Source organism: Pollicipes pollicipes, unplaced genomic scaffold (assembly GCF_011947565.3).
Source record: "Pollicipes pollicipes isolate AB1234 unplaced genomic scaffold, Ppol_2.1 Scaffold_5677;HRSCAF=6716_pilon_pilon_pilon, whole genome shotgun sequence".
Classification (NCBI taxonomy): domain Eukaryota; kingdom Metazoa; phylum Arthropoda; class Thecostraca; order Pollicipedomorpha; family Pollicipedidae; genus Pollicipes; species Pollicipes pollicipes.
This window is the reverse complement of record NW_023596732.1, coordinates 151,937-224,025: the sequence shown is the minus strand read 5'-3', so window position 1 is coordinate 224,025 and position 72,089 is coordinate 151,937. Positions and strand designations below refer to the sequence as shown.

At 50.6% G+C, this 72,089-nt stretch overlaps 2 protein-coding genes and 1 long non-coding RNA gene across 3 annotated transcripts; all 3 read left to right on the top strand.

Moving 5' to 3' along the window:
- The first annotated feature begins 17,395 nt into the window (after window positions 1-17,395).
- LOC119102152 (protein Wnt-5b) lies at window positions 17,396-37,122 on the top strand. The gene is made up of 8 exons (XM_037225502.1): window positions 17,396-17,528; window positions 28,832-28,958; window positions 30,359-30,488; window positions 31,004-31,184; window positions 32,183-32,294; window positions 35,528-35,630; window positions 36,515-36,682; window positions 36,864-37,122. Exons 1-8 carry the CDS (start codon window positions 17,449-17,451, stop codon window positions 37,049-37,051), a joined length of 1,089 nt encoding a protein of 362 aa, XP_037081397.1. The 5' UTR covers window positions 17,396-17,448; the 3' UTR covers window positions 37,052-37,122.
- Window positions 37,123-39,304: 2,182 nt separating this feature from the next.
- On the top strand, window positions 39,305-43,525 carry LOC119102147 (uncharacterized). The gene is made up of 7 exons (XM_037225499.1): window positions 39,305-39,555; window positions 39,740-39,860; window positions 41,033-41,173; window positions 41,387-42,027; window positions 42,076-42,588; window positions 42,883-42,937; window positions 43,202-43,525. The coding sequence occupies exons 1-7, from the start codon at window positions 39,443-39,445 to the stop codon at window positions 43,523-43,525; spliced, it is 1,908 nt and encodes a 635-aa protein (XP_037081394.1). The 5' UTR covers window positions 39,305-39,442.
- A 2,111-nt stretch (window positions 43,526-45,636) lies between these two features.
- On the top strand, window positions 45,637-47,258 carry LOC119102150 (uncharacterized). The gene is made up of 4 exons (XR_005094656.1): window positions 45,637-45,682; window positions 46,386-46,486; window positions 46,703-46,785; window positions 47,116-47,258. It is a non-coding gene; the product is annotated as an uncharacterized LOC119102150 (long non-coding RNA).
- Window positions 47,259-72,089: the final 24,831 nt, after the last annotated feature.

Genomic DNA, 72,089 nt, shown 5'->3' with positions numbered 1-72,089 from the left:
CAACTATTTGTTACCTTTTATGCTAGGAAAATATATTGACGCTGCAGTAATTCTGCACCATTTTGACATCACCACTGCGAAGAGGAGCACATGCAATAGTAAACTCCGTTATCGGTAGTCGTTATGACATGGTCATTAGGAGTAAGCTATCGTAGCTTTGTGGTTGATACAGAGTTACGGATGAAGACAAAGCGCTTATATCGCAATGCTTTGGCTCTTCGTGACTTAATGGGTCGTTGTCGTCAGCACGCACCCATCATGCGTTGTTTCCTTTAAACGTTCGTTTCTTTCCAGGGAAAACTTCTTTTTTTTTGGTAAACTGAATCCCATCAATCAATCCTTCCAGAATTTGTAGTCACATAGGTACGTTAAACTTCGGAACTTGAAGCACCATATAACACGTTACAAACGCCGGAATGTGTGTTAAAGAGCACGCATACGTGCGCAGCCGGTCAGCTGCCCGTATGGTTTCAATCGCCACCTCTCACATTGCACGTTCAATACTACTACTCACATCCAGGAGCCGTAGTTGGCGTCGGCGCAGGACAAGCAGCAGGACCGACACAGGCGCAGAACAGGCGGGCCTTGGACGCCATCTGTGCTTGCTGTGACGTCACCGTCCCAGGTCGGCGGGTCCTACATGGCCCAGCGCTGGACACTCTCTCGCACGTCACTGGGAGCCGGCGGTGCGCCGCCGCCCCCTGCCGTCGCTGGCCCGCCAATGAACGGCCGGCGCCGGCGGTCGCTCCGGGCCCGCGCCGGCCGGGCTGCCGCACCGCTGCCGCCGTCGCTGCCGGCACCAGCGGCGAAACGGCGCAGGGCGAGAGTACGGAGCGCTGTGGGAGACCTGAGAACATCGGCGTGTGGCACTGCTGTTCAGCTTCCCTACCTGCAGTTTGATCGGCCCGCTTGGCATTTCCCCGCGCAGGATGCTAACCTGGAGTGCATCTGTCCAACCGTTTTGCTCATCGACCGTTCTTGAGCCGTAAAGTTGGACTAGTTGTTCGAAGACGACTTGTGGGTCAATCCAGCCCTACCATCATCAGTCGAGCTTCCTTTGTGGCGGCGGAGGCTGCCAGGGTTCGCACAACCCCGCACAATACAAACAATCAGCCGCGCCGAGGACGCCTTCCGCACGGTTTCCAGCGGAGCGGTCACGAGCCGGCCGGCCGTCACGACGCATTGTTTCGCATGGACGGAACCAATCACGGCAGTTTGTTAGCTTGTTAGTGAGCCACTCTGCTCAGTGAAGCGATTCAGGCATATCTGGCGCACGCCTTGAAGTGGCGCAAGTCAAGTGCACGTTGTCGAATTCGGCACTCGCCGTCTCAAAGGAACCCGAGGGTCCCTGCAAGTGGAAGGGCGAGGGAGGGGAGGGGTAGCTACGGGCTGCAGGATGAAGCTCGTTAAAGGTTCTTGGTCGGCAGCAGGGAAAAACCTCTGCCAGCCCTGGACTGATCAGGGCGCAACGCCGCCTAGAGAGGCCTCAAAGACGAATGAGAGCCGCTCTTCTGAATGGGTAGGACCTGGGACCAGGACGTCTGAGCTAGATTGTAGAGTTGTGCCAAACTAAGATGCGTCCTGGCTCTGAAACGTCCGGCAAAACCGCCTCGGAGGACCACCGACGGATCCTACTCCACGCTTGCTCGTTATCCAAATGTACTTATATTATCTATGCGTGTCTTAAAATCATGTTTTCGTGCTCTTCCACCTGCCTTGCATTTGGGCCACGATGTGATTTTCCCGAAGGCGGTTCGCCGCCCGAAAGTTGTGTTAGCACGATCTGAGGTCATAGGGTGGCAGTCTGTCTAATAAAGGCTGGAAAATGATAACACCGGAGGAACACCAGAGTCTGAAAACGATCTTTCGTGTTGGCGCTTAATCCCTTGTCATGGCGAAGGGACTTCGTTGAATGCCCATTAGGAGCCACTCAGTACCAGGTACTTGAGTAAATGGTCGTGAGATGCATCGCCCACAGCAAGCTGAGTCATTGCCAGAAAAGAGCCGAGAACCGCAGGTGCTTTGTATGGCAACGACATGTCGGCGAAACACAGCACGAAACAATGCGATGATTGAGTGGTAAGAAGACATTGGCTTTTAATGGATATGACAATTCTCTTTTCACCCGGAACGATTTATGAATTTCGGACAAGTTAATGATGTGATAAAAACATCAGTAAGAGCAGCACATGGTACTCAGTGGTAGCATGAGTTGGCGGTCTCTAGCTGAGATAAACGCTAGGAGATTATTTGGCGGCCAGTGACGTCCCCAGGATTGCTGTTAGTTGGCCGAACATAAACGATTGTTACAGCACGCAGTTGATTCACAAGGAGCAGCACAGCAAAACTGCTGGCATGAAATCTGCAGATAGTTACGTCGCACGCATATAGCCCCTAAATTTCCGGAGTTCGAGCTGTTATGCCGACAGTCAACTATCTTCAATACACCAAAAAAACAATGATGGCTTAACGGACGTTATCGAGCATACATGGTTTTTACGTATATATTTATATGAGCAGGTGAATGTCACGCTATAAAATTGCTTTCCTCGAAAATCGAATACCATGAACATTGCACGAACTTCATGAACACCCCTGGTATTCAGATTCATTCAGTTGTATGCAGCGGCCCGTAATGCCTGATGTTCGTGATTTTTCTAACATAACCTCGGTGCAGGCTATTGTAGCATTCTGGCTTAGCCGCCGGTGCCTCGTGCAGCCGTTACAGGGGGATCGTGTATCAGGTGTCGGACTGCAGGAGCTCGGAAGATTTATCATTTTGACTTCATCTTAGTGCCAGCGTCTCCATAGATTCGGAGCATTTTCTGCATTCCCTCGCCTTGGTTCCTGAATATAATCTTGCTCTTAGTCTTATTCACTCCAAGGCCGGTTCACCCGTACATCAAGCGCACAGCTTCCGCAATACAACCAATGTTTACTTGACAACATCGCTTAATCGGCGCTTCCTTGTAGTCGATAACTGTCAGCGTTAGAACCCTGGACTCAAAAAAATACCGGGTGCAAGATAAGCGCACGTAACATTAAGACGTGCCATTTCCAGAACACTATAGAAGGCATTTTTCCCGTGCTGTCCACACAGTGCCCGCCTGGCTATGTGCCCCTCCCCCTCCCCATCACCTGCTTTTCATCTCTGTACCAGCATCACGAGACCATTCACTTTGCACGTTTCCGCTGCAGCGACAAGGTCTCCGCCCGCCGCTGGCGCCAGATGGAGTGTCGGGTTCCCCAGCCGCGGCTCCTCTGCTCAGTGCAGGCTAGACAGTGTGACCCCACCGTCGCAGGTCAGGCGGTGGCCCCGCCACCCGCGGGTCGGGCAAGCGGACCGGGGCCCCGCAGGTCAGGCAGTGGGCCCTGCCCCCGCAGCCTGCCGGCGGCAGTGGAGCCGGGCCAGAGAAAGGCGTCAATTACGCCCGATTTGTTTGGCCGCGGGAGGTGATCGGCAGAGCGAGGGCAGACAATTTACGCGCTCTATCCTGCTATTTCAACCCACACAAGCTTGATTGCGACACGATTTGCGTAACAGAAAATGGGAATCAATAGCGAAACAGACTCGTATCTCAGCAAAGAGTTAGCTAGATTGTCCTAAAGGTGCCGGAAGAGAGAAAGAACGCGCTGTACGTAGCCAACATTCGGTCGTCATGAGAGCATTTTGCCAGTGACTTTGTTACGTGGCGTGATGTTTGAAGCCTGATCGTTTCTTTCATCTTAAACGTAGCTTTTTTTCTCGGCGGCGTTCTCGTCATCCAGGCATGGCTGTTGTGGGGGAAGGGGGAGGGGGCAGCAGACCCTGACATAAAATAAGTTTCGGGCTCTTACCTCGAACTCGTGCGGCAGCAAACCAAATAAACTACACGGAAATTATCGCGCGCACACCTTGCCTCACTCATAGGATCGAGCAGGCAAATCATAGCACGGAAAACAGCGTCACCCATCTGTAGCTGCTGCTCGTATGCAGCCTATGATTACAAATCCACTGCGCTGACAGGCGGGTGTCGTCATTCATCCGCAGGTCTTTCCCAGCCGCCGCACTCGACCGACCCGACAAGTTCATACACAAGCCAGCGCTGTTTGTGCCCCGCCACACACGGTGGTCGAAACGAAACCGCGCCAATAAATCACTCATCCCGATCTGTTAATCGATAGCACTGGGCGCAGCGGCCGACCTCCACCGCCGCATGGTGCACGTGCCGCGTGTGGGTGCTGGGCGCGGCCGCTGTTGTCGGGTGTTTGATGCGTTCATCGACTGCGTGTACCGAGCGTGAATAAACGTTGGGTATGCGCGGTATGCGTACGGTACGGTTACGGTACGGTGCACACAACGGTTACGGTTGGTACGTACGCGGTACGTGGTTACTGCCGGCGTGGGCAGCGCCGAAAGAGACGTCGGGTGCCGTACTGGTGCCGAAAATGAGTTGTTGGTAGCCAGCGAGGGCGAAGGTGATAGGGAGCGTTTCTGCCACGCGCTCCGTTTGTGGGTAGCCGGCGCAAGCGTCCTGTAGCGCTCAGCGAGAGACTCGGCCCTCCCGGTGCGTCGAGGCGGCATGCGGCCGCGCCACTGGTACTGCACTCGTTCCCTGCTAGAGCTGGGGCGTGACGAGAAGTGGTGTCCCCGCCGGCGCTCACCGCGCTGGTGGCAGCCGCCGGCCGACAAGAGAAGTCGTGTCCTCGCCGGTGCTCGCCGCGCTGGTGGCAGCCGCCGGCCGACAAGAGAAGTCGTGTCCTCGCCGGTGCTCGCCGCGCTGGTGGCAGCCGCCGGCCGACAAGAGAAGTGGTGTCCCCGCCGGTGCTCACCGCGCTGGTGGCAGGCGCCGGCCGACCGTTCGACGCGAGCGCCCGGGGCGTGTGTGTGCCCGTGGTCTGACACGTGGTGGGCCAGGGTCTGGATTCTAGAGCTCGCACTTCTAGTGGTGAAATATTCGTCTTGATATCTGCATGTGCAGAGGCAACCACAGAGAATTAGGCTGAAGGAGCTGCAACAGGAATGTATACTGAGTCCATGTACTGAGTAATGACCATGGGTATGGCATTCGTCTTGCCTGGTAGCTACCATCATCATATAAGCAAGGAGGGCCTTGAGCCTATGTTTTTGAGGCATTGTGAGTTCAGGGTTTATAATGACGGTGATCGACCTGCAATATACCAGGAGGTGCTAACTAAATGACGTTTTCATGTAAACAGTGGCTAGATTTCAATACCCGACGTCTCAATCTGTGCTAATGAATCATTAACATCGTGCCCATATAATGTCCGTCATCATGCCCATGTTCACAGTATATGATGGAGCCAAATAGAGGTACAAGCAGACAGTATGGATGTGAGCCATACATTTTCATATCAAGTTTTAATGCTCGTGTTTATGTCTTGCTTTAACGTATATACTATACGCATATAATTTGGGTATATACTTGTATACATATAATGTACTACTTTACTACTATGATATATATACTTTAATGTGTATCACTATAATGTATACAATGTAATACTTTAATGTGCCTATCCTACGCTCATATGTCCATACGTTCAGTATTATTTTCCATATATTTGGCATAACGTAACGAGGGCGGAGCAACAGGGTGAGGCAGAACAAAAAAGGAATTATGCATCCTTTTGTGTGGCTGATTTGGGTTTACCGATAAACAATATTTGACGGGAGGCATTAAATGGTTTTCAGATTACCACCTTTTTTAGCGTCCTTACAGCCGCCACCATTGAAAGGAACTAACCTATATCTTCTTGCAGTCTGTTCGGGTTCGTGAGAGGGACTTTTTAGACATATCTTTTCAACTTTTTAATTGGATAGATATCTGTGATCAGAGTTTACGCTAAGCAGTTTTGTTGTGTAAACCCTGACCCCACCATCCGATCGTGAAATTCCAGTTCAACGGCAGAATGTGGCGGCGAAAGTTTACAGTGCCGCGCTGCTTGGCACGGTCCGTCCCGCTCTCCGGACTCCACTGAGGTTCAACGGCCGCTGCCACCACCCGCAGGTCATACCAGCCAGGGTAAAACACCGGGCATCGAATCTGCCCGAACCCACCCACACCGCCATGGCTGGCTTAGGAGGCAGGCACTCTTCACCCAATGGGGCCACCGGGCGGACAGCTGTGGTTATCAAGTGCCGTGGCCTTCTTGATATGGCACTGAATTGATGTGTTGCCCGCTTCCGAGCGCGCCCGATTCCACCACCAATGTCTTAAAACCGTTCGCCTTTGATAAAATCATGGCATATGACATCATTTCGTATTTAAAAGCACCGCTAAGCAAATCAAGCACAGTAAATCGGAAAACCGGCGAAAATTAACCCGATGTGAAATGTACCCACGATTAATTGCATATGTATAACAAAAGGCGGTCAACTGCACTATCCTGCATGCGGCTACACAACTGCTTACGTACACTGCGCAATGCTCCACGTGGGTGACTGCATTCATTTGTTGTTGAATCAACCGTGCACTATTCATGCATCATATAGCGTTACAGGCGATGCACTGACAGGCTCTGCCAAAGTTCTTTCAGTAGATTGCATTCTTCACGTAATTTTTGTCGTAATTGAGAGGCTATCCTGTCAATCGTCGTCACATTATTTCAAGGGAGCGCTCGAGCCGCGTGGGCGATCGTGATATGATGGAGCGCGACAGTATGCTATTTGACACACGGTCTACGAAGCCTCCGGTTCCAGCTTTTTATCTCCAATTCGATACTGGATAGCCTTCGCTCCGAAAAGCCCATTCGTGCGTGTCGCAGCGGATAAGCGACGGATGCTAGAACAAGTGATCCGGTCTGGGAGGAAAAACGGATGGCATGCAGTGGTCTGGAAAAATACCACGCAGGCATATTTTAAACTGCACTGGTTTAAGTTCCTCCATCGCTCATCTGCCCATGGAGAGGATCACTATGGATTTGAACCGCAGCTCACCGCGGAAAGGTGCGTGGCAGTAACCATGGGGCTCCCCGCGAGCGACTGGCAACGGTGCCCCACCTCCGGCTACCACGACGTTGGGTGGCTCTGCGCGTTCACAGCGTGGTCTGGCCCACTTCCTGCCCATACGCACTCACTGGTTAACCTTGTGACCTGTCTAAAGTTGCGGAAATGCGAGTCCGTCCCCACCTTGTGAACTGGCTGGTGTACATTCACCCGTCGCCTGCATACCCTATTCCCCGACCTTGAAACTGGAAATAGCACCCAGCGTCAGAAAGTGAAATTAGAGCATACACCTTTTGAATTGCATGATACAGGCATGCTATCTGGTAGCAGTTCAATTATACCCAAGATTTTGTTGGCTTATTCAGAAATGTTGTGAGATCCCCGAAAGCCCCAGGAGTTTCCGTGTACGTGATCAGCAGAAGTGTTGTACTTGGACGTCCAGTAATGACCAACGACGTCGTATATGATCAGTCGGAGTAAGTTCAATCTTTAGAGGATCAGCTTTGGCAGCGTGAGACCGTGCCTCCAGAGGGCCCTGTGAACACGAACGGGAGGCCTCGATGGAGAAGGGGTTGGTGGCCGACAAGTGGCCCTGTATGGTCGAGAGGAGGTCAGACGCCAGTACAGCATACCGGTTAGACACATATTACAGCTGTGTGGTAAGGGAAGCTGTATAACAAAGCTCTCTGTTGCGACTAAAATGTGGTTTCATTGACTTCCAAAGATAAGCCCCGTCATGAACAAGGGGAAGTCCAAACAATTCACGACTCTTGTACCTGGGTACAGCAGAACTTGTGCTGTACCCAAGCGACTTCCGCACTCAAATTATTGCATAACAAAGCCAACTACAAACCTAATCCAGAAAGTAAGGTATTAGGAGATCCCTTCAGCATGAGGAGACACCTTTGCGTTGAAGGGTCAACAAATACCGGCTTGCCCACCCCAAAAGTTCATGGCGTCGCCCTCGTGCCGTTTGACCTGTCTGCTGCCGGTGACCTGCGTGTGTGCGGGCCGGTTTCGCGGCAGGAGCGGCGGCCATTGGTGACGGCGTGTCGGCTATGTTTGAAGGTCTGTTTCGAGGCGCCGATCGCCCTGCTGACAGCCGGAGCCAAGCCAGAGCAGCCGGCAGCACTCGTCAGCGGAATGTTCTCAGTGAAGATTTGGCGTGATGATGCATCGATGTTGACGTTGATGATCGATCGTTCCTACAGTTACTTCATCCCATGCGTAACAAATTGTGCCTGGTGTGAGAGGGTCAAAGCTGTATACACTGTGAGGTAGCTGTGTTCTCACCCGGAAAAGGTCAAATGGTTCCCCTTTTTATTTCTATCTTTCAGCCACCCAACAAGTGACCGTTTATTCTAGCCGCCACATAAGTAGGACTTTAAGAACTTGAGATTAACTCAAATAAACGTTGAGGGGCCGTGCCATGCCCTGCTGAGAAATCGGAAATAAATTTCTAGACTTGAAAGACGGTAAATCAAACAGGGTAGGGGAAGGTGAGCAGCTCAGTATGGTTAATGCGGAGTGGTATTCATGTTAGCAGCAGTGTTAAGGAAACATTTTCGTATTAGAGAAACAATTCAAGGTGACTAGTCGGAACCAACCATGACATCTGTGGAAAAGCTGGCTCCAATACCCTTGTTGCTGCTGCATATCGCGAGTTGGTTAGCAGGTTACCACAGTTTGTAAGACACGTTTGAGGGCTGAACAAACTCTGGTCAGCATAAACTCATGCCGATAACTCTACCTCAAAACAACTAAACAAGCATGCGGTCGGTGGGACGGCAGCGACGCCGATGAAGTCGTTAATCAAACAACTTTTCCCAATTATTTCTCCATTTTCAGCTTCTGCATATGTGTTTTAACGTTTCCAACGTCTTCAAAAGGCCTTTCTGGAGGGAGCGCGGAAAAAGACAGGTAGGCGAGCAAAGGAAAGGCCTTGAAACAGGGTATCTGGTTGTTGGCAGGTAATAAAAGCATGCCCCAAGAAAATACAAGAAGACGTTGCGACTCGTGGAGTAGGCGGAACTCAAGATCATCATTATTGTGATGATCAATCAGTGGAAGATCACGGACAAAAGTTATCATTAGGTGTGTGTAAAGTACGGACCGACAGGCGACTTGAACAGAGTAGATCAAGGAATGTTACGTTGAGCGTTTTTGACGAGATCAAATGTTGTTTGCAAAACTGAGTCTTTTTGCATTTTGGTATGCATTTTTCTTGTATGCGTGCATTTTTATGATATTTGGAATAAATCAAATAAAACCGACATGTGCCTATAGCTTTGCAGGAGAAACTTAGCGGAATTTCTTTGAATGTGGTACTACAGTCGCCTGCTTAATACAATTTGCAACATTTTTTCTATGGGCATCGTATTTTCTGGCTTAACGTTACCTGAAACAATCCTTGCAGCAAGGTTAGGTTTTTTGACGACGTGGTGGTTTTGTAAAATGGAAAACATAAAGATGCGGTTACTACAAAATATACCTTGCATTTTCAAAGGAAAGTTCCTTTTAATTAGTAATGATCATCCCTCTGTTTTGTTCACCGTTGGTGACATGAAGGTAATACAGCCCGTGGCGGTTGCGGGATCTCGTCAAGGGGGCGCACACACCATTGTTGCTCCCACCCCCCTTCACCCTGTGGCTTGGGCCATTCCAAAAAATAAATCCCGGTATTCCGGTCACCAATTTCTAAGATTTTCATGCATGCCATTTGTTATACGGGAGCCCACTTTCTTGTGCGCAGCCCTCGAAAGCTAGGCGTTTTCTAAGCCAGACGTATGTGCATAGATGGAGCTCGTCGGTTTTCTTCAGATCATGGTGGATAATGTCATTTTGAGGCTGAGTATTCGAGAAAATATTTGGCAAAATGATCTAAAGTTGGCTGCTAAATACCACCAAAATCATGCGTGACACTTAATTCCAAAGTTAGTTTCGACTAGCCAGCTTCCGGCGGCCAGCTGACTAGTCCACGTGACCAGCTGATGGCTGCTGAATGATGCAGCTGTTGCTTTGATTGAAATAAAGGAGTACAAAATGTTCTAACATTCAAAATGCGTTAAGAGCGTAATGTACAAGTCTCATAAGTGTTATAAATTCAACATTCAACGGCAGCGGCATATGCGACGTTGGCGGCGCGTACAATCACGTTCGGCCATTGGGCGTAGAAAGGCATCGGGTCATATCCGACTGCTGCTCTAAGCCTAATGCGCCAAGGGAAATTGTCATCGTGTAGATCTCGGACCTGTGTACATTAACTTGCACCTGACTTGCCGGCTGTCTTAGTTGAGCAAATCAGACCACTACGAAAGGCAACGACCTCCCGCAAAGACATAGGTACAATCAATCTGCGCAGTCTAGCATCTGGAACGGAACTGCACATTGCTGAACTTCGTGCTCCAGCACGTCATTAATCTAGATCTCCTGTCAAAGCCCTGATCTCATTTTGATAAGCATCGGGATGTTGCGCAATGCGTGTGCGCACCCGACTCACCAGGCCACGTTACGCTGTCTGGGCCCGCTGACCGGGCGTATGGGCTCTCCACAAAACAGCTCGTACGAGGACCGCGAAAGGTGTCGGCGAGCAGGGAACAGCGAGCCACGGACTTCGCAATTCATCGCAGTTAAGCATGGGCCCGGACCTACTTATTTGCATTGAAACGGCTGTTTTAGATCAAAACTATATGCACGTGCCAAGCAAAAGCTATACATCCGGAAAAGGTTTGGTGCGTGGTATGGGGATTATCGCTTCCGATTGGACAGCACGTGCAAAGGGAGCAACGTAACGCCACTCCCCCGGAGATGCGCCATCTGTGGTGGGAAATCTAATAACTGCCTGTGCAGTTATGTCAAGTAATGCAGGCTAATAGTCTCTGAAGGTGCAAATTTATCAATCCGCTATTAATTTAGCGGAGCATCAGATTTAAAGTGAAGTGTGCTAATTGCTGACGTGCTACAAGCCGGAGATGAGAACCGTTGATTTATTGGATCCTTGCGCAGATAAGTCTAATATTAGCGGTAGTTAGTGCGCCCTCATCACAAGTCGGAATGATTCACTCCCGCAGACGAGCTGCCCGTCGAAGCAATTAACAACAACACAGAGCGCGAATGTAGCCTCGTGCGCCGATGAAAATCACCAGAGGGACAGGCACGTGTGGCTTGCGGCGGCGTCCCCGCTGCGACGTCTCCGACCGCTCTGACCTCTCCGACCTCTCCACTGCCGCCCCTCTGCTGCGACCTCTCCGCTGTGCCATCCTCGCTGCGACCTCTCCGACCTCTCCGCTGCGTCCTCTCTACCGCGATCTCTCCACTGCGTCCTCCCCGCTGCGACCTCTCCAACCGCTCTGACCTCTCCGACCTCTCTGCTGCAACCTTTCCAACCTCTTCGCTGCGACCTCTCCGATCCGACCTCTCCGCTGCCACCTCTCCGACTTCTCCGACCTCTCAGACCTCTCCAATGCGACCTCCCAGCTGCGACCTCCCCGACCTCTCCGAGTTCTCCCTTACGACCTCTCCGATCCGACCTCTTCGCTGCCACCTCTCCGGCCTCTCCGACCTCTCAGGTCTCTCCGCTGCGGCCTCCCCGCAGCGACCTTTTCGACCTTTCCGAGTTCTCCGCCGCGACTTCTCCATCGCGACCTCTTCGACCTCTCCGACCGCTCCACTGCGGCTTCTCCGCTGCGACTCTACGAGACACCGAATAAACTGCGTCGTCTTTGAAATCGTTTGAGTATTGAATAACACCCACTGCATCTCGTTTGTGTGCATCGCTATAGTTATGCCCAAACAAGAAGCGTCATTGATTTATGCCGCATTCCAATGCTTTGCTAACTGCGGCTTGAAATGCTTGGATCAGTTTTAGTGCCAATAGCTCGTCAGATACTTCGGATAGGACACTTGTAAAGGAGCTCGCATCCACTGCCCATGGCATGTTCTATTACTTCGGCGCCTTTCAGTACCGATTCGTATATTATTCAAGACACTGAAGCCCATGACCCTACGCGTTGTCCTCACTTCCCACGCGCTACCGTGGCACTAAGACAAAAGCATACCTTACATATGCGTAGTTACATGCAGTTCAACAAACTGCACTCCGCTCTGTCCGTGGTTCCCCACGTGGCAGCGAGGACACGGGCCTGGTACAGGAAGAAGGCTACTGGAATGGACGGAAACGAGATAGGTAGGATGCGGGGCAGCTATCTGCCTGCTCGCAACGAGAGCCGCCCTTGTGTGCTGCTGTGCTGATGGATTTCGCACCGTAGTTGATTTGAGAAGTTTCTCATCTTGTTTTAAGCGATCTGTAGTTCGGCCTGTGCTGATAACACGAATGGAATGGTGAAATGTAAATATGTTACACGAGCGTAACAGCATGTCGGCGCATGGTGTAGTCAGGGGATCGCGAGGGTCGCAAAAACACGCAACGATGACGACCGTCTAGTTCCCCGCTGTTGAACTTTCATTCCGAAATAGTGGTTTGCTTTTGTTGCGCTCTAATTCAGAACCACCCTGTTTTATTCCAGATCTCCCACAGTTTCTACGATAAAAATACGCATCGTCTGGCATGACAACAGCTACCATCGCTTGTGCGACCCACTGTTTGGCGTTGCTGTTTTCTGAGCGCGACTGTGCATAGCTGCATGCGTGATCATCTGAACTGGCTTTCTGAGATTCCAAACAGCTGGTGATAGCAGTTTGAGACAGCCACAAGGTCTTGTAAACCAGGGTCGCATAAGCTTGGAGATGGCATGGTTCGTGAAAGGAAAAAAGGATTGTCTGTTAAGTCGCTCAAAGTGGAACAAACAAAGAGCTTGAAGTTACAGTGACGATGATGCCCCCACCTGTTGCTTTCTATGTTTGATGTGGCATCTCTGCGTAAATTGAAATAGCAACATTGATGTGGATGACAACTTGATTTGGCAGCAACTTTTAATGTGAAAAAGATTTGCGAAAGGACGCGTTCGTCTGGTACTGTGAGGAAAGACTGACCAAGATTTAACAGAACTTAAGAGTGTTTGTGACGATCGGTGGTGTACATCGAGTGGCCCGAGGTAGTAGCTCAGGGCATGGCCGGATGTATGATATCTTAGCAAATGTCGGCCCAATGCATCGGCCACGCAACCGATGCGGCATGGCGAAGAGACACGCTTTGCCAAACGTGCGAGTGCGGAACTTACTAAATGAGACCAGGTAGTGTCTGGCTACTGCACTGAGTCCATGCCAAAGTATCTGAATACTGCACTGAAAGGGCACTAAAATACTTGAATACTGCACTGAGCTTGGCAGCGTGTGTAGTCCAGACTGCAGCGCAGCGGCACAACATCTGGCAGGGGAGGTGAATGTACGTGGTCACCAGGTGTGCTCCTGAAACTGGAGCATGCCGCCTCATCATACGCTTATGCTGCATCGCCTTCTCTTCTAGCAACGTAGCCATCCATTCCTATGCAAGTCACCTTCATTGCGTGCTACCTTAACTCCAGCGGCAGTAAAAATGCTCCTCTATAAAGCATAATCAAGCATCAAACTCACATTAGCGCCATTATATGTCCTTGCGTTAAAGCTCAGAGGTCTGTAGAGACCACAGCTTCCATTATCAATGGTTAACTTATCCTGACCGGCCAGTCCCTTTCAGTAGAACCTATGATCAAAATGTCATCAGGCAAATGTTGCATCATCGCCAGCATATTAAGCCATCATTTCCCCTCCAAGTGCCCTGGCCTGATTTATATGGCGGCCGTGACATTGAAATTCTCTCGCCCACTTGATATGCATGCGCCGTGTTCACGCAGACCAGAGCGTGCTTCAGCGCCGTCGCGGTCGTGCTCGGTCCAGCCCCGGGCGGCTCGGTCGTGCTCGGTCCAGCCTCTGGCGGTCCGGTGGGGCTTGGTCCAGCCCCGGGCGGCCCGTTCGGGCTTGGTCTAGCTCCAGGCAGCCCGGTCGTACTCGGTTCAGCATCCGGGTCGTGTTCGGTCCAGCCTCCCGGGCAGCTCGGTCGTGCTCGGTCCAGCCTCGCGCAGCTCGGTCGTGCTCGGTCCAGCCCCTGGCGGTCCGGTCGTGCCCGGTCCAGCCCTGGGCGGCCCGGCGGGGCTTGGTCCAGCACCGGGGCGGCCCGATCGGGCTTGGTCCAGTCCCGAGGCGACTCGGTGGGACTTGGTCCAGCCTCGTGGCGGCCCGGTGGGACTTGGTCCAGCACCGTGGCGGCCCGGTGGGACTTGGTCCAGCCCTGGGCGGCCCGGTGGGACTTGGTCCAGCCCCGGGCAGCCTGTGACCGGCGAACCACTGTGGTGTCATCGTCCGGGCGTGAGGCTCCCCGGTACTGGCGTAGGACCTGTCCGGGGAAGCGTCAGGAACGAGCGGGACGACAAAATGTGCTCATGATTCGTTTCGCCCTATGCAACACCACAGGCTCAGCGTTAACCATCCAAGAAGTGGCAGGTAGTGAGTCTGAGCTTGAGAGCGGGAAAGGTGACCTACGGGGGTTTTCCGGGCCCTAGCCGTTGGGCACCCGTGGCAGCTGACGCTATCGGATACGGGCCTTGCGTTTACACGTGAGTTGTAAAGACGCTTATGTGTTAGTTCCGTCGAGGTCTTGGGCAGAGCACCCGGTTTCTGAGCATCCTCATTCTCATGACTGTGATGGGATGCGGCTTCTTATTTCAGTTACTTCTCGTCCATGCGTCGACAGCGACAGGTGCGATGTAATGGGGGTAATGTTTGTGGAGCGCTGGCGGCGTGATATAGTGAGACCAATACTTAAATAGTAATAGCTGCGTTCGATTTGTGCAGGATCACATACCGGTCACGTGAAGTCGAATCAGCGGGTTGCTTGTGCCTTTGAGTAGTATGGAGCCAGAAGCGACATCCCCGACAGCCCATGGTTTGAAAATTGTCTCACCATTGCCGTTTCCTGCCAAAAACAGCACTGAAATCGATTTCACGCGACAAATGAAATTTAGCTGTGTATCGGCTACCTCATGTGACATCAAGTACTTAATTGGACCCGTCGCGTCACAGCTGCCTACGAGCGGTCAAGCACGCTGAAAAGTATCCGCACATCCAGCATGACATATACGGGGCGTCACGTCGAACCTCTGTCGTTCGGCCCTCGGCAAAAAGCTAAAACGAGCCGGGCAGCATAGATTCTACGCGACGTCACGTAAATTATGAGTTGTACGTGCTAATCGAACGTACACTGGATCACGATATGGCTGGTAATGCTCGCGCTAGCCAAACTTATTTCCTTCCGTTATAACCCTGCACTGCTACTGCATTCTCAGGTTTAAAATGTTCGATGAAAACCCATGCACGAAGAAAAAACAGGATTGAACCAATTGACGTTTTCTAGTGTACTATAACACAATTGTTGTGCTCCTATTTGCAAGGAACACTCATTTGGGCTCGCCACAAAAAGTCCTCGAGCAATTTTTACAATTGAGTTGTGCTATCGTACAGGGCACTGACATGCATACATCGTCACTTCAGCTATACGTGAGGTTCATTCGATTTTGCTCATGCATCTAGAGGCTTAGCTCTACCCGTTTGGCAGGGCCCAACTTCTGTAACCTCGCATTCTTTCCTGGCAATGGAAGATAGCAATTTGGAATAAATGCCTCATGCAGTGTAAAGCCAGCCATATGCATACTTGCGTTATCATGATTTCGGGCTGTTTCCTTATAGCATCCGGAATCTAAAGCTATCGATCAAGAGCCATCCATAAGCAGATTACAGAGCAAACACCGCACCAAGCTGTGATTATGAGAACCAGGTGTATTCTGTACCATAAGTCATAATGAGCCCTGTATATGTGACAGATTTCTGCTGGCTTACAACATTGTGAACCACACAATACGCTGATAATAAATGCCTCAATTTGTTTCAACAAAACTCTCCAGTTTTTCACCTTCCGTCTCGCTTCCACTGGCCAGCGTGGCTGCTCATTATAACTGAGCGCTGGCCGGCATATTGGGATCCCATGGGCACACTCTCGCACCCGCCTACCAGTTCATGCAGCGAGTGGATTGACCTCCGCGAGCGCACCTACCAGCGGAGAGCGCGGCCTGCCGTCTCTCCAGCGCCGCGCGAGGTCTGACCGGGGCCGATCCAGCCCCTGACCACCATCGAGCGCCGTGCTCGGTCTCCCAGCCGATCCATCAGGGTGGCACCTGGCCGGGCCGTCCCCTGCGCCGGCCCCGCGGCGCGCGCCGTGCTCCGCGCCGCGCCCCGCGCCGCGCCCCGCCGGGGTGCCGCGCGCCGCCGCCGCCCGCCGGCCGCCCCACAAAGGGCTGCCGACGGTGGAAACGGATCGCGCCCGGACTCCCGCCGCGTGAGGACCTCATCAGCGGCTATTATGCAGGTGGGACCAGCCGGGCAGCTCGTGGGTGAAGCCGCCCGGCAGCGGTGCAGTAATGCGATGACGCTGGGGGGCGGCAGACGAACGGACGGTGGGACGGGCGCCATAGTGAGGTGTGCTATGCCTGCTTCTCAGGCTGCTGCAAGTGGTTGGCTGGTCGGAGCCGGCATGTTTGATGCTGCCTTGACTGACGCGATGCACAGGTTAAAACGCAGCAGAGGTTACCCAGGGCGAGGTAAAGTACAGGGATTGTGCCGCGTCATGTCGCATAACGAAATTATCGTGATTTACGGTCTGGATATATGTTGGGAAATAGGGATGGAGGAATGACGGCACAGAAGTCTGCTACACCTCCCACGTATTCAAAGGTGCCTTTACATTTGCTAGCCGTGTCCTCTTTTCGCACCAATTTTTCTGCAAATTGCTGCCTTTGACAGATTGTGTGGAGAACTGCGATCTTTTATCAGGATTGCAGCGCCGCCTCAATTCAAACCACGGCGCTCGGGCACAATGAGTCAAAACCCTACCGCAACGGTGTTGACAGTTCTGTTGCTCATGTGTGTTGTGACTCAAAAACCAGTTTTGCTGGTGCAAACTGTCTACTCATAGAAATCATTCAGATGAGCAACTCGTTACAAATCCTATGCTTTGCACTGAGTTCCACTGCCTATTACTGTCGAGAGAATGACATCGCAGCCATTTCTGAGCGATTTGGCCCTTGGGACGTGTACGGTGGGCGCCGAAACGATTTTCAATCGCGGAAGGGACCGTGGCACGGCGTGAACAACAAAGCGATGCATCTGAACGATGACAGTAGGGGACGCGGAAGATAAATCGGACATTGTTCCAAACTCAATTAACCGCCAGCTACCACTGCCTGCCCCTTTCCCGTGCCACACTGATATATTGCCCCGCGGAGCTTAACGGTGCCCAGCACTATAATGTGATGAGCCATCACATGGCGCCGAGTGCGGCGGCCTCGGACCGGGCGCGGGCCCGGAGCGGCCGCCGGCGCCCGGCCGTTCAGTGGCGGGCCAGCGACGGCAGCGGGCGGCGGCGCACCGCCGGCTCCCAGTGACGCGCGAGTGTCCAGCGCTGGGCCATGTAGCGCCCGCTGACCTGGGACGGTGACGTCACAGCAGCACAGATGGCGTCCGGGGCCCGCCTGTTCTCCGCCTGTGTCGGTCTGCTGCTGTCCTGCGCCGGCGCCAACTACGGCTCATGGATGTGAGTACATGTAGCTGCGGACGGGAACCAGTAGCCAGCGGCAGACGCCAGTAGAAGTCTTCACGGGCAAGGCTCATTTTCCAATCCACCCGTTACCCATGGTTCTGTGCCCACACGCATCCGCTGAATGTATTGCGGCGAAGCTAATTATGACTAAAAGAAGCGCAAGCAATAACATTAAACTTGAACCTGAACCTGAAGAACCTGTCCGACATTTTGTGGACGTTTTGCTGAACCCGCACCCATGCAAATAATATTCACAAAACCTGTACACAGCCCAACCCGTTGCCCATTGCAAATATGTATCCATGAGTGTCCCCAGCCAATGAAGTCCTCTAGTAGTCAGTAAGGCCAGTAGCTGAGCCAACGCAAACAACTTCGCACTATTGCAGCTTCCTGGTGCCCAGGAACCCTCGCATGACGTGCATGTGTCACATTAGTGATTACAGATTGCAGATGCATGCGCCAAGCACTGCGGAGGGAGCAGGCTGTACCGGAGCGCTTTATGTGGAGATAAATATCGCCTTGGTGTTCCAGTGTCGGGCTGGAATGTTTGGATGGCCTCTGGCCGGTCTCGATATCGGAGCGGCGAGCGGCGCGAGTGGTGCACGATGGCCTGTAGTGGTCGGCCCATCGGTGATGACAAATGATCCATGACATGTCGCACGTGCCCGCTGCAGTGGACTGTTTACACTGGGACGCTCGGGGTGGCCAACAGAACAGCGGCCCGCCGGCGGGCATGCGGCCGATGGCCCTGCGCCTGATGGGCACACAATCAGCGGCGTTCATCGCCATCGATGAAGCCCTGATGACGTGCGACTCACGGGAAACCAAACAGCGGCGGCATTGCTTTATTGAGTTTTCGATAGCGTCCACCTAGTTTTGAAGAGTAAAAGTGTATCGCGTTTGGGGGCAAAGGATACCAAACGTCTCCACCTTAATACGCGCCAGTGGCAGGCTGCTTACCAGGGCACGTGCCTGGCTGTTGTGCTTACCGAGCACAACTTGCTGACCATTGGTCCTCTCTGCGCAGGCGCGTAGGCCCTGTCACAGTACCACCACTGGCCCTCCGCCCTCTGAGCAGTATGACAATGACTGTGCTGAGACACAGCCACGCCCGTGTTCCCACCGCTGGCACTGCCGTCTTTCTCTCGACCCCGCCGGCGGTGAATCGGACACAGGCGCCGTCACCGGCACCGCCACCAGCGTAGCTCCCTTTCCCCCGAAGCTCGCCGGCGGAGACTGGGCCGCAGCCTCCGCCACGGCACACCGACCTGGACAAAGCGGCGCGCGGGCCCCGCCGGCAGCAGCCTTTCACAGACGATCAGCCGCGGCGTGCCCGCGACACCCGCCAGACCGGCCATTCCTCTTCATCCCCTCCGCGTCCGCTGGACAAGCTCCCAGCGCCGCCGCCAAGCCGCACAATTAATAGCCCCGCTCTCCCCGCGGTATGCGTAGGCTAGCGCAGCGGTTAATTCTGCGTGGGCACCGCGCGAAGTCGCGAGACCGCCTGTGCGGGATGGCCGGCTTTGGAGGCGGCACGCAGGTGGCAGACGCGCAGCCCGGGAGGCGTCGTTTCTCGGAGGGACAGCGCCGTCGCATTAGCGGCTGGGCAGGGAAGAGGCGGCTCCCATCGCATTGTCAGTTTGCATGCGCCCGTAGCCCACCCGGCAGCGTGACAAGTAGTCATGCAAATCAGCTGAGGCGAGGCGGCCGCATTAGGCGCGACGCGTCGATCAGGCTGTCCGCGTCGATGGCGGCTGACGACTGGACTGTCAGCACCGATAGCGACTGACGACCGGGCGGTCTGTGCTGATAGTGGTGACGACTGGACTGTCAGCACCGATAGCGACTGACGACCGGGCGGTCTGTCCTGATAGTGGTGACGACTGGACTGTCAGCGCCGATAGCGACTGACGACTGGACTGTCAGCACCGATAGCGACTGACGACTGGACTGTTAGCACCGATAGCGACTGACGACCGGGCGGTCTGTGCTGATAGTGGTGACGACTGGACTGTCAGCGCCGATAGCGACTGACGACTGGACTGTCATCACCGATAGCGACTGACGACTGGACTGTCAGCACCGATAGCGACTGACGACCGGGCAGTCTGTGCTGATAGTGGTGACGACTGGACTGTCAGCGCCGATAGCGACTGACGACTGGACTGTCATCACCGATAGCGGCTGACGACTGGACTGTTAGCACCGATAGCGACTGACGACCGGGCGGTCTGTGCTGATAGTGGTGACGACTGGACTGTCAGCGCCGATAGCGACTGACGACTGGACTGTCAGCACCGATAGCGGCTGACGACTGGACTGTCAGCGCTGAAAGCGGCTGACGACTGGACTGTCGGCGCCGAAAACGGCTAACGGCTGGACTGTCAGCGTTGATAGCGGCTGACGGTTGGGTGGTCTGCGCTGATAACGACTGACGACTGGATTGTCAGCACCTATAGCGGCTAACGACTGGACTGTCAGTGCTGATAGCGGCTGACGGTTGGACTGTCAGCGCCGATAGCGGCTGACGGTGGGACTGTCAGCGCTGATAGTGGCTGACGACCTGGCGGTCCACGCTGATAGCGACTGACGACCGAGCGGAACCGGAAGAAGCGGATCAGGTTTTGGACGAGACAGTTCGCACAAACCACGGGTGGGATCTCGAGCGTCTTGGGCTTACCCTTTGCGAGTGACGATGCCAGACGACCTCTTCTCGTATTACATGTGTTTTAATCTCACGGGCTGAAGTGATCCAAGCGCGCTGAAGTCATGTGTGGCTCTCAAACTGCCACTGAAATGCGCAAGCTGTGCAGCCCGATATACGCACAGCCCGCACAATTTGAGAACTCCGTACGTGCATCCCGGCATCAGGCATTTCGATCCCTGAGTCCTTAAAATTCCCCAGCCTGGATAAGAACGCAACTTAAATGCAGCCGTCAGGCATCAGTACCTGGGATATCGTACCAAGGGTCAGGCCCTTCATGTCGGGCCAGAAGTATCCGTCTAACACGGCGCACGTTTCCAGGAGGGGCGGGGGAGCCAAATGTATGGCTCAAAATCTAGCAAGGAGTCGCCTGTAGGCGTCTTGCAGCCAACTGCATGGAGCATGCCGTGCAGCGACAGATAACGACAAAGCACCGGCACACCTTCACCCTTGTGTTCACGCGCACGGAACGGCACAATGTGATACGGATATGTAGCGGGTTCAAACGGCCCTGATTGTTGGTCAGGGCCCACGTCATGTTGCCTTCAAACTGGCTATATCGCATGCAGGAACAAAAGTGTCGGCAATATATACCTATGAATATCCGTGTTTGATGTCAGGTATGCGTGCTTGCAAATGCTGTAAGTTATCATCATTAAGACAGCTCACAAGCACGGAAACTAATGTACCGTGGGTAAACCGGTCGTGACGTATCCTAGCTTGATGCCCAGGCGCTGAAATCCAAACGGGTCCGACACGTGAAGGGCGCACGCTAAACCGTTATCGTAAATAGCTAATAATATTGATGAATAATTGCTTGGGTGATGAATAGACATAACACTCAAAGCCAAATAGGTAAAATGATTATAGGGTTGCTGAAAACCAGTAAAAGAGCATTCGTTTGTATTGAATGCCGTCCTAATTTGTAGACAGCTTACAAACATGGACGGCATTGCACCGTGGACAAACCGGTCGCAAAATACTTAGGCTTGATTTCCTGGTGTTGAGACTAGATATGGTTCCAAAACGCAAAAGGCGTAGACGCATCTACTGCCGGCAAACGCCATGCAATGAGCACATGCTTAAATGCTCTCAAACCGTGTACGTGAAGCCCTGATGCGCTCAGTTTGGTGGCGAGTGTGTTCACATTTTGCTTGAAAGGTGACAGCAGTGTGAAAAGTGATGTGATAACGATGCCGATGGCACCTTCGTGTTACCCCGCTGCCTATTGCTGAACGATGATTGGAAAAGCGCGCTCCTTACACCGAGATTGTCACAGGACTCTAATCGCTGCTTTTATGAGTGTCATCATTTTGCCGTCTGTTGTTTCAGTGCGCAAATTGTATCACCCACCGGCAATTTTATAACAATTTGTCATTGTTAGACCCCGCGTTTGTTGAGTTTGTTGCGTGTTGGCAGTTTCTTTCCCTCCATTCCATTCCATTTGACCATTCTTCCGTCAAATGTTACATGCTCAAATGTAAAACTTAGCTCACCAGATTTTAATTTGGCATTTTATCTGTGTGATATCTAGAAAGAGGCATCAAGCACGGAAAATAAGAGGCATCAAGCACCACCCGCTCGTTGGCTTTTTCCGGAACGTTTATCCTGTGTCCTAGCCCGCTGCGATGTAACGTGTGCCCGACTGGTGAACGATAACAGCCGCTGTGCGGTGCACATGCTCCCACCTGTGTGCTGGTCTGTCTTTCGGAGCAAATATTTGCCGCGCTGTGCCAGCGTACTGCAAAGACACCGCCCAGGAGAGCGCCGAGTCAAATCTTGAGCCTTACTGTGGCTGTGAGGCTGCAGACGGTACCATGGCGGGGCGAAAGTCGCTCATCGTCAGCCATCCACAGCTGTGACGTGACGTCGGCTCGTTAGGGTCTATCGTACAACTTTATTAGGGTGAGCCCGTAAGGTCTCGGCTGTAATGAGTCCATTAATTTTGTTTTAAGCCAAATAAAAGTGGCGTGCTGGAGAAACACGGCCCCAGGAGGGGTGTTTTGCTGTCTGGAGAGCTGCCGCCAGGCGAAACTCGAGGCAAAGCTGCGGAAGGCCCGGGGTCGGAGCGGGCCTATCGCCTCACACTGGGCATGGGGCCCAGGCTTCGGACCCGGCAGTCGTGCCGCGGGCCGCGGGTGAATTCGGTGCCCGTACCCCCGCCCGCTACCCCGTGCGTATTCGGTGCGCTGCTCGGCACAGCACCGGCTGCCGGACACGCTTGCCGCACCTGGTCCCGGGGTAGGTCACGTACCCCCGCCCGCTACTCCGTAGGTATTCGGTACGTTTCTCGCCGCGGCACCTTCGGCCGGACACGCTTGCCGTCCCCGGCCCCGGGCTAGGTGACGTACCTCCGCCTGCTACTCCGTACGTATTCGTTGCGCCGCTCGGCACAGCATCGGCTGGCGGACACGTGTGTCGCAGCCGGCCCCGGGCCAGCTGGCTACGGGGACGCCACCGTCGCTCGTCACCAATCATGCGCGGAGCGTCAGCAACGCAGACATAAACACCTCGTGCGGCCCATTACGAGGCTGAACGGCATCCATCAGTGGGCCTGTGACGCGGCCGATCTGCAGACATGAAACGGGCAGGCGGCTGCGCCGGGCGGCGGGGAATCAATGGGTTCAGCTGAGAATCGCCTCATGTTTGGCATGGTATCAACGAGTCCTACGACGCTGCACTTGAACAGCGTTAAGACCCCGTTAGGTTTTTTCCTGGGAGCGGTTTCGAAATGAGAACAAGATTACTTTAAAGGCCTTAAAAGCCAGTACAGGGCTAGGTATGGACATGGTACATGTGATGTAAATGTCTTAAGGATATCTGGGCTCTAAACCAGAGTGGTGGAATAGGTCACTAAACTATGAACTGGATGACCATAATAGCAAAAATGTATTCATTGTCCGCTTTCGCGCCGTTTTCCATGACTTGCGCCTGCCGACAGCTTTAAGGTCGCGCCAAGGTGCCTGAAGCTGGATCTGTCAAGGGCTCAATGGGCGATCAAATGCGATTTCGGTCTAACAGGATCTTATGCATTTGCATTGTTCCCTCGGCCAGATTCGAAAATGTGCGTGGCTATTGATTTAAAGAGTCTCCGGGAAAAGTTCTCGAGTTTATCCCCTTGGAAACGAGAAACATTGTGTTGCCAAAATGCAGCTTTCCAACCACAACAAGAGCAGAAATAAAAACAGAAATGCTGCTACCTTTGCACTTGGACAGTGATAGTGCTAGTTGGTAACTTACCAATAGAAGATTCCGCCTCCTCCCCCTCTCCGTATAGTGGCTATGCTATCGCTAAGGCTTTGCAAAGATATAGCAGTGTAAAATGCAAAAGTAAAGCAGTGAAGGGCAGCATCCAGCATAGATTCGATAGTATGCGTGCCTTTAAAACACGGGACCGGGATGTTTAAATGCAAACATATGTAAACATTTTAGCAGCGTCACTCCAGCACGTGCCAGACCAACTTCATGCAGGCTAAGACAACGTTGGCCACCTTAGTGGTTGCTTGAGCGTGCCACATTCATTAGCACACCACACAACCCACACGAGACGCGCGCAACAGCGCCCATTGCTGCTGCGACCCGGGTTAATTGACCCGAAAGTCGCCTTTATTCCGGCCGGGACGTTTTTACTGAGGGCAAAATGGAGCTGGCAGGCTGCCATGCCGTCGTCTTGTTGTCCAAGCGAGGGTGGGGCTATTGAATGATGCGCTTCGTTGGTAGCGGCGGCTGGTGTCGGTCTGGCCGCTCCCTCAGCCCCCTGATCTGCCCGGCGAGGCGCGCCGGAATGTTCCGGCCACGGTTGGCTCACGTCGCTAGGTGGCCCTGGCTGGATCGGTTGCTCACTTAAGGCGGAGGTGTGTGTTTGGAACTTGCTTTCGGATAAAATGTCTCCAGGGATTCCCGATGTGTCTCATGACACAGGGGCTTGTTCTGCCATGGATGCTCTCTGTTTTATGGTCGGTGCTGAGTGTAAAAGGGCTTCAGGACAACGCTACAGACTTAGCCGTCGCAATCCTACCACAAACATTTGACTTAAGAATACAGAGAAAAGAGGCTCATGCGTCGGTCCGAACCCCAGCTCCAGCCCGCGGAGTGAATGATCTCCATGCCCTCCGAGTCCCAGCCCAGCCCGCGGAGTGAATGATCTCCACAGGGTCCGAGGCCCAGCCCCAGCCCGCGGAGTGAATGATCTCCGCACGGTCCGAGGTCCAGCCCCAGCCCGCGGAGTAAATGATCTCCACACGGTCCGAGGCCCAGCCCCGGCACGCGGAGTGAATGATCTCCGAACCGTCCGAGGCCCGGGCCAGCGCCCTGTCAGTATAGCTTCCGGCCCCACACCGCACAGTGTGCGTCCATCATCCACGTGGTGACGGGCGCACCCTGCCAGCGGCGGGGCGGTGGACAGGGGGCGGGGCAGCTGCTGCCGGGTGGACGCCCGCCCCCATCCTCGGGCCTGGACAATTTGTCCGCCCCTGGCCGCCGCTGGCGGCCTGCGTCTGATGCGCCACGTTCGGAGGACAAATGGTCCCGCACGCTGCGCCGCCGGCGACGGCCGAGCCGCGCAGATGGATGGCTCCCAGACGGACGCAACGAGCGGAATTGTCGCGGGGTCGGCGCTGTCGCGACCCGGCTCAGTGAGGGACCGGCGCGAGGACAGCGAGTGCCGCGTGGACGGCCCTGGCGTTCGGTGGAAAGGGGCGGCTCGGCTAGGTCATTCCGGGCCTCTTCAACGGCTAGCACGTGGCAAGTTCACATGTTTCTGAGCTGCGACTCAGAAATACGATTCCGCCACCTGCCGGGGCTGCCAGGTTCAGCATTGGCAAAAACAACCCCTCGGCGCCTGGCGACTGGTGAGAACCGCTTACGTTATCGGGCGGTCAGGGGGTCACGGAAGGCCGACCACTCTGGATCGCGTCACTCGAGGCCAGGCCAGCACCGGCAGGGGCTCCGACGCCAGCACCGAGCGGTTTGGCCATCCACGCGACTCTCCAGCTCAGCGTTTCAATGTCCCAAGCGGTCTCCTCGCTTCCGTGTCCCCAAGCGGTCTCCTCTCTTAAACACCACCCGAAAGGCCCATTTGCGGAGGGATGGCGGACTCCCGCCGACTGGGGCTGGGCTGACGGACAGATAATTGAGAGCCACCAAACCCACCCGCGCGCCACCGACGGGCGCCTCAGGCCCAAAAACGCTCTGCCAGAGACAAGCATATGCAGATGAGCTGCTCTGCGGCTCCGAGACGCTTCCGTAAAGACCCGTCGCATCGTCAGCACGTCATCAGGTCGCGGGCTGCCGCGGGCCGCCGCGGCGCTCCGTCCGGGCCGTCATCCGGCGTCGCAAGGTCGTGACCAGGGCGTCATCGGGGCGTCATCAGGCGCTGCGGAGGCGGACGACCGCGACGGCTCCGGGCCCCCATCAATCATCGTTGTTGGTGGTCGCGCGGGCCCACAGGCCAGCGGTTTGACGGTGGCCACCAATTTGGAAGCCGTTTGGAGCGGTTTGCCACGGGCCCTGGCGCCGTGATGACAGGGTGCGCGTCCGCCAGAGTCAATTGCTCGGCAAAAAACACGCAGGCTCTGGTTAGAGCGGTGCTTAACGGCCAGATGGCACGGAATGCGGCGGCCCTGGGTGTTGGACGTGTTTTTGTTTTGCACGGTTTACAGAGTCGGGAGGGAGATGTATGATGGCTCGGAGCATGCCGGCCACCGAAGCGGCCCGGAGTCGATCACTCAACACGCTGTCGTAAAGTAATGAAATCAAATATGTGAGCGATCCAGTACTGAGGAGGGAACTTATAATGGAGGGTCATCATGATATCAGAGTCCAGAATGTGCCGCAGTATGGGAATTGAGCAAGCTTCGGCAGGCCCGTCAGCTACACATTCGAGTCATTCCACAGATGAAATGCCACACGCCACGAGCATTGACTCGTAGGCGTGGGAAAGGGCTACTACATGTATAGACAGCTAGTTCATTTTTCATGTAAGCTTAACTGTGGTCGATGGTATGCGTAGAGCATATTGAGCTTAAAAAGATTCGGATCACAACTTCTTTTGGGAATGCGTCTGATGCGTGTTTTTGACCACACTTTTCTTAGCATAGCCGACAACATATCGCCCAAATAGCAGATTGTTTCACTCTTTAGGTGGACTTGGATCGTCTCTGTGAATGCTGGATATTGAAACTGAACTTTGCTGACCGCGAAACTGCTCCATCCAGCCTCCGTTTACCCTACTTGTTCACTTCTCATATGCACAAAAGGACCGCCGCTTGGCAAGTTGCCATCAAATTCGCGATCTTGGTGTGCTCCTAGACAATGGAATCCCCTTCCTACATCACATGGGCGTGACAGCCTCAACAGCAAACAGGACACTGGGCCTTCTCGTGCGAAGCGTGCAGGTACCATCACGGTCTCATGGTCTTAATCATAAGGTCATGCTGTGTGCCTGCAATGCACGTGAGATTATGGATTGAGCACGATAGGTAGCATCACTTTAAGCGGCGCCGCCGTCTCACAACTCGCCCGCTCAAACGACTACAGCTGTCGATTTCTGATGCCGCTGTTTTCTACCGCTCAGTTCCGGTGTCCTATACTGGATAACAAGCATCTTCCGGCTTATTTTACAACATCACTAAGGCACGCTTTGCTCAGTCCGATATGCGCTTGTACGGCGTGTACCACCTGAGGCTTGACTGTGGTCGTCAAACACCACGGTTCGGTCGCGCTGCACTCTCCCGCGCTCTCGGTGTACCGGACTCGCTCGCTGCACCCTCCCGGCGCTCTCGGCGTGCCGGACTTGATCGCTGCACCCTCCCGGCGCTCTCGGCGTACCGGACTTGCTCGCTGCACCCTCCCGGCGCTCTCGGCGTACCGGACTTGATCGCTGCACCCTCCCGGCGCTCCCGGCGTACCGGACTTGATCGCTGCACCCTCCCCGCGCTCTCGGCGTACCGGACTCGCTCGCTGCACCCTCCCGGCGTTCTCGGCGTACCGGACTTGCTCGCTGCAACCTCCCGGCGCTCTCGGCGTGCCGGACTTGATCGCTGCACCCTCCCGGCGCTCTCGGCGTACCGGACTTGCTCGCTGCACCTTCCCGGCGCTCTCGGCGTACCTGACTTGCTCGCTGCACTCTGCTCGCTGCAACCTCCCGGCGCTCTCGGCGTGCCGGACTTGATCGCTGCACCCTCCCGGCGCTCTCGGCGTGCCGGACTTTCTCGCTGCACCCTCCCGGCGCTCTCGGCGTACCGGACTTGATCGCTGCACCCTCCCGGCGCTCCCGGCGTGCCGGACTTGATCGCTGCACCCTCCCCGCGCTCTCGGCGTACCTGACTTGCTCGCTGCACCTTCCCGGCGCTCTCGGCGTGCCGGACTTTGTCGCTGCAACCTCCCGGCGCTCTCGGCGTGCCGGACTTGCTCGCTACACCCTTCCGACACTCTCAGCGTACCGGACTTTCTCGCTGCACCTTCCCGGCGCTCTCGGCGTACCTGACTTGCTCGCTGCACTCTCCCGGCGCTCTCGGCGTGCCGGACTTTCTCGCTGCACCCTCCCGGCGCTCTCGGCGTACCGGACTTGCTCGCTGCACCCTTCCGACACCCTCAGCGTACCGGACTTTCTCGCTGCACCCTCCCGGCGCTCTCGGCGTACCTGACTTGCTCGCTGCACCTTCCCGGCGCTCTCGGCGTGCCGGACTTTGTCGCTGCACCCCCCTGACGCTCTCGGCGTACCGGACTTGCTCGCTGCACCCTCCCGGCGCTCTCAGCGTACCGGACTTTCTCCGTGAACCATTTGCAAGAGAAGACGTTTGAAAATGGCTTGACGCACCCCTGCCCATTGTCAGCAATCATTAACATCCGCATTCTCTATCGACTGAAATTTTCTAGGCAGCACAATCTTTCGGATTCTATTTCGTCGCTACCTAGAGAGCGCTCCTTTGATGACCGCTGTGTCCGAGTGCGTGTTGTGTATGTGTGATTACATATTGAGCGCATCGCGTATTTATCATAGGCTTTGGGAGAGATGCAGACGAGGTATTAGTGTAAATTATGACAAAATTGTTCCGGTTGTCGTCCTCGTCTGGTGTGTTGGTGTGCTCCGAACATATGGCACATGTTAACATATTTCATCCGTGCATTTCCCGTTTGTAAAACTAGAAGGTGACTAATTGGCTCATTACCTGTGAAATAATCATGCCATGAATGAACAAATCAACAAACACAGTTGCTTTGTTGCCTTGTTTGAATTATCCGAAAACACGAATTAATTGTGTATAAGCACTTATCCATTGCTTCTCTGACCAAATTGTCGCATTTCGATGCATGTTTTCACGCAAAGGCGAGTGAGACAACGGGGCGAGAAACTTTAACTTTACGGCTGTTTGTGAAGTCAAGAGTTACCCATATGGTGGCGCATGAAAAGAGTCGACTGCAAAGGGCGCGGTACTCAGGCCTCTTCTGAAATTTTTACGCTCCTCCTTTTATGGAACTAAATCGGAAGCGATGACACGTCGTGTATCAAGGTAGCTCTGCACACAATTCTATCTGTCACTGCGTGTCACATCGGTTGGTCACGACCCTTTAAATCCCCTCCTTTTTCCAGGAACCTCGGGATGCAGGGCCTGGACGTCTGGAGAAACCCGCAGATCTACATGGTGGGGACGTCCCCCCTGTGTGGCCAGATACGGGGCCTCAGTCCGGGACAGAGGAAGCTGTGCCAGCTCCGTCAGGTCAGTAGATACAGGGCCTCAGTCCGGAGCAGAGGAAGCTGTGCCAGTTCCGTCAGGTCAGTCAGGTCGACTCGCCGACCGCCAGGGGTCGTCGAGCTCGGTCCCCACTTGCAGGGATCATTCATCAGTGGGCTGGTTGCCAGCCCCCACAAGGCAGAGGGCGCACGTACAAGACTTGGTGCAGATGACGTGCGTCAGCTGCTGTAGTTGAACGAGATGGTGCATCGCCGAATCACCGCGTATTGGCGCAGTATCGTGTGGTCCCCGCCTCTCCGGGAGTGATGACGGCCGCGATGCAGGCCGGTGCTTTTGTATTTCGCTGGACCAATCACGGCAGCTTGGGCGCGTTCTTCAAAGTCAAACGCTGTCCGCTGCGGCAATATACTGTGACGTCACAGGCGTCAGACGCCCGGATTGCGTCAGACGTGCTTACGCACGTCCATTCTGGTTGGCTACAAGTTTGGGCAAAACAGGAGAGCTAGCTAAATCAGCTCATGGGTGCATATGGAATGCAGTAATGGTGCATTAGTGATTTGATTATTTTTAGATTGCACTGTTATCGGTCGGTTACTTGGTCAAAACATCGCCATCGATCACCCCACCCACACGCGACCTAGAGTTGCTCTGTACAGTTCGTGACCAGTTCCCTGTTGTGCAAGACCATCAACACGTGTTGGCCGTTGCCAGGCGATGTTACGTAAACAACCAGGACTTACCGCACTTCTTTCGCCTCCCGGCTAAGTTAGGTATGGGGTTCACCAGTAATTTCACGGGTAGCTCAGGTATCCATATCACATGTAGAATGGACTTGCACAAAGTAGCAAATCTACCCGATGTCGTAAACTGCAAATGAAGAACGGACCGGAACTGAAAAATAGTCGCACAAGGTGACAGCCACTTGCGTTAGGAGTAGCTGCACTAGGTGCCAGCCCCTTGCGTTAGGAGTAGCTGCGCTAGGTGCCAGCCCCTTGCGTTAGGAGTAGCTGCGCTAGGTGCCAGCCCCTTGCGTTAGGAGTAGCTGCGCCAGGTGCCAGCCCCTTGCGTTAGGAGTAGCTGCGCTAGGTGCCAGCTCCTTGCGGTAATAAGTAACCTAGCGATGTCACCAGTAGGTACAAGCTCGAGGGTCAAGCGCATCCCATATACGCTGCATTCACTCTGCAAGCGCTTCCTCGGATTCCCTATTTCTGATCTCAGCAAACGCGGCACATGCGATTTTTCAGTTGATATCATCCTAACCTTCAACATGACGCTATACTGGACTACCACCCCGCTTGCGAGCATGCCAGCAGGAGTGTGTCTCATTCAGGGGTGGTCAGCCGGCTGCCACTGCTCCCCTGCCGGAGCCGGGGTGGAGGGTGAGGGCGCTGACTGAGTGTGCCGGGGCGCGCCCCTGCCCGCAGGACCACATGCGGAGCGTGGGCCGCGGCGCCCGGGCAGGCATCGCCGAGTGTCAGCACCAGTTCAGCAGCAGCCGCTGGAACTGCTCCACCGTCGACGACTCGTCCGTCTTCGGGCCCGTCCTGCAGATCCGTGAGTGCTGCTCTGAGTACTACGGACAGAACAGCAGTGTCCGTGTGTGCCTCCTGCACCTTTCCGATTGTATTTGTTTTTGCTGTTCGTTGTTTGCGTCCAAGACTAATGTTGTTTATTATCCAACTGACACCGGTGGAGTGCATCGTGTCAGATCATGCTTAGCAGTGTGCCAGCCTGGCCTATATTTCATTTTTCTGGAACCGTCGTGCGCCCACGGATCGCAGCCACCGGTGGGGTGACCTGATTTGACCTGACCTGATCTCCGGCAGCGCACTGGAAGGCAGCGTTGTCACACCCGATCGCGGCCGCCTGTGTGGTAACCTGACCTGACCTAACCTGATCTCCGGCAGCGTTCCGGGAGGCAGCGTTCGCGCACTCGATCGCGGCCGCCTGTGTGGTAACCTGACCTGACCTAACCTGACTTCCGGCAAGGTCCCAGGAGGCGGCGTTCGCGCACTCGATCGCGGCCGCCGGTGTGGTGACCTGACCTGACCTGACCTGATCTCCGGCAGCGTCCCGGGAGGCGGCGTTCGCGCACTCGATCGCAGCCGCCGGTGTGGTGATGTCGGTGTCACGCGCCTGTCGGGATGGCCAGCTGGCCTCCTGCGGCTGCTCCCGGTCAGCACGACCGGCTGACCTTGACCCCGACTGGACCTGGGGCGGCTGCGGCGACAACATCCGATACGGATACAGGTCAGTCCGCGCTGTGCACTCGTCCCATCTGAATGGTTGCACTCGCGCCGATGTCACAGGGACATGGCGGGAAGGGATGACACCGCTGCGGCAGACAGATTTGAGGGTTTGAGCTCAGGGGACAGCTTGATGCGCCACAAGCTGCGGAGACGCCTTTCTCGCCTTTAACCACGCTCGTCTGCTGGCCACGTTTGTTCAGTTGTGAAAAAGGCTGAATAGATCTGCGTCACAAGGCGTACTAAGCAAAACAAGCTGGCTGTCAAAAAAACCAGCGGGGATGATTTCTGTTTCGACCTCACTCGAACGTGATTAATGAAAACGATGGCTGTTTTCATGTCGGCATCATACTGACGTCGTAATGACATTTACAATGATGATGTCGGGACGACGATGACAATGCACATGTAAAGCACAGACGAAGCAGCAGATAAAGCACAGATTAGTCAGTATGAAGCTGGTGTGGTTGAAATGTGGGTATAGGTGACGTGTAAGTGCATTGTCCCTCTCCATCATTGTCCCTCTTCTGTGAAAACTGCGGATGTGCTAACACACAAAATGGACATCAGCTGTAAGGGTGCAATCTGCTTACGTCTGGCTGCGACGCAGTTTACTGTATGATGGCTTGACGTGGCGTTTTATTAGTGGATTATACCCCTAAGGACGTGGTCGCATGCACTGTGCATATTTTTCCCTTGTCTCTGTCGTTTCGTTGGTGCTGGTAATGATGGTAGTGGCGGTGATTTATGCCCTTGTGGTTCGCTGACGGTGCCATCATCAGTGCTTGTCACTATTATGTTACACAACAAAGGAGATAAAAAGAGCAGCCGACGGAAGACCGAATGACAAGCAAAACAACCCAGCAGCAAACAAAGGACTAACAGCGAGCGCACGAAACCAATCTTCTCTCCACTGCAAATGCTCAATAAGGCATCGGCTGCAGTGGGAAATGACCCTAATCTGTTATTTCTGACGTATGAATGAAATGCTGTTTGTTGTAGATTCGCCACCAACTTCGTGGATATTCGGGAGAGGGAGCGGAGATACAAGAGGGGCTCCGTGAAGCATGGCAGATCGCTGATGAACCTGCACAATAACGAAGCAGGACGCCGGGTGAGAAGCAGCCCTCTGTCGACTTCAGTCCAGCGTAGTCGTTTCCGGGTCCAGCTCACAGCGCATGGGTTTAATTTTGATGCTACCTTTGCGCAACACAGCGCATTTCGAAGTCGTTTCCGACTCGAAGATATGTTTCACTTTCGGAATCGGTTTCGGTGTGATTCCACAGGTAACACTTTATGAAATAAATCGTTCTATCTGCTTTAAAGAAGTCGATATAGTACAGGTTCTCGGAAAACAAGATAGTCATGAATCTAATGACCCCTGTGTCGCACGACGCCAGAGTAAAAAAAACAAAGTATGTCGGAGAAAAGAGCGATTTTGTTTGCGCGATAGAGCACGTTATCACACAAATTCCTGCCTGAGTCGACTCACCCAATACTCGTACCTTTTTGGTAAGGTCAACTCTGACTCACACTCAAACATCTCCAAAGAAGCCTCACCCCGCCCAGACTCAGCACACATTTGGTTGGTTCCAAAGTCGGGTCCGAATCCATCCGGAGTCAAGCACAAATATAGAGCTGGAGTAGCTGTCAGTGGTTGAATATGGAGCTGGAGTAGCTGTCAGTGGTTAAATATGGAGCTGGAGTAGCTGTCAGTGGTTAAATATGGAGTTGGAGTAGCTGTCAGTGGTCAAATATGGAGCTGGAGTAGCTGTCAGTGGTTAAATATGTAGCTGGAGTAGCTGTCGGTGGTTAAATACTGAGTTCCGCACCTATTCATACAGTTTCATTTCTTTAAATGAACTCGCATCGAATTGAACCAAGATGTCATTCTTTTCCAGCGAAGCATTTTTTTGTGTAACATTTGTACAGCACAAAACTGAGGGGGTGTAGCTCGGCCGGGTGCACTCAGTGACTCTAATATAGCCGGCCAATGGATCACTAGTCCCACAACTCCAGCACATCTCTATTTGAGCGTCGTACAGCTGATGTAGCCCTGTTTGGCCTGCTTCGTCCAGATCACGGGGCCCCATCAGAATGTCTGCTAGGTAAAGATCTGGTCGTTATGGAGCAATTATGACGGTAAAGAGCACGGCAAAAGTGCATGCATCGAATGCCAGTTGTTAAGGACATTTTGATCCATCACCGTTCGCAAAACCTGACGGAAACACGACCGCTGCTCTGCACTAGACAGGCGAATCCTACCCGAGACGTTACGCCTGCACTGCACTGGACAGATAAATCCTACCCGACACGCGACCGCTGCACTGCACTAGACAGGCAAATCCTACCCGAGACGCGACCGCTGCACTGCACTAGACAGGCGAATACTACCCGAGACGTCACGCCTGCACTGCACTGGACAGGCAAATCCTACCCGAGACGCGACCGCTGCACTGCACTAGACAGGCGAATCCTACCCGAGACGTCACGCCTGCACTGCACTGGACAGACAAATCCCACCCGAGACGCGACCACTGCACTGCACTAGACAGGAGAATCCTACCCGAGACGTCACGCCTGCACTGCACTGGACAGGCAAATCCTACCCGAGACACGACCGCTGCACTGCACTGGACAGGCAAATCCTACCCGAGACGTCCCGCCTGCACTGCACTGGACAGACAAATCCTACCCGACACGCGACCGCTGCACTGCACTAGACAGGCGAATCCTACCCGAGACGTCCCGCCTGCACTGCACTGGACAGGCAAATCCTACCCGAGACACGACCGCTGCACTGCACTGGACAGGCAAATCCTACCCGAGATGTCACGCCTGCACTGCACTGGACAGGCAAATCCTACCCGAGACGCGACCGCTGCACTGCACTGGACAGGCAAATCCTACCCGAGCTGCCACACCTGCACTGCGCTGGACAGGCTAGTACGCTCATGGCTCACCACCTGGCGACGAGGTTTTTATCGCTGGAGAACGCCTGGAGGTGTTTGTGGAGTTGTGGTGACAAGCCACGTCCAGTATCTGTCCAGGCATTATCAGCAATCCGATACAACCATTGAGAGAGCGCTCTAGGGGACACACCAGCCCCACCTCCGACACCTCTTTTGCCGACGGCGATCGTAGCGCCGCCTGTCGCACCGCCGTCCTGCACGCTCGCCGTCCTCCAGTCACCGCCTGTCCGCTTCACTCCAGTCAGCTGACACTGCCGAGACGATGCAACGGCTCAATTAGGGGAGCCGGCCGTCGAGAGGCGAGGACTTGGTATCACCTTTTTGCCCTTTTCTCCAGTGATTTGCATTCTGTGCAGTGTTGTGCTGCGCACTTTTTGTCGGCAGTTGTACGACGCCTAACTGTGTGGAGCGGAGAGCAGGCGGTTCGCACGCTCACAGTCGGCCATGCCTCGCCAACGGCGGTCCGCCAGCGGGTGACCAACTGCAGGCAGGGGTGCGGGAACTAATAGCCTGGGGGATGAGTCCCTCAACTTGCTGAAAACGTAACGCTGGCCCTATGGGCTTTGACTGGAAAGAGGTTCCCAAAAATATTGTACCGTCCTCCTTCTCCCCCTTCCCTCCCCCAACTTGGGATAACTACCGGTTCTACCGCTACGGGTAATTTTAATCTATCCATTCTTACAAATTTGTGATGTTCACAACTCCGTATAATACTGTGTGCCTGGTATTTTACGTGTTTTTTCCTTAGTGCTTTTCTCCCTTGTTTGTCGTGCTGTCCCGGAAAACTGCGATCGCATGGAGGACACCAAATAAGTGAACATGAATATGTCAGTATTCCTGGCTGCACCGCCGCATTTTATTTTGAAAACGAAATAAACCGTGCCTCGTGCCAGGCGGTGCATTAGTCACACACTGCCTGATTATTTCTGCACTACTGGAAACACCACGTGCGTTGCTGCCTGGTGTTCCTCTGAATACGTGAGCAGCGCAATCCCACCAGGCGAATATCCTCGCACCATTAAGCCTGTGTCTTTTTCCTCCAGTCTCGAATGCTTCATATGGTTTGACTCAAGTGATGACTTGCGTACTGCCGAACGTATGGGCTTTTGAGCACTGTTTCGCGCCATTGTGGTGCCAACTCGTGCCCACGAAACGGACGGCACTCAAGTTCTCGTGCGCAGCTGAAGGTTCTCCGCCTCGTAACTGCTGTTTACAGAGCAACGTGGGGCCAGCACTTCCATTTCGTATTAATCGTGGCTATGCATGTGAAGCCAGCTGGACGTTAAACTTTATGAAATGGGCTTTATTAGCGCTGGCTTAGCTGGCGAATTTCGCCGTGCCCTTTTGCAATTCGTGTACTGTGTCGTGCCCGCAGGCGGTCATCGACCTGACGAAGGTCAACTGCAAGTGCCACGGTGTGTCGGGCTCCTGCTCCACCGTGACCTGCTGGCAGCGGCTGCCGGCCTTCAGAGAAGTCGGTGAGTGGGAGACGTGAGAGAGTGCTGAGAGTACGAGAAGTATAAGTCGGTGAGAAGGTGAGAGGCCTGCCTCCCTCCTCTAGAGACGTCGGCGAGTGTAAGTCATCTGCCTGCCTTCGGGGAAGTCGTCGAGTATGAGATGCCCCGGAAAAGGACTACCAGCTTCAAAAACAACTTCTTGTTGCCAAACCAAATCTCCCATCTGTATGATTTTAAGGAGCTGATTGGGTGTGATACATTCAATGCTGCTTTCCTTAGAGAACTACAAAAGAAACAATTTACAATTAAACCAAGCAGGTTCGAGTCGGGATCGGAGTTGACACAAAGCTGCTGCGCTACTCGTAGTGAGAGTGAGTATCTAATTCACGCGCTGTAAGTCAGATTCGTTATCGATTCTGTCGAAACGGGATCAAACGCAGGCATGCCAGTCAGATGCAAGCCGCATTTGTTACAAAAATACGTGTGTGGTAAGTCAGCGGTCTTCTCTAATCGGTTCGATAGGCTTGTTGCCTTTCATGATGTTCTCCTGATATCTGACAGATATCTGCAAGCTGCAAGCTGATATCTGCAAGCTGACAGAAGGAGTTACGGTGGGTCGCTCCCACACCAGGGTGCGCAAAGCTCCTTTGATACTGTCGACAAATCGGCATGTTCGGCCGCCAGGTGGTCCCTGGTGCATCGATTTCATTGTCTGCGTTCATGTCAGCAGGTAATGCGCGCGCGCAGAATTCAGTGCTGCATGGTCCTCGACCAGCGTGCACGGCTGTGCCGATGCAAAGGCCGTGTACCGCGCCGCCTGGAGACACGGCTGCACCCATTCAACAGATGTGTACCATGTCATCTGGTGGGTGCACCGATTTCACGGTTGCGTCGCGCGCCGCCAGGTGACACGCTGAAGGACAAGTACGACGGAGCGACGGAGGTCAAGGTCACTCGCCGCGGCCGGCTGCGCGTCAGAAACCGCCGGTACAGGAGGCCGACCGCCAACGACCTGGTCTACATCCAGGAGAGTCCGGACTACTGCAGGAGGAACGACACGCTCGGCTCGTCTGGTCAGTGGTGGCAATGCATTAGAAATGCAACTTTACATGCAGTTTGCATCTTGAACTGCTGCTGTTGCTTTTTATTGCCTTATTTTTGTATATTTCGCCGACGTAATGGCCTTTGGATCAAAGCTAACCAGTTATCGATGTTAGTGTTACTTAACCGGTCTTGCGATTCGCCGTTCCGCAGGAACAACCGGTCGCGCGTGCGAGCGAACTTCAAAGGGCACCGACGGCTGCGGACTGCTCTGTTGTGGCCGGGGCTACAACACCCAGCGCATTACCGTCAATGAACGCTGCCAGTGCAAATTCGTTTGGTGCTGTAAGGTTCAGTGCCAAAGCTGTCTCCGACAAAAGACGGTGCACACGTGCAAGTGACCGCTAACGACACCTTTCGGACGAAAGCGAACTGTGTAAAGGTGGCGCTAGGTGTCCGGGTACCCGACCGCGGTCGGCCCTCGACCGGCTCAGTCGTCCCGAGCGCGGGACACGTGACTGTTGTCACGTGACTGTTGTCGCTAGTCGGTCCTCTGCCAGCGTGCCGAGGAAGACGGGCACGGCCTAAAAGCTCCGAAGAGCTCGATGGTCCGGCGAGCTGCTGGATACAACGACTGGACGGAATGCGATGCCGTCGAAAGTGTGCCCTGGTGCCGGATGCAGTGGCTGGACGGGATACGATGCCGTCGCGAGTGCGCCCTGATGCCGGATACAGTGATCGAGCAGTGGCCAGTGGTTTTGAGAACATGCTTCGATGCTAGACTCTCATTGAGCGAAATCCGATCTTTTCGGAACTGTGTACCGCTGCGAGATACAAAAGCGGAGTGAGATCCTGTGGTTCTGATAGCGTGCTCCGTAGTGAATCTGTGTAATAACTGGGCAGGAGCCAATAGGTTTGAGAGTGTGTTAGATCCGTTGGCTGGCCCATGACCATTGGCACTCGCTCTCACCCTGTTCAGTGTAAGGATAATCGTTCTTTAAGCATATCGCCAATCGGTTGGTATCTGCACATGAGCAGATTCATAAACGCTTCATTTGAAGCGTGACGTCGAACGCAGTTATGAATTATCGGCAAGCTGCTGAAAGTCAACGAGACGCATTCCTGCGGTCGGTCATTCACATAAAACACTACGACATTGCCGTGACTTTTATGTATTTGCATGCAGAATCAAATAAATATTACATGGGTGCCGCGAGCATCACGTGGCTATGCCCAAACGTGCCAGGAATACTTGACGTGGTAGGTGTGACCTCCAAAATCGCGGATCTAGAAGCTTCTGGAAAGGACCGCGCACACCTATGCATGCTGATCGTTCGCGCTACATAGCTCGAAAGCACAGCCACTAGCCAGGTTGTGCGTACACAAGCCGAGGCTGCGGACAAAAGTCTTAGTAACACTGGAAATGTGCGCTGCCAGTGGGTCATACTCCGGCGGGTGATTCTGCGAACTACTGGACCGTTACGGGAACTTGTTTGCACAAACGCAGTAGACTGCCAGCTGGCCCGAGCGGGGCCAGCCGCAAGCTCTCAGATCACGCTCTCTTATCGCGCTTACGTCGAGAAAAACTAAAATTAAGCGGTTGTTTTTCGAACAAATATATTCATCAGCCATCTTCTCTGGGAAATTTCGCTACGTCTAAGATGGCATCATCTGGAATAAAGCCACATCGACTTCGTCATCACTTCACCCACGCTCTCCAAGACATTCCACGTATCCAGTCAGCCAGGGATGACGTCATCCACATTTAGAAGGTAAGACGTCACCATGAGCCGGCTTAAACCGTCCGAGGCCAGTTCAGGGGACTTGCGCGGCGTCCCCAGCACAGATGCTTCCAACATGACCATCTGCGTTCATTGGACCATCTGACCAGTGGAAGCCATCACATCCTTAACACTTATCTTGCGGTTAAGTATTGCAGCACATTGTAGTTTTATCCCTGTACCCGGCGCAAAAGCACGATAGCTGAAAAAGTTATATTTCATTTCCAATTAAATTGTCGAGAACTTTTCCTGGGGCTTCAGAACAACGCCAACATGTTCGGCCGCCTCTCATCTAGAGCGGAAGCGGCCAGTCGGGCCGGAGCCGGCGGCCGGGCCTGACGCCGCTGGCGGCCGGCCGCGCCGGCGCGTCGGCTCGCTCCCGCCGGCCAGAAATAGCCACCGCTGTCGGCACATGACCGCCGCCACAAAGCGCAGGTCAGAGCACGGCCGGCCGACGCGGCGGACGACACGCTCCGGCGGGGTGAGTACGGCGCGCCGGGCCCGGCGTACCGCGGCCGCGCTCCCGGGGCGGGACGGCGCGGGCGGGACAGGGAGGGGCGTGCCGGGACTCGGAACGGGGTTAGATCAGGGCGGGGTCACGCGGTGTGGCGGGACTGCCAATAGACGTTACAGACGTTGCTGGTCGTCGGTCTCGTGCTGTTGTCGCTAAGAGACGACTTCGGAGTTGCGTAAACGTCACCCGTGGGCCACAACAAGTAGTACAAGAGAATAAAGCCGGGCCTGATATCCGATCCTTGGCATGCACCCACGGGACAAAGAGAGACCGCAGTCGGGGCAACTGTGAGATGCTTGTGTGAACGTCATGCTATCACCACCGCTAAACTTCAAACCGTGTGTACGAAGTACTCGGTTAAGCAGCCCAAATCGCGTTAATGTGTTGTGTTCTTCGGTGGATAAGAACACGGCTAAGGTGGGCCAGTAGCTTGTCTTTAGATTACACAGTGCCCGAGTAGGGCTGTGTATAACATGAGTATACACAAACGTTGATTAATGGACCCTCTTGCTGAATGTCAGATGAACTCGTCTCGAGCTGGGGCCAACCTGGCGCCAGAACATGAAGAGAAACCTCCCGCTTCAGACATGAAGGACCAGGAACAGGACAGGTAGGTGAAAAATGACGCATAGTAAAACCAGCGTAAGTTGTGGCACGTGTGCTGGACCAGGTACTGAGATGGTGTGATGAGAACGCTTCAGCTTGCCCCTGCCGTACCTAGTAGCTGTGCAGCACACGCTGCAATAGTGTGTAATATGTGCTGCAAATTCTCAAACGTTTCTTGACGCTTGCAGGCAGAGGCTCTGGATCGCCACAACAGAACGGCGATACCTAGAAGCGCTGATCGACGAAGCCAGTCAGCAGCTGGCGCTCAGGGACAGCTTTATTCAGGAGCAGGAGGAAAGCTTGCATCAGGTAAATGATTTGGCCCTAAAACAAGGTCCAAACATTTTGATTAGATAGATTCTGGGATCCGAGCACACGTTAATAAATACCTGTGTGGGCCCTGATCGCGCCATCCGATCGTGAAATTCTAGCTCACGGACAGAATTGTGGCGAATGTTAAAGGCCGTACTCCTCTAGGCGCTCCGTTCTACGCGCGAACGCCACCCAACCCCTAGCGCGGCCGCTGCCATCGGCCGCGGGCCATCCCAATCACCGGCAAATAGCGAGCGCTCGGGGCGATTCGAACCCTCCCCGCCGTGGATGGGCTAATCAGGAGACGCGCGGTCTAAGCTCTTATCAGCTGGATCACCGGGACAGACGGTGTGCCGGGCGAGTTAGATCATGTAGTTGCGCGTGTTAGCGTTATGAAATAGCGAACGGTAGGCAAGCGACATCACATTTCTCACCGAGCATGTGCGAAATTCGAACAAAGACTTAAGAATCGCGGTCCTTTAACAGGATTCGTTGCTTGCCCACGTGTCCATGATGCATGGTTACGCAACGTTAACATATGAGGCGCGGATGGCAGACGTTTTTTCTGGTCTTCAATCCCTTCAGTTTAAAATGAGGCGTAAAACAGTGGCAAGGCGATTCCGTACGTACTGGAACAGCTACCAAAACAGACCGGCGCCATCTGCCAGCCGCTCTTGCGCCATAGCTCCTCTTTGTGACGGAGGTACGAGTCGCGGATTTGGCCGGCCACTGTTTTTCCCGAAGCGGCCATTTTTCTGTCCGCCCTACGCTCGCCCGATCGCGGCAAGCCCGCCTGAGTCGGCCGTCGCGTGTTTGAATTGGCCCCCGTTCCAAGTGGCGACGGCTGGGACCGGAGTGAGAGGAGTGGTGACGGCTGTGTTAGGCCGGAGTGTAAAGAGTGGCCACCGTCGGCGGCCACCGGGACCGGACCGGCAGCGACCGGCCTTGGCAGCGGCGAGCATCGGCGTCTGCCTGGCACCGGTCGCGATGGCCAGGTATTTGGCGGCGGCCGCCGTTAAATGCCCCGGTCCGCAGGGACGCGCGGCGGTCAGCCGTCGCTTCCTCGAGGCATCCTTTACACCGCTTCATCGCGTTCATCCCCGCTGGGTCTCGTCCACGGACTGACTGACTTAGTGGAGTTTGCCGCTGACGATGATCTCGCTTTTCAGAAACACTGTCGGCAGAGTACGGACAGTGACCTCCCGGAGCTCTGCGACCACGTGCTGTCAGCCTCTGAATTTCTCAGCGCCACGTTCGACGCAGTAGTGCGTCGGTGCCAGACGTTAACGTGCGAGAGCGTCACGCCGATGGCCGGGCGCCGCACGCGGCAGGCGCCGGACGGCGGGCTCTGCGCGGCCCCGGCTGCTGCGTCGCTCGGATCCTCTCCAACGGCGCAGCGCGGAAGAGACGGCGACCGCCAGCCGGCGGGCGTCGCCGTGCCAGCGGCGTCACGCGGCGCCGTATCACGAGACGGGGCGCCGCTGGGGCGCCGGTGCGACGTCGCGTCGACGCCGACGATGCAGACGACGCCGACGCAGACGGTAGATGACCCACTGCCGGCGGAGCTGGAGGCGTGTCTGCAGCAGAACGCGCTGCTGGCGGACCGGTGCGAGGAGCAGGCGGACCTGCTGCGCGAGCAGACCGAACTAATGCACAGGCTGCATAGCCAGCTGAGCCGTAGCGCCACCGAGAACGAGCGCGTGCAGCGTCAGCTGCGGCTGGTGAACGCGCTGTTCGAGCAGCTGCAGCGGCAGGAGGCCGAGGGAGAGGCGGCACTCGAGGCTAGCCGTCGCGCCGAGTCGAGCGCCGCGGAGCCGTCCGAGCCGGGCGTGCCGGACGCCGACCAGCCCAACGGCCTCGTGGAGCGCGTGGACACGCCGCACGGCCGGCGCCTCGTCATCCACGTCAGCAAGACGTACCTGCGCCTGCGCGACCTCATCCTGGAGAAGCGCGCCCTCCTCAGCGAGATCGACAAGCTGAAGGGCTTCAACGTGCAGCTGGAGCGTCGCCTGAATCGGCAGGAGCAGCGGCTGTCGAGCGTGGCGGCCGAGCTGCACAGCACCTGGGGCCTCGTGACCAAGCTCAAGATCCAGCACGCCCAGCTGCACACGACCGAGTCCGTGCTGCGCTACGAGCTGCGCGAGAAGCGCCGCCTGCTGAACCGGCTGCGCGACGAGCTGGAGGGCTCGCGCCAGCGCTCGGCGCTCGCCAGCCGGCTCAACGCCGAGTCGGAGCTCGAGTGGCGCGCGCTGCGCCGCGAGCTCGACCAGCGCAAGCGCGAGCTGGTGCGCCAGCCTCACGTGGAGGAGGAGGAGCCGCCAGTGCAGGCGAGCGACGTGGAGAGGGACGGTGTGGCGGGCGAGCACACCATTGGCAGCGTCTCGCCGGAGCCCGAGCACGAGGATACACCGGACTCATCGGAGCTGCCGGAGTCGCCGGGCTCTGTGGATTCGTCCGAGCTGCCGGATACGGCGGAGACGCGTGACTCGAGTGAGCCGCGCCCGGCCGGCCGCCTGCGCACCCTCGAGCACCAATGTCAGGAGCTGTACACGCGGCTGGTATCGACCACGGCACGCCAGGTGGCGCTGAGCTCGCGGCTGGCCGAGCTGCACACGCTGCACGGCACCAGCGAGACGGCCTCGCTGGCCAGCACTAGCACCGACACGGCCTACGCCAGCAGCGAGCCGCAGCAGACGCCGTCCGAGGCTGAGGCCGACGAGCTGCCGTCGGACAGCAGCCGCGACGAGCCGCTGCCGCCACCGCACCACGAGCCCGGCTCCGCCGAAGCGCTGGAGGAGGCGGCGCCACGCGCCCGCGCGGCCGTCGCCGCCGTGGCCTCCGAGCCGGCCGGGCTGGCAGTGGCCGCGCTCTCGGTGGCCGTGGCGGCCGACGGCGGGCCGCGCGCGCTGCCGCCGCTGCCGACCGGCCAGCTGGCCACGGCGTCGGCGCACCTGGCCGGCGCCGACCACGCGCTCGTCGCCTCGGTGGTGACCGTGTCCGAGCCGCCCGCGGCTGCCAGCTCGGACGCGGACGAGCCGAACGAGTCGGCGTCCGACTCAGTGGACGAGGCGGCGGTCGGCTGGCGGCGCGGCTCCGTCGGCCAGCCGGACGGTGCCACCGCCGACCGGCTGACCGACGAGGACCCAGCCGACGTGTCCCGCTCCACCGCCGACCTGCTCGACCAGGTGGCGCTGTTCCTCGGCCGCGCGCGCCGCGGCAGCGCCGGCGTCGGCGGCGGTGGCGGCAGCGCCGGCGCCGGCGCCGGTGGCGGCGGCGCGGCCGAGCCGGCGCCCGCGGAGCGCTCCTCCGACTCGGACGAATCGACGGCGCCGGACGAGCCGGACGAGACGGACGAGGCGGACGGGTCGCGGTCCGACGACGTGTCGACTGTCGGGTGCAAGCTCATCAGCCTGCTGCCAAGCCGCATGGTGCACCTGCGTCGCGAGCGCGAACAGCTGGCGCAGCGCATCGCCGAGCTGCAGCGGCAGAATGAGCGCATCGAGCAGAAACTAGCGCGCATGCGCACGGAGCGTAGCGAGCACCGGCGCCGCGGCCGCGAGGATAGCACGGCCAAGCGGCACCTGGAGCAGCGCGTGCAGGAGCTGGAGCTGCGCGTGCAGCAGGAGCAGGCGCTCCGGATGCAGGTCAGGAGCGACGAGTGACGGGCTGCGACGGCGTCGGGATCGAGCCGTGATGATGTTAAGCGGCAGAGACTGGGTGCTGAGGCTACCGGGCCCGGACCCGGGACATGTTTTTTGATGAGGAACACGTGGACGTCACTGTCACTTTAGAGCTGTAGGACGCAAATAACCAATGCAGTTGCCGCACCCTTAAAACTCAATAACTAAGAGCTGTAGAAAATATGGGGTAATTTGAAAATATCTACGATTGCTGCAGCACCTATAGATGAATGGCGTGGCGGGACATCTGTAAAAATAACGCTCGGAGGTAACCAATTTTCTGTGCGTGTTTCAGCCCAGTCCTTACTTCACGGAGACAGTCGGAATGTCAGACGCTGCCGAGAATTCTGAGACGTCATCAGGCAACAGCATCCCAGCCGCCTGTAGCGGTGTTACGAACAATGCCCGCCTCAGCGGGAGCAGCGCCACCGTCGCGGCAAGCAGCACACACGGCTCTGACGCGTCGGAGGCTACGCTCGTGGAGTCGGGCGGTGACGCTGGCCCGTTGGAGCCAGCTGACACCACTCTCACGGACCGTCACCTCGCATCGACGGGAGGCAGCCCCACGGCTCGAAACGAGATAACGGTCACAGAACACAGTGAAGCCTCCGGGCAGGAAGAAGTCGACGTCACAGAGCGAAGGGAGGAAGCTGTCACAGGGCGCAATAACGCCAAGGAACAGGACGTGGCCCCTGTCACAGCGAGGAGCGCGGCCATGGAGCGGAGAGAAGCCACTGACACAGAGCGGAGAGGAGTCACGGCCACAGAACGAAACGACGTCACGGAACAGGCCGTGCCCACTGCTGCAAGGCGGAGCGAAGCAGCGGAGGCGGACAACGACACAGGCAGAAGCCACGACCAGGAACGGAACGAGTCAGACCAGCCTGGGGAGGCCTGGCAGGGGAGCGCCGCGGAGCAGGCCGCGGTGCCGAGCGGCAGCGGCAGCGCCGCGGCCGGGGCGACGGGCAGCGAGCCGGGCGAGTCCGAGTTCGGGCGACTGCAGCGCCACCTGACCGACGCCAGGGCACAGCTGCGCTCCGTCCAGGCGGACTGCAGCACGGCCAGGCGGGAGCTAGAGCGGGTGAGCGACGGGAGAACCAGCGTATGCACGGACGAGTAGACGGGAGAGGAGGGAGAAGACACAGACGAGGGACGGGAGAGAAGGGAGTAGGCACGGATGCGGGACGTGAGAGAAGGGAGCAAACACGGACGATGGACAGGAGAGGAGAGAGTGGACACAGACGACGGACGAGAGAGGAGAGAGTAGACACAGACAGGGGATGGGGCGAAGGGAGCACATATGGATGAGGGACGTGAGAGGAGGAAGCGCACACGGACGAGGGACAGGAGAAAAGAGAGTAGACACAGACGAGGGACGGGAGAGAAGCGAGCTAGCACGGACGGAGTACGGGAGAGAATGGGCGCGCGAGACGTGTCGACAGTGTGCGGTAAGCGTTTAATGGCACGGCACGCCGCACTGTGACGTGACGGTCACTGAGGGGCGTGATCTCGTCGCTGCAGATGCATGCCCAAATGAGCAGCGACGACCTCGCCCGGGCTCCACCCGCCAAGGATTTGAAGGAGTCGGCGCACGCTTCTGACGAACTACAGGATTGTCGCCCCGCGGTGCGCTGCGCATGGCACGGTGGACGCATGAACTACGAGGAATTCAAAAGGTGAGACGGTCCAGCCAACATTGTGCTATGAAAATAGGCATTTACATGGGCTTGGGTGATGGTTTTGTTTTGATCAGAACCCTTTTGGCCGTTAATGCCCATTTCATGGCTATGGGATGAAAGGGAATGGATTATAGCTGGGCAAACCTATATGCAATGTGGTCCATTCGCCGAGACAGTCCGCACAGGGATCACTTTACGGGGTACATACTCAGTACTCAGACAGGCCTCCCGCCAGAGGGGAGGGCGTCTTACGCAGATCACTCCCGCCCTGTCACCTGTATAACACCGCCGTGTCTGCCACGCACGGCCGCTGAGCGCGGGCGTTCTCAGCCGCCACGCGGCGCTGAGAGGGACGGCGCCCTGTTACAGACGTCTGGCCGGCCCGCTCGACCGTCGGTCCGCGTCCGGTCCGGCCGGCAAACACCGGACCCGGCGCCTCGCCAGCTGCCAGAGCTGTCAGGTGCGTGTCTCAGCTGGCTGCGGTGCCAGCTCCGTCACGCGCGGTCGGCGCCGCCCGCGGCACGCCCCCGTCGTGCTGGCCCGGTCCGCCGCTGCGGGCGTCTTTCTGTCAGAGCTGTCTGTCCGTCAGAGCATTGGCCCCGAATGGGATATGACGCCAGCATTGTGTTTCGGCGTTCGCTTTTTCACATCTGCCGTGGAATTTCATATCTACGTCACAAGTTCTGTAGCTTCATGCTTTTCAACATATTCTTTAAACTTTGTTGAAGAAATTTGAATATTTTTACACTAAAGCTTAATCAAAACGTGTCACACTGGGACACGGGTGCCGCGTCCAGCTGGATCAGTGTCACCTGACCGCGCTCGGCCGGGTCAGTGTCACCCGATTGCGCCCGGCCTGGTCAGTGTCACCCGATCGCGCCCGGCGTGGTCAGTGTCACCCGATCGCGCCCGGCCTGGTCAGTGTCACCCGATCGCGCCCGGCCTGGTCAGTATCACCCGATCACGCTCGGCCTGGTCAGTGTCACCCGATCGCGCCCGGCCGGGTCAGTGTCACCTGACCGCGCCCGGCCGGGTCAGTGTCACCTGACCGCCCCCGATCGGGTCGGTGTCACTGTAGCGGTCTGGAGGCCGTGATGCCGTGTTCGCCGGTGAGGCTTCGCCACACCTTGTGCCGCCTGACGCCCTGCCGCCGGCGCCGCCAGGCCCCGTTCCGTCTGCTGACCGCCCGCCGACACGGCTGCCGCTCCTGCGCCGGTGTGTTCTGCAGGGGGTGCGCCTGCGTCGTGATCCACCAGGCGAGGCGGTACGTGCGCCGACTGGATCGCTCTGTGCGGCAGTCTGTTCATGTTTCTATAGCACTCTCATTCAGCTAACAACTCACATATCTGTAGAACAGGAAACAGGACAAAGCTCGACAGCGCTGGAAAGAACAGCTGGACGGCTTTGCAGCGCGAACGTATGCTTAGATTGTAAAGTTTGCCTTCACTCACGAAATGTTCCTCGGACTGGTTGTCTCCAGGAAAGTGAGAATCTGCGTGGAATGCTTCTACAAGCTCACTCAGCCGTCACAGTCTTCGGAAAAGGACCCACGCGGCGAAGAAGGTTTGTGTGACTAATGGTTACTAGCATCGGACCGCCTTCCAGACAGCGTGGCCTGCGGGCAGTCGTGCACAAAGCCGTAATGTTATGACTAGCTCAACACCTGCAGTGTTCTCACTTCTCACGCATGCTTTATTAAAACGGCGTCGACGTTCACCTTGTGAACGCATCGACTGGCTAAAACGGCCAGTTACCATTCGTTTCACCACTTGCGGTAAGCGCCGCGCGTCCTACGTCTTTGACCATTTGTCACAGACCACCATTGCTGCGTACAGCAAGTCCGACTGCTATGCTCCCTCCCCTCTGACCAGGTCCTCCCCTGCCTGTCGTCAGGTGTTTCCCGTTGCGCCGACAGAGCGCGGCTGTCCGGAGGCTGTCGGCCGCCGGCCGGGGGGACGGGTCGGTCCGGCGCACCCTCCAGCTCCAGGTCCGGCCGCCTGCGAGACGGACGCCTCGGGCGGGCCGCCTCCGAACCGGCCGGCAGCAGCGGCACATCTGCCGTCAGCGACAGGTGACCGCTCTGAGGCGGCGACAGCCTCAGTGACGGATGACGATCGACGAGCCACAGCGACAGGTGACCGCTCTGAGGCGGCGACAGCCTCAGTGACGGATGACGATCGACGAGCCACAGCGACGGATGGCCGCTCTGAGACGGCTACAGCCGTCAGTGACGGGTGGCGATCGACGAGCCGCAGTGACGGATGACCCCTCTGAGGCGGCTACAGCCGTCAGTGACGGGTGACGATCGACGAGCCGCAGTGACGGATGGCCCCTCCGAGGCGGCTACAGCCGTCAGTGACGGATGATGACCAACGAGCCTGTGACGGATGGCCGCTCTGAGCTGACAGTGACAACCTTTAATCAATGGTGTCGGCCCTGAACAGGCAACTGTGACGAAGGACGGCCCTAAGTGACGGAGTACAGCTCAGGGCTGTCAACTAACGATGCCGCCTTTGGACTCAGGGTATATGACAAGCCAGCATCGCCTAAAGCCGATATTATTTCGTTGGAGCGGGGCATCACAATGCACGGGTCGTTCAGCACATCTTCATTGGACTGTGGCGACACGTGGTGAAAATGACGGGACTATTTCGGAGGCCGTTGCACAACTTTGATCAAAGCCTAGATAAATCACTAAATGACTTCGATCCAGACGAGACTCGGCCAAGCCAACTGCTGACTTCCATCCGGGTTGTGCCGACAGGTGCTGACGTCACAGTTGAAGAGCTACCTGTCTAGAAGGCAGAGGTATTGTGCAAATCCTGGCTCGAACCCTAGTCGTGTTGGCAGCCGTGTAACTCCGTATGGTGACAGGGACGCCCTGTGGTCGATATACAGGCGCCAGCCTTAGGCACAGAATCCCTACTCGGTACTGAAAATGCCATCTAGTCGAAACGTCAGGACAGACTGGCGTCCTGTTCGTCAGAACAGACCAGCGTCCTGTTCGTGTGCATTTGCTCACAACCCGAGGCCGCCCCCGAAGGTGGCAACCGACAGCGCGACACGCGAGCACTCGGGGCGTCTTGCCATCGATCGTTAGAAAAGCGTTCATGCCGGCTCCACGGCTCGGGGTGCTGGACACGCCGGAGTCGGGGGAGCGTCGCCAGGAGACCGAGGCGCCGGGCGCGCCGGAGTCAGCCACGGTCCGAGACCGGCGCCGGACGCGCCGGAGTCAGCCACGGTCCGGACCGGCGCAGGACGCGCCGGAGTCAGCCACGGTCCGGACCGGCGCAGGACGCGCCGGAGTCAGCCACGGTCCGAGACCGGCGCCGGACGCAGAATGTTCACGGCACCGCCGTGCCTTCGAGATGTGATATATTGCGCTTGTGTGATGAAAGCTTTGCACGTGCGTTTTCGTCGTCCGCCACTCTTTCATATCTATGATTGGAGGTAAGCGACAGACATCATCGCTCGACAGCCCCGATCATCTTCCACTGGGGCCGGAAAAGGTCTGTGTTAACCCGGCAGACTTTCTTCGTACTTACCGAGCGCAACCTGGCATCTTGTCAGCCCACCGTCAATTACAGCACAGCGAATTGCGCATCCTCCTGAACTACACTACACATTAACGATGCAGTCTTTACGCCAGGTTACATAAACCCGTAGCTTTCAGGTTGGCTACGCTTAGCGGACGAGCTCATGCCGGTCACATGATGCGCGATCCAGCGCTTAGTTTGTTCGTTAGCGCTCAGTGTGCGGTGAAGGCCTGTAATGGTGGCACTGACGCGCTGCCGGCCTATTGTCGGCCGGTAGCCTATTGTCAATCCACTTCACGTGCCGCGCACAGGAGTCCGAGCGGTGCTCACGCATGGTTGGAAAGCCTTTCTGCCACATATCTATTACAGCTCTGACTTTAGGAACACATCTAGGTGTGTTGACTGTGTTCGATTTGTTGTGCTTGTCCATCTGTACCCTATAATTTCCATCATGGAGAGTTGTGCTTCTTGCTGGTTTCTTGCCATCGTTGAGTCGGGCATTCGTTTTCATGCTCAATGTTTTCAATAAACGAAAAAAAACAACTTCGCGCGGCGTCTATAATGCAGGTGCCAACCTTCAGCAATCATAGCCACCAAGAAAAAAGAGCCAACGCGCCTCGCACACTCGTGACGAACTCGGGGCTCAGCTCACGACACGCATGCAGAAGCGTCCTGGAGAAATATTCGGTCATGGCCAAACCAACACACTCGTTTTGCATGACTATGGTATTGAATAGTATGGACACAGCACTAAAAACCAACGCAGGCACACATCTGACTAAAACACTGCACCAATCTCGCGGGGACGTCATATCCAGACCGATCACAGCTATCGGCCACCAGATCGCCCCGCGCCCCTTCCCCTTCAGCAGGTCAGTGACGGCGCCAGCGGGCACCCAGCGGAGAGGAGCACAGTACCCACACTTAACGCTCGGGCAGGCGACCGACCTGTCAGCCGTCCCCCTGCGGCGGCGCTAGTGGACTGGCGCCGTCCTCCAGCGGCGGCGGCGGTGAGCTGATACCGTCCTCCAGCGGCGGTGCTGGTGGGCTGGCGCCGTCCTCCAGCGGCGGCGGCGGTGAGCTGATACCGTCCTCCAGCGGCGGTGCTGGTGGGCTCGCGCCGTCCTCCAGCGGCGGCGGTGGTGAGCTGGTACTATCTTTTCGGGACAACGATAAAGTACTGCCATCTATCGATGATGGGACGGTACTGCACTTTAGCACTGGTGGGACGGTGCTTTCCTCTGGTACCGGCCGGACAGTACTGTCCTCTGGCGACAGCAGCGGCGAGACGGTGCCGCCCTCTGTCGGCGGCGGGCTGGAGCCGTCCGCCAGCGGCGGCGGCAGCGCGATGGGGCTGTCCGCCAGCGGCTGCAGCCGGAGCACCTCAGCCACGCCGCGGCCGGGGTCGAACCAGCACGTCACGTGACACTCATCCACGGCGAAGTGGTAGAGCAGCAGGTCGGCGCGTGCGCGGCGGTACACGGAGCGCGGCTCGGCGCGCAGCACCTGGCCGATGGCGGCGCGCAGCTCGCCGCTGTCGCGGAGCCAGCGCAGCCGGTGCCGGCCGGCGTCCGGCGCCGCCGAAAAGCGCTCCAGCTGCGCCGTCGCCGACGGCGTGAAGCCCACCGTCCACGACTCGGGCCGCAGCCGCTGCAGCCAGGTGCCGTCACCGGCGCCGCCGCTGGCTGGGCCGGCTGGTGAGCGGAGGCTGGCCGGGTCGACCCCGGCCGGCGGCGGGTCCACGCCAGGTGCGACGGTCACGGAAGAGCCGCCCAGAACACGGCCACAGACCGGCGCTGGGCTCTCCTCCGACACGGCTCGGCTCCCCGAGCGAGGCCGAGCGGCCCGCCCGCCCGCTCCGTCTCTCCCGGCCGGCCCCAGCCGATCGGATGTGCCGATACCGTCCTCCGAGGGTGTGAGCACGTCCTCGGGGGCTGGCTCCCTACCTCCCGTCGAGCGGCCGCGCTCGGCCCAGTCGACGGCTGCCAGCGGCTCGGGGCTGGACTGCGGCGGGGAGTCGTATTCACTGATGTACGGCTTGATGTCCAGCACCGGCGTGCCGTCCACGAGATCGTGGCCCGAGAAGTGCAGCGTGTCACCTGTAAGCCCACCAACAGCAAAACATCTCACCGGTGATCACGCTCATGTTGTGTACATGGCTTCATAAAACAATGAACGTCAGTGGACATACAGTCACCCAATACCAATTATTTAATGGATAAGAGTTGCGTATTCTGCTAGCATATACTGAAGTGGCAGCTGACGCATTGGGCCTATTCAGATCTCATATTTTATCTACCAGTTACGTAATAAATGCTGCGGGTATCCGACTTTTCAAAAGGTAAAGGGTCATTTTATCGTCAGCGAAAATCCTGTGCTCTACGAGCATGCTGCAAGTCTCTCCGCGACGCACCTTTTACAGTTCATATAGTGGTGGTCGATACTTATACACTAAAGCAGCCTGAACAGGCCCACAAATTACATCATAAGAATAAATAACATAACATTAAAAACCTGCCGCATGCATATCAGGTCTGTGTCCAGGTGCATAAAACAATGCGGCGCCTCATAACCACGATCGTTTCTAAAACACCCCACAGGTCATGCTAGTGCGGCGGTTTTGGCCCTGTTCCGCCTATCCATCAGCCCACGTGGCCGCCTGTGGGTGGTGACGGGACTGGGACGGATACCTCACGCCATTACTCCCTCTACATCTCATCCCACCCATCAGGCGAGCCCCTGAATGGCAGGCCAGTGTACGCGACCGGTCAGCCACGACTCTGCGACATGTTGCTGTCTGCGTGGCTCGCCGACATTTTCACCACGTTCTGGAAGGTTATTTCAAATATACCAAAGCGAGGATACTAGGTTCACGGGGATGTGAACGATCTTTTAAAGCTCAACCTTGGACACTTCGAAATGTTTATGATTTCGTTGCTGGCATATTTGTGGTCGCCAAGAAGTTTCCAAACATCACTTAGTATTAGGTATTAGTATTAGTATTAGTATAAGGACTAGGATAAGTGTTAGTGTTAGCCTTAATATTCGGATTAGGATTAGGATTAGGATTACAATAATGATTATTATTAGTATTAGTATTATCATTAGAATAGTAGCAGTATAGTATTACTACTAGTATAAGTATTAGTATTAGTATTGCTACTGCTATTGCTATAGCTACTGCTACTGCTGTGCTACTGCTATTGCTATTGTTATTGCTACTGCTATTCCTACTATTATTGCTACTAAGCAGTAGAAGCAGCACCAGTATTAGTACTAGTAGAATGAGTATTAGTATAAGTGTTGGTGTTAGTATTAGTATTAGTATTAGTAGTAGCAAGAGCACGAGCAAGAGCAGTAGTAATAGTACCAGTAATAGTAGCAACAGCAGTAGCATAGCAGTAGCATTATCAGTAGCAGTAGCAATAGCAGTAGCAATGGCAATAGCAATACTAATACTGTTACTAATACTAATATTAATAATAATACTGTTACTAATACTAATACTATACTTATACTAATCTTAACCCTAATCCTAACCCTTATTTTTATCAGAATCCTAATCCTTATTCTAACCCTAATCCTAACCCGAATATTAACACCAACGCCGAAACTAATCATAATCCTAATCCTAACCCTAATACCAACACTAATCCGAATCCTGATTCTTATCATAATCATAATCATAATCGCAATCATTATCCTAATCATAATCTTAATCTGAATACTAACACTTATCCTTATCCTAACACCAATACCAATACCAATGCCAATGTCAATACCAATAGTAATATTAATACTAATATTACGCAGTAGTAGTATTATTAGTAGTATTAGTACAAGTATACTAAGCAGCAGCAGCAGCAGTAGTAGTATACTACTGCTACTACTACTGCTGCCGCTGGTTAGTATTAGTGTTAGTATAAGTATTAACATTAGTATTAGTATTAGCATTAGTATTAGTATTAGTATTAGTATTAGGATTAGCATAAGCATAAGTATTAGCGTTAGCATTAGTATTAGTATTGGTACTTGCATTGGTATTGGTATTGGTATTGGTATTGGTATTAGCATTGGTATCAGGATTAGGATTATGCTTAGGATTAGGATTAAGACTAAGATTGGTGTTAGTGTTAGCATTCGGATTAGGATTAGAATAAGGATTAGCATTAGTATTGGAATCGGTACTTGTAGGTATAGATAATAGTAGCGGTAATAGTAGCAGTAGCAGTAGCAGTAGCAATAGTAAAAGCAGTAGCAATAACAATAGCAATAGCAATAGCACCCGTAATGGCAATAGCACTCGTAATGGCAATATACAAATACTAGTAATAACAGTAATGCTAATACTAAGCAGCAGCAGCAGCTTACTACAGGTGTACTATAGTAGTTTAGTAGGAACTATAGCATAGTAGTAGAGTAGTATAGCTATAGTATCGTAGTAGTTACAGCAGCTTACTATACTATAGTAGTAGTATACTAGTATTAGTATTAGCATTAGCATTAGCATTCGTATTGGTATTAGTATTGGTATTAGGATTAGGATTAGGACTAGGATTAATGTTAGTGTTATTATACGGATTAGGATTAGGATTAGAATAAGGGTTAGTTTAAGTACTAGTATTAAAATAGTAATAGGATGGTATTAGTATTAGTATTAGTATTGTTACTGCTATTGCTACTACCAATACTCCTATTATTGCTACTAAGCAGCAGCAGTATTAGTAGTAGTATTAGTATAAGTATTAGCATTCGTATTAGTATTAGTATTAGTGTTAGCATTAGTATTAGTATTAGAATTAATAGTAGCAAGAGCACGAGCAAGAGCAGTAGTAATAGTAGGAGTATTGTATTTTGAACTTAATCCTAACCTGAATAGCAACACCAATCTTAATCATAATCCTAATCCTAGTCCTAATCCTAATCCTAATCCTAGTCCTAATCCTTATCCTAATACCAATAGTAATATGACTCCCAATACCAATATGACTACCAATACCAATACTAATACTAATGCTATTACCACTACTACCAATACTACTACTACTACTACTACTACTAATACTAATCCTTATTCGAATCCAAATCCTAATCCTAACACTAATACTAACACTAACACCACCACGTATCCTAATTCCGATTCTACTCCTAATCCTAATACTTATCCTAATCCTAATCCTTATTATAATCCTAATGCCAGACCAGTGTAATGGCAGGCCAGTGTACGCGACCGGTCAGCCACGACTCTGCGACACGTTGCTGTCCGCGTGGCTCGCCGACATTTTCACCACGTTCTGGAAGGTTATTTCAAATATACCAGAGCGAGGATACCAGGTTCACGAGGATGTGAACGATCTTTTAAAGCTCAATCTTGGACACTTAGAAATGTTTAGGATTTCGCTGCTGGCATATTTGTGGTTGCCAAGAAGTTTCCAAACATGACTTTTGCACCACGGGAAGATCTTTTAATGCCAAAAATCACCTGCCACTATAAGACGCAAAAAGGGGGCGGGGCTAGTGCCAGTTTCAACAACACTTTTGCTTAGGCTCACGGCCCCACAACGCTACCATTTCAAGGCACTTCTAGGAGACCGGCATTAGGGTTGAGTATTGGCATGTCATGACGCTCATGTTGAAATGAAAACTTTGCAGCAATGTTGCAATAGAATGAGTGCAATGTTCGTATGGGGAAATACGTCAAATGGATCGAGAGGAGATGCCGCAGCTTCGAAAGCGATTACCTGGTCAATGTTTTGTTTATGTGCCCAGTCCCTTTCGCGGCCATCTCAAACACGCAGAGAGCTGCACCGCAAGCAATCGCAGAACGCACCTACCTTCGATGGACTCCAGCTTCACAAGACTTAGTCCTATGGGATTTAGTCTGTATGGGGATCTTGTAGCAAAAACTCCGATCTTTCCTCCATTCAGCCGCGGTGGTGATACTTTAGCCTTTATGAACTTGCCACCTTTGTTCTTATGAAACATGAATATCAGCCTGCAAAATTGTCAAATACATATATGTTTATATCAATGCAAGAAAATAATCAAAACCAGTCTGATCCAAGCATCATTCCAACAGACTTCCATTAAGACATGCTTGCATTTTGGTACCATCATTGAATAAGGCAGAAATGTGCCCCAATAGTTGACTATCATATGTAATGAGAATGATGCATTCTGATCAACATTCAGATTGCAAATGGATAAAATAGCACCACAGCCACATCATTGTTGGCCAGCAAAATATAATACACAACATGGCAAAGTTGCCACCTGCATCACCATGATGCTAAATGGCACCCATAGTTTTTAGAGATTCAGCAGCAAACTCAGACAAACCAATTTTTTTTATTCTTAGGTGCACATGAGAAAGATGCAGAACATGACTGCTGAGACTGTGTGCATGAACATGATAGTGTTCACTGCTGTCTGTCAAGATGTAATGCAGAGAACACTCACCAGACATGACTGAAGGCTTCCAGACCCTGCAGGGCATGCTCCGGATTGTTGTAGATTTCTTTGCTAATTTTTAACTGCCCTCTGGTTACTGAAGAAATTGTAGGTTGTCTTGGGGTTCCATTCTTGCATGGAAAGCAGCTCCTAACAATGCCAATGGGCTGTGGATCGAAGGTCCAGTCCATGCTGTAGCATCTGGTAAATGAGCAGACATTCATCAGACATCATTTGGACAAAAACTACCTGGGCAAATAGGATGTGTCTGTAGTAAAAAAAAGTATGTGCATAAGCTGCAGCATAGGCCCATGCTTGAAACCTTGGCAATGACCTGGTTTGGAAAACCTAGTGAGGTCTGATAAACTGACATCAATTACTGCAGCACCATCACCATCACCACCTCCCACACAGGCCATGACCCTAGTACCTCAACATCGGCCATATGACTGTCTGCACAATGCACAACAATGACATCTAATCTTGACCAGTGGGAGTAGACCATCTTACCTTTAAAACCAATCTAAAGAAACAAGCATATTATAACTCATTTTCAGTTTTACCTCACTCAGAAAATAGGATCACCTACAATATTTTGCCCAATAAAATGCTAGCAGTCCATGCAAGACAGATTCAGGTCACATGGCTTTGCTACATGTGCATTTCCCTGGAGGGTCAGGTCGTTATTCCCATTAACAGCAATGGTGGTGGATGGTGATGGCAAAATGCAGAAGTGAAATCAGAAATACAAATATAATACTTCCCTTCAATCATTAAGCAGACCTCCACAAAGCTAATTCTATGATGGTTAAGACATTGCAAGTATCAAAAGCATTTAAAGTCAATATGTTGCACAGTTCCCAGTCATAACCTTATTTCATTTATAGCTACTGATGCTTGAATTGGGGCCTAGTAGAAAATCAAGAGACATCTCTTCACCCCGCAAATATAAGTCCAACACGTCAAAAAAAATACCAGGCAGTAGGCTTGCTTACTCCTGCCGACAGGGGAGAGGGTTTACAAAATGAGTGGGGATGGGCTTAACATTGAAAAATAATGCAGCATACCCTCGAAGTTGCACTGAGCATATGATTACTATGTCTTGCCCGCGTCAAGATCGAAAGGTATAAACGCTACCAGACCCAGAAAAGCTACTGCCAGATTTGGAGCGAGCAGTATGACGCAACTTGCATGTCTGGACGGTCGGCATGTAGATGAAGTTAGCGATGTATTTAGCGATTTATTCAACGAGTTCCGATTTCACTGAAAACGCGTCAGACGGTTAATGATAGCAACATTTCACAGAACCTAACGTCTTTTTTGTAATACCTCATGACCTTCGGGCTTCAGCTCGGGGCTGCATTCAACGTCAACAGCAAGCTTCTGTTGTGAGGGAAATCTGATGATTGGTACGCCCACCTCACCACGCCCCTCTTACGCTGGCCATTCAAATGATCACCGAATGGAGGGGCCTGCCCTCCTTACAAAATGGCGAACATTTGAAATACCATGCTCAGTCTGCTCGCCCAAGTGCATGACAGGCCCTGGTCAGATAGGTACTCCCTTTCTATCCATACTATCGTATAAATGTTTTACTTATACTCCCAATATAACATTTCTGTCCAGCGTCGGTGTTCATTCAAAAACTATTGCTCGTTCTTTTACGAATTATGCACAGAACGCTCGCACACGTAATGTTGTTACGCTGCGGAAAAAGTCATAACATATATGGCGTCGAAGATGTTAAGATTCTCACTTCACCAGGCATGACTTGATTCCTGACTACAGTTTGGAATTGGGCCGCGGTATACATAAAAATGATTTATGATTATTCTGTGATGAGTAATATTGGCATTTAGGTCGAGGAAGTTCACTGAACAAGTAATGGTGGATGGTCCTAAAAATGTCAATGATGGGTCTCCTAACGCCTGTGTAGTCCTCGTCCCCATGCTGGCCAATTGGCGACCCTCCTTCCCCGTGCGTCACCCCGCTCCCTCCCCTCCCGACCAGCGGGCGACTCAGCAGCACTTGCTATTCGGCAACTCGGCCGGCTATCGCCACGATCCGACTCCATCTGGAATCCAAATAGAGTAACCGGCTTAGGGCGGCGGCGGCTCACCCGGCCTCGGCGACACGACAGCCGCCGGCGGCCGCCGCGCCGACACCGCATCCCAAGTGGCACTAATCGACTTAGCGCTCGCTGTCGGCTCCGGTGGCCCCGGCCGTCCGGAAGCCCCGGCTGGAGGGGCCGCTAGAATCACGGAGTGGATGAGATTCGGCTTCAGGATGAAACTTCATGTCGCATTTCTATGAATTGCATCGTTTCGCACCTATAATTTTGACGTCGCACCTTCTGCAAGTTGTGCCACCCTTTGTACTTTGCATCGTTCGGATCGTCCCGTAATGTAAATTGGTCGCAAAGCTTTAGTAAGTCACAACTTCTTACAAAAGCAATGTCAACGAAATTGATGCCTAAAAACATTAGATCCGCAAGCATCTCTTCACTTCACATGTATTTGCGCACGTAAAGCTTAAATATACACGTGCCTAAACACACGCACACACACACACACACACACACACACACACACACACACACACACACACACACACACACACACACACACACACACACACACACACACACACACACACACACACACACACACACACACACACACACACACACTACTACTGCTATCTCTACTACTACTACTAATACTACTCTTCATTTTAATCCGAATCTGACTCCGAATACTAATCCTAATACTAACACTAACACTTATCATAATCCTTATTCTAATCCAAATCCTAATCCAAATCCTAATCCCTATTACAATCGTTAAATAGGTCGTTATTCTAATCGTAATACTGATCCTAATCCGAATATTAACACTAGTCCTAATCCTAATCTTAATCTTTATCCTCAGACGAATCTGAATACAAATACGAATAAGAACACCAATACCAATGCTAATACTAACACTAATACTAGTCCTACGCAGCAGCAGCAGAAGCAGCAGTATTAGTAGTGGTGTTAGCATTAGTATTAGTATTAGTATTAGCATTCGTATTAGTATTAGTATAAATGTTAATATTAGAATAAGTGTTAGTATTAGTAGCAGAAAGAGCACGAGCGAGAGCAGTAGTAATAGTAGGAGTAAAAGTAGCAGTAATAGTAGCAATAGCAGTATTAGTAGCATAGCAGTAGCAATAGCAGTAGCAGTAGAAATAGCAATAACAATAGCATTAACAACACTAATACTAATGCTTATAATAATACAATTACTAATTTTATTCTAATGCTATACTAATACCAAAACTAATCCTAACCCTAATACTAAGAGGAATACCAATACCAATACCTATACTAATAGTACTAGTTCTAATAGTAGTACTAGTACTAATACCAATACCAACAACAATACCAATACCAATAGCAATACTTCTACTACTACTACTACTACTACTAGTAGAAGTATATAGTACCAATAGTAACGCTTCTATTCAATACCAATAGTAATACTTCTGCTACTACTACTAGAACTAATACTTATACTACTACTACCTCTACCACCAATACTACTACTACTATTACTCATACTAATCCTTATCCTCATACAAATCCGGATACTAACACTAACCCTAATCCTTATCCTAATCCTAATACAAAACCCAAATACTAATACCAATCCTAATCCTTATCCTAATGCTAATACTAGTAGCAATACCAATGCCAATACCAACACTACTTCTAATACTAATCCTAAACCTAGTACTAGTACTACTAGCAATACCAATACTAATACTACTAGTAACACTTATACTTATACAACTTCTACTACTACCAACTACTACCACTAATACTAACACTTCCACTAATCCTAATCCCCATTCTAATTATAATCCTAAACCTAATCTTTTTTAGCATTAGTATAAGGATAAGTATTAGTATTGGCATTGGTATCTATTACTACTACTGATACTACTACTAATACGGCTGTTACTGCTATTGCTATTGCTACTGCTATTGTCATTACTACTGCTATTGCCATTGCTATTTACTACTGCTATTGCTACTGCTATTGCTGCTAATACTGCTACAATTACTACTAATATGACTGTTGTTTTGCTCTTGCTCTTGCTACTACTACCACTACTGCTAATACTACTAATAATGCTTCTAATAGTACTACTACTAATACTACTGCTGCGTAGTATTAGTGTTAGTACTAGTATTGGCATTGGTATTGATATTGGTATTTGTATTCGTATTCGTATTACGATAAGGATGAGGATTAGGATTAGGATCAGGATTACTGTTAGTGTTGGTACTCGGAATAGGATCAGGACTAAGATTTCAAGAACGATTAGGATTAGGATTAGAGCAAGGATTAGGATTAGTTCTAGTGTTAGCATTAGTATTAGTATAAGGATAAGGATTAAGGTAAGTGCTGGTATTCGGATTCGTATTACGATTACAATAAGGATTAGTATTAGTGGTAGTAGTAGTATTGCTGGTAGAGTTAGTAGTAGTACATGTATTAGTTTTAGTAGCAGTAGTAGTATTGGTATTGGTACAATATTTACTTTTCTCAAAAATTAGATTAGTATTGTTATTATTAATAACACTAATCTCGTTGCCTAATCCGAATCCTAATACCAATACTAACACTAATGCTCATCCTGGTCTGTATTCTAATTATAATCCTAATCGTTGTTCAAATCTTAGTCCTGATCCTTATCCGAATGCCAACACCACCACTAATACTAATACTAATCACAAGTAGCAATAGCAATAGCAGTGGTAATGTCAATAGCAGTAGAAATAGGAATAGCAGTAGCAGCAGTATTAAAACTAATCCTAATGTTAAAACTAATACTAATCCTCATTATTATTATGTTTATTTTATATTAATATTAATCCTCATTAATATTAATCCTCATTATTATGATCCTAATCCTAATCCGAACATTAACACAAACACTAACACTAATATTAACACCAATCCTAATCCCCCTAATCTTAGTTGTAGTAATATTAGAAGAAATAGTACTAGTTTAAATAGTGGTATTTGTAGTAGTTTTAGTAGTGTAAGTAGTATTAGTAGTATTAGTATTGGCATTGGTATAAGCATTAGTATTAGTGTTGGTATTGATATTGGCATTTTGGTTAGTGCTAGTATTCGGATTGGGATTAAGATTATAGCTACTGCTATTGCCACTGCTGTGCTACTACTACTGCTATTGCTACTATTACTGCTACTATTACTCCTACTATTACTACTGCTCTTCCTCGTGCTCTTGCTACTACTAATAGTAATGCTAATTATAATTCTATAATTAATACTAATACTAATACAAATGTTAATACTAATACTACTACTAGTAATACTGCTGCTTCTGCTGCTGCTGCGTAGCATTAGTATTAGTATTAGTAGTGGTAGTATTGGTATTGGTATTAGGTTAATGATCAGGATTGGGATTAGGATTAGGATTCGTGTTAGTGCTTGTATTCGGATTAGGAGCAGGATTGTGGTAAAAATAACGGTTAGAATTAGGATCACAATGAGGATTAGAATTAGAATTAGGATTAGGATTAGGATTAGAATAAGGGTTAAGCGTAGTGTTAGTGTTAGTATGAGTATTATAATTCGGATTAAGAATAGGATTAGAATAAGGAGTAGTATTAGTGTTGGTATTCGTATTGGTGTTATATACTAGTACTAGTACTACTATATATGCTAGTATTAGGATTAATAGTATTAGTAGCATTGGTTTGGTATTGGTATTGATATAAGCATTATCATTAGTATTGGTATTGGTATTTTGGTTAGTGTTAGTGTTAGTATTCGGATTGGGATAAGGATTATGGCTACCGCTACTGTTATTGCTACTGTTACTGCTATTACTGCTACTATTACTACTGCTCTTGCTTGTGCTCTTGCTACTACTAATACTAATACTAATTCTATTCGTGTTCGTATTCGTATTCGTATTAGCATTAGGATCAGAATTAGGATTAGAATATCGAGAAGTGGGATAAGGATTAGGATTAGTTGTATTGCTACTTTTTGGTTCCGGATTAGGATTAGGATAATGATTAAGATTATTGTTAATATCTGGATTCGTATTGGGATTACAGTAAGGGTCAGTATTAGTATTAGTAGTATTAATAGTAGCATTAGTAGTAATATTGGTAATGGCATTGGTATTGGTATTGGTGTTCTTATCCGTATTTGCATTCGTATTCGTATTAGAATAAGGATTGGGATAAGGATTAGGACTAGCGTTAATATTCGGATTAGGATCAGAATTACGATCGGAATAACGACCTATATAACGATTATAATAGGGATTAGGATTTGGGATTAGGATTTGGAGTAGAATAAGGATTAGGATGAGTGTTAGTGTTAGTATTAGGATTAGTATTCGGAGTCAGATTCGGATTAAAATGAAGGGTTGTATACGTAGTAGTATTAGTAGTAGTAGTAGTAGAGATAGTAGTAGTAGTATGAGCGTTAGTAGTAGTAGCAGTAGTGGTAGTAGTAGCAGTAGTAGTAATACTAATACTAATACTAATGCTAATACTATACTAATTCTATTCCAATACCAATACTAATACTAATCCATATTCTAATCCTAATTCTAATCTGAGTACTAACACTTACACCAACACTATTCTTAGTCCTAATCCTAATCCTACGTATAATCCTAATCCTAATACAGATACTGATACCAATACCAATTTAGGATCGGGATTAGGATTAGAATACGGATTAGGATTAGGATTAGAATTACAATAAGGATTAGTGTTGGTGCTAATGCCAATGCTTATGGTTATGCTTATGCCTATGCTTATCCTTATGATTATGCTTATGCTTATACTTATCCTTATGCTAGTGGCTATGCTTATGCTTATGATTATGCTTGTGATTATGCTTATGCTAATGCTAATGCTAATGCTAACGCTAGTGCTAGTGCCAATGCTAAAAGCAATACTAATACTAATACTAATACTAACACTTATACTACGCACCAGCAGTAGTAGTAGTGCTGCTGTTGCTGCTCAGTATTAGTATTAGTATTAGTATTGGTATCTATTACTACTACTGATACTACTGCTACTAATATTCCTGCTGCTGCTATTGCTATTGCTCTCGCTACTACTAATACTACTACTGCTACTGCTACTACCACTACTATAAATGCTACTAATAATACTTTGCTGCGTAGGATTAGTATTAGTATTAGTATCAGTATTAGTGTTGGCATTGGTATTGGTATTATGCTGATTGTTATTAGGTTAAGGTTTATTAGTATTAGGTTATGGATTGGTATTAGGATTAGTGTTAGTGTTAGTGTTAATATTCGGATTAGGACCAGGATTGGGATTTGAATAACGACTAGGTTTAGGATTAGAATAAGGATTAGGATTATGATAGGGATTAGAATAATGATTCGGCGCAGTGTTAGTATTAGGATTAGGATTAGGATATAAGTATTCGGTGTTAGTATTTGTATTGGTATTAGTACTATTACTAGTATCAGGACTAGGACTAGGATTAGACTCAGGATTAGTATAAGCATTAGCGTTAGTAGTAGTGCTGGTAGTAGTAGGAGAAGATTAGAATAACGATTAAGATTGTTGTTAGTATTCGGATTCGTATAAGGATTACAATAAGGAGTAGCATCAGTATTATTATTAGTAGTAGTATTGTTGGTAGAGGTAGTAGGACCAGTATTAGTTTTAGAAGTAGTAGCATTGGTATTGGTATAATATTTACTAAGCTAAACACTATATAAAAACGATATATTTATTATAATTATAATCCGAGTCCAAATATTAGCACTAACACGAATCCTTATCCTGATCCTAATAAACATCCCAATCCTATTGCTACTGCTACCTCATCTTAATCCCATTCCTTATTCTAATCTTAATCGGAATCTCGAATCCTATTCCGAATACTAACACTAACACTATTTCTAACCCTAATCCTAATTCTTATCGTAACAGTAATACTAATACCAATAGCAATGCTGCTGTTATTGCTATTGCTATTGCTATTGCTATTGCTATTGCTATTGCTACTGCTACTGCTATTGCTACTATTATGGCTACTAAGCAGCAGCAGCAGCAGCAGCTAGTACTAGTACTACTACTACTACTAGTACTGCTACTAGTACTACTGCTACTACCACTGCTACTACTGCCAATGGCAATGCCAATCCCAATGTCAATGCCAATGCCGATGTGTTAGTGTTAGCTGATGCTGACGCTAATACTAATGCTGCTAATGCTACTGCTAATACTGATACTTATACTTATACCAATACTGATGCTAATACTGATACTAATACAAGTTCTATTACTAGTGTTAGTTAGTGTTAGTTGTGTTAGTGTTAGTATTCGAATTAGGATTAGGATTAGGATTAGTGGTAATATTAGTATTAATGGAGTATTAGTAGAAGCAGTAATAGTTGCATTGGTATTGGTATTGGTATTGGTACTAGTACTGGTACTAGTTAATTATGCTGCTGCTGTATGCTGCTAGTAGTATTAGTATTACTATTAGTATTGGCATTAATATTGGCATTGGTATTGGTGTCAGTATTAGTAATCCTTACCCCAATCTTCATTCTAATTCCAATCCTGATCTTAATTCTAACACTGACACTAATCCTAATCCTTATTCTAATCCTGATCCTAGCCCTAATCCGAATCTTAATTTCCTTTTTTTAATCCTAATCTTAATCAGAATACTGATTCTGTACTCTACCAATACTTCTGTACGACAGTAGTAGTACTAGTACCAATACCTTAGTCTAATCTACTGTAGTAGTACCAAAACACTAATCCTAGTCCTAATTCGAATCCTAATTTTTATCCCAATACTAATACTGATACCAATACCAATGCCAATATTAATCCCAATACTAATAGTAATACTAATACTACTAGCAGCATACAGCAGCAGCATAATCAACTAGTACCAGTACTAGTACCAATACCAATACCAATGCCAATGCTACTATTACTGCTTCTACTAATACTCCATTAATACTAATATTACCACTTATCCTAATCCTAATCCTAATTCGAATACTAACACTAACACAACTAACACTAACTAACACTAGTAATAGAACTTGTATTAGTATCAGTATTAGCATCAGTATTGGTATAAGTATAAGTATCAGTATTAGCAGTAGCATTAGCAGCATTAGTATTAGCGTCAGCATCAGCTAACACTAACACATCAGCATTGGCATTGACATTGGGATTGGCATTGCCATTGGTAGTAGTAGCAGTGGTAGTAGCAGTAGTACTAGTAGCAGTACTAGTAGTAGTAGTAGTACTAGTACTAGCTGCTGCTGCTGCTGCTGCTTAGTAGCCATAATAGTAGCAATAGCAGTAGCAGTAGCAATAGCAATAGCAATAGCAATAGCAATAGCAATAGCAATAACAGCAGCATTGCTATTGGTATTAGTATTACTGTTACGATAAGAATTAGGATTAGGATTAGAAATAGTGTTGGTGTTAGTATTCGGAATAGGATTCGAGATTCCGATTAAGATTACAATAAGAAATGGGATTAAGATGAGGTAGCAGTAGCAATAGGATTGGGATGTTTATTAGGATCAGGATAAGGATTAGTGTTAGTGCTAGTATTTGGACTCGGATTATAATTATAATAAATATATCGTTATTATATAGTGTTTAGCTTAGTAAATATTATACCAATACCAATACCACTACTTCTAGAACTAATACTCATCCTACTACCTCTACCAACAATACTACTACTAATAATAATACTAATGCTACTCCTTATTGCAATCCTTATACGAATCCGAATACTAACAACAATCTTAATCGTTATTCTAATCTTCTACTACTACAACCAATACTACTACTAATGCTAATACTTATACTAACCCTGAGTCAAATCCTAATACCAATCCTGATACTAGTAATAGTACTAACACCAATACTAATACTAACACCGAATACTTATATCCTAATTCTAATCCTAATACTAGCACTACGCCGAATCATTATTCTAATCCCTGTCATAATCCTAATACTTATTCTAATCCTAAACCTAGTCGTTATTCAAATCCCAATCCTGGTCCTTATCCGAATATTAACACTAACACTTACACTAATCCTAATCCCAATCCTTAACCTAATACTAATAAACCTTAACCTAATAACAATTAGCATAATACCCATACCAATGCCAACACTAATACCGATACTAATACTAATACTAATCCTACGCAGCAAAGTTTTATTAGAAGTATTTATAGTAGTGGTAGTAGCAGTAGCAGTACTAGTACTAGTAGTAGCAAGAGCAATAGCAATAGCATCAGCAGGAATATTAGTAACAGTAGCATCAGTAGTAGTAATAGACACCAATACTAATACTAATACTAAAACTGAGCAGCAACAGCAGCACTACTACTACTGCTACTGCTACTACCACTACTATAAATGCTGCTAATAATACTTTGCTGCGTAGGATTAGTATTAGTATTAGCATCAGTATTAGTGTTGGCATTGGTATGGGTATTATGCTAATTATTATTAGGTTAAGGTTTATTAGTATTAGGTTAAGGATTGGTATTAGGATTAGTGTTAGTGTTAGTGTTCATATTCGGATTGGGACCAGGATTGGGATTTGAATAACGCTTAGGTTTAGGATTAGAATAAGGATTAGGATTATGATAGGGATTAGAATAATGATTCGGCGTAGTCTTAGTATTAGGATTGGGATAAGTATTGGGTTAAGGATTGGGATTAGGATTAGGATTAGTGAGCAGCAACAGCAGCACTACTACTACTGCTGCTGCTTGGTATACGTGTTAGTATTAGTATTAGTATTAGTATTACTTTTAGCATTAGCACTAGCACTAGCGTTAGCAAAAGCATTAGCATTAGCATAAGCATAATCACAAGCATAATCATGAGCATAAGCATAATCATAAGGATAAGCATAAGCATAACCATAACCATAAGCATTGGCATTGGCATCAACACAAATCCTTATTGTAATTCTAATGCTGATCTTAATCCGTATTCTATTCCTAATCCTCATCCTAAATTGGTATTGATATTAGTATCCGTATTAGGATTAGGATTATACATAGAATTAGGATTAGGACTAGGATTAGTGTTGGTGTTAGTGTTAGTACTCGGATTAGAATTAGGATTAGAATATGGATTAGTATTAGTATTGGTATTGGAATAGTATTAGTATAGTATTAGCATTAGTAATAGTATTACTACTACTGCTACTACTACTACTACTAACGCTTACACTACTACTACTATCTCTACTACTACTACTACTAATGCTACTACTAATACAACCCTTCATTTTAATCCGAATCTGACTCCGAATACTAATCCTAATACTAACACTAACACTTATCCTAATCCTTATTCTAATCCAAATCCTAATCCCTGCTATAATCGTTATATAGGTCGTTATTCTGATAGTAATACTGATCCTAATCCGAATATTAACGCTAGTCCTAATCCTAATCCCAACCCTTGTTCAAATACGAATACGAATACAAATACGGATAAGAACACCAATACCAATACCAATGTCATTACCAATAATACTACTACTAATACTAATACTAATCCTTACTGTAATCCCAATACGAATCCAAATACTAACAATAATCTTAATCCTTATCCTAATCCTAATCCGGACCCGAATAGTAACAATAATCTTAATCCTTATCCTAATCCTAATCCGGACCCGAATAGTAACAATAATCTTAATCCTTATCCTAATCCTAATCCGGACCCGAATAGTAACAATACAACTAATCCTAATCCTTATCCCACTGCTCGATATTCTAATCCTAATCCTGATCCTAATACGAATACGAATACGAATACGAACACGAATAGAATTAGTATTAGTATTAGTAGTAGCAAGAGCACAAGCAAGAGCAGTAGTAATGGTAGCAGTAATAGCAGCAGTAACAGTAGCAATAGCAGTAGCGGTAGCCATAATCCTTATCACAATCCGAATACTAACACTAACACTAACCAAAATACCAATACCAATACTAATGATAATACTTATATCAATACCAATACCAAACCAATGCTACTAATACTATTAATCCTAATACTAGCATATATACTAGTACTAGTACTAGTATATAACACCAATACGAATACCAACACTAATGCTACTCTTTATTCTAATCCTATTCTTAATCCGAATCATAATACTAATACTAACACTACGCTTAACCCTTTTTCTAATCCTAATCCTAATCCTAATCCTCATTGTGATCCTAATCTTAACCGTTATTTTTATCACAGTCCTGCTCCTAATCCGAATACAAACACTAACACGAATCCTAATCCTAATCCCAATCCTAATCAGTTAATATTCGGATAAAGATTTGGATTCGGTTTAGGTTAAGAATTGGGATTAGGATTTAAGAAAAGGATTAGGATTCGGATTAATATTAGTATTAGTATAGTATTAGCATTAGTAGGCGTAGATTATATGCTCTTATTAATATTAGTATTAGTGACAGTACTAGCACTAGTATGAGTATTAGTATTGCTTGCTATTGCTATTGCCATTGCTACTGCTACTGCTACTGATATTGCTACTGCTATGCTACTGCTACTGTTATTGCTACCATTACTACTACTATTACTACTGCTCTTGCTCGTGCTGTTAGTGCTGCTCTAGCAGTAAGAGTAGTAGTAGGAGCAGGATCAGTAGTAAGAGGAGAAGTAGGGGGAGTAGTAGTAAGAGTACTAGCAGTAGTGAGAGTAGTAGTGGTAGAAATAGTAGTAGTAGTGGCAAAAGCAAGAGCAAGCGCAGTAGTAATAGTAGAAGTAATAGTAGCAGAAATAGCAGCAATAGCAATAGCAGTGGCAGTAGCAATAGCAATAGCAATAGCAATATAATTACCAATACTAATGCCAATACTAATACTATTAATATACTAATACTAAAACTAATTCTAGTCCTATTCTTTATTATAATCCTGACCCTAATCCTAATTCAAATGTTAACATTAACACTAATACTAGTACTTACACCAATACCAATATTGATACTACTACTACTAATACTAATACTTATACTACTACCATTACTACCAATGCTACTACTACTACTAATACTAATACTAATACTTATCCTAATACACTAACACTAAATACCAATACAAGTACTACTACCACTACTAGTATTAGTATTAGTTGTGTTAGTGTTAGTGTTAGTATTCGGATTAGGATTAGGATTGGATTAAAAATTAGGATTACTATTATACTACTAATAGAAGTAGTAGTACTAATACTAATACTAATACTAATACCTATACTAATATTAATGCTACGACTACTGCTGTTGCTGCTTAGTACTAGTATTAGTATTAGTGTTAGCATTTGTATTGGCATTGATACTGGTATTGGTATTAGTATAACAATTAGGATAAGGATTAGGATTAGGATTAGTGTTAGTATTCAGATGATGATTACAATTATTTAGGATTAGAATAAAGATTAGGATTACGATAAGTATTCGGATCTGGATTAGAGTCATAATTAAGAAAAGTGTTAGTGTTGGGGTTAGTATTAATACTAGTTTATGATTAGGTTTAGGATTAGTACTTGGATTACAATAAGGAATGGTATTAGTATTAGTAATGGTAATAGTATTAGTAGTGGTAGTAGTAGTAGTATTGGTTGAAGTATAAGTATTAGTATTAGCAGTAGTATTAGAAGGACCATTAGTATTAGTATTAGTATTAGTCTTGGTATTGGAATAGGCATTGACCTTGGTATTAGTATTAGTATGAGGACAAGGATTAGGATTAGAATTAAGATTAGAGTTGCTATTCCGATTAGGATTAGAATCTGAATACCAATTAGGATTAGGATAAGGATTAGGATAAAACTCAAGTTTGTGATTAGTGTTAGTGTTTTATTAGGATTAGGATTAGGATTAGAATATGGATTAGTATTAGTATTAGTAGTAATAGTATTGGTAGTATTGGTAGTGGTAGTTGTAGTAGTGGTAGTAGTAGTAGTATAAGTATTAGTAGTAGTATAAAGAGTAGTTGTATTAATAGTAGTGGTAGTAGTGGTAGTAGTATAAGCATTAGCATTAGCATTTGTATTATTATTTGTAGTAGTATTGTATAAGTAGTAGCATTAGTAGTAGCAAGAGCACGTGCAAGAACAGTAGTAATAGTAGCAGTAATAGTAGCAGTAATAGTAGCAATAGCAGTAGCAATAGCAATGACATATAAGTAGCAATAACATTAGAAATAGCAATAGCAGTAGCAGTAGCAATATCAATAGAAGTAGCAAATAGTGTTATTAGTATTAGTAGTAATAGTATTAGGGTCTGAATACCGATTAGGATTAAGATAAGGATTAGGATTAGAGTCAAGTTTGGGATTAGAGTTAGTGTTAGTTGTAATGGTGGTAGTGGTAGTAGTAGTATAAGTATAAGTAGTGCCAAGAGTAGTAGCAAGTAGTAGCAAGTAGTAGCAAATAGCAAATAGCAAGTAGTAGCAAGTGATAGGTTTGGTTAGGTTAGCTTAGGTATTAGTATTATAATTAGGATTAGGATTACGATTAGGATAAGTGTTAGTGTTAGTAATAATATTCTGATTCGGATTAGGATTAGGGTTATAATAAGGATTTGTATCAGTATCAGTATTATAATAGCATTAGTATAGTATCAGATTAGATTTTAAACTGGATTGGGTAATTGGGATATTTAATTAGATTGGATAATAATTATTCTAATACTAAGCAGCAGCAGCACTAGTAGTAGTATTAGTATCAGTATTAGTATAAGTGTTACTATTATTACTAGAACCAGTACTATTTATTATTATATATTAGTATAATCTGAATACTAACACTAATCCTAATCCTAATACTTCTCCTTCTACTACTGCTCCTGCTCCTACTACTTACTACTACTACTGCTCTTACTACTAGAGCAGTACTAAGAGCAGTACTACTTCTCCTTCTCCTACTACTGCTCCTGCTTCTACTACTTACTACTACTACTACTCTTACTACTACTCCCCCTACTGCTCCTACTCCTACTACTGCTCCTACTCCTGCTCCTACTACTAGGCGGCCTCCCGCCGGCGTAAGTCAATTCTGACCACACTAACGTTTGGCCAAACCCATGGGAGCAAATTTGCCTTGCGAGTAAGCAAAAATCTGGGTCTAAAAAGGTTGAACTGAGCCTGATTCACATTTGTCGCTTTATGCGAGCCTTGTCGCTGGAAACATGAGGACCGGGAGGCCGAGATCGGGCCCGATCCCATCCGTTTTTGCTGCACATGAGCCGGGGTCTAGGCGCAAATGGTAAAATATTGCGTCCGAGCGGGAGTAGGAGTCCTGAAGCTTTGGGTCTCAATTCATCAGTTTCACAGATCATGCTAACAACATCTAAACATCTCCATCAGGGGCGCAACCAGGATTTCCTTAAGGGTTAAGGGCCAGAGTTTTGTGAGCGTGCATGTACTGCACAGATTTTTAACTTTCCGTCGGGAAACATCTATGGTGAAAAACGAAAAATCCGTGCTGAGGAGGGATGCCCTCCCCCGCCCCCTCCTTCCGCCTTGGCTGTACCCCTCTACTTCATGTAAATAAAACCGACCAAATGACAAGCCAAGCTTGACCAACCCAATCTAATCCATCACAGCACAGCAAAGCTCACCGATGTTCCATTAACGTTTCCTTCGCGTCATGTGTCTTGGGTTGAGCATTTATTCATCTGGCGCGGAATGAATATGTGAGTTTGTTTTGTCGCATCTGCGTGAGACATGCCACCCAACGTCTTTGAAGACATTTGAGTAGTCTGGGTACAAACAGATCTGATATTACTCCTGCACATAGAAACCTGATATTGCTTACAGTCAACCAACCGCAATGTCATCAAAATGTACGTCTTTACATACATGTTCTTAATATTCTGCGGAACATTTACACCCAAACAATCGATAAGATAACCTATGTCGGTAGCAAACAAGCGCTAAAAGCTAGTTTTAAAAAGTGAAAGTGTCTCACCGCCACCCATCGTGAATACGGCTACTGACTCAAGTCTGCTACTGACTCAAGTCTGCTCAGTTCGGTTCAGTTCGAGTCCATGCTCAGTTCAGCTCAGTTCAGTTCGAGTCCATGCCTCAGGTTTCAATATCTGTTAGGTCCGAATCTGATCCGCAATTTCTCTGCACAATGCCTTTATGGCGTTTTGATCCATGTCTCCATGCGATTTACGAAACGCAAAAACGATTCGCACGCACAAGACCGGAAGTGGCGTTGAAATGCATCTTTCCACACTGGGATTTACCGGAACTGTCCTCACACACCAGATGCGTTTAGCGTCTGTCGGCAATTAAGCACGACCTGTTACCACACAGCGATATGGCACAGCGAAAGGTGGCGCTCGTAACGGCAGGGGTGAGTGGAATCACTGGCAATGATCGGCACGTGAGGCTCCGTGGGGTGTCACAGGGCTGGACGAACCAGGTTATGCCGCTGCCGATAGCTGGCTCGGCATGGGGTCTGTCGTGCATTGTCTGAGTCCGATCTTCGCTGTCACTGCACAGTGTATTGCCACTTCCCGTGTGTAGCACATAAAGTGATGCATTTATAGGGGTTAAACAACGTTAACTGAGGAAGTGACTTCCCCTGATGCGTGCATTTGGGCCGCGAACGTATGTTTCAGTCTCGTGCTGTTAACTATAGTTTGCCGGCGTAAGCCACGACAAGCCGTCTCGCGGCTTCGAGATGAATGGATACATCACATTTTATAAACGAGTTCCGGCCGGACCGGCGGAGGTGTGTCCGAG

Coding starts and splice junctions, on each gene's coding strand:
- LOC119102152 (XM_037225502.1), top strand. CDS start 17,449: ATGGCGTCCGGGGCCCGCCTGTTCTCCGCCTGTGTCGGTCTGCTGCTG. Junction 31,185..32,182: donor AACATCCGATACGGATACAG/GTCAGTCCGCGC, acceptor TGTTTGTTGTAG/ATTCGCCACCAACTTCGTGG. Junction 36,683..36,863: donor CGACACGCTCGGCTCGTCTG/GTCAGTGGTGGC, acceptor GCCGTTCCGCAG/GAACAACCGGTCGCGCGTGC.
- LOC119102147 (XM_037225499.1), top strand. CDS start 39,443: ATGGACCCTCTTGCTGAATGTCAGATGAACTCGTCTCGAGCTGGGGCC. Junction 39,861..41,032: donor AGGAGGAAAGCTTGCATCAG/GTAAATGATTTG, acceptor CTCGCTTTTCAG/AAACACTGTCGGCAGAGTAC. Junction 41,174..41,386: donor GCGAGAGCGTCACGCCGATG/GCCGGGCGCCGC, acceptor CCGACGATGCAG/ACGACGCCGACGCAGACGGT.